The 60,948-nt window shown below is 33.4% G+C and overlaps 3 protein-coding genes across 3 annotated transcripts; 2 read left to right on the forward strand and 1 right to left on the reverse strand.

Moving 5' to 3' along the window:
* Window positions 1-15,753: 15,753 nt before the first annotated feature.
* On the forward strand, window positions 15,754-16,176 carry LOC105779085 (uncharacterized). Its single transcript, XM_012602836.1, has one exon. The coding sequence runs from the start codon at window positions 15,754-15,756 to the stop codon at window positions 16,174-16,176; it is 423 nt and encodes a 140-aa protein (XP_012458290.1).
* A 7,443-nt stretch (window positions 16,177-23,619) lies between these two features.
* On the forward strand, window positions 23,620-25,823 carry LOC105780583 (nudix hydrolase 13, mitochondrial). The gene is made up of 7 exons (XM_012604986.2): window positions 23,620-23,858; window positions 24,095-24,187; window positions 24,274-24,357; window positions 24,875-24,971; window positions 25,055-25,138; window positions 25,248-25,397; window positions 25,487-25,823. The coding sequence occupies exons 3-7, from the start codon at window positions 24,287-24,289 to the stop codon at window positions 25,685-25,687; spliced, it is 603 nt and encodes a 200-aa protein (XP_012460440.1). The 5' UTR covers window positions 23,620-23,858; window positions 24,095-24,187; window positions 24,274-24,286; the 3' UTR covers window positions 25,688-25,823.
* Window positions 25,824-48,727: 22,904 nt separating this feature from the next.
* On the reverse strand, window positions 48,728-51,531 carry LOC105780674 (probable protein S-acyltransferase 6). The gene is made up of 6 exons (XM_012605146.2): window positions 51,276-51,531; window positions 51,001-51,198; window positions 50,733-50,915; window positions 50,329-50,637; window positions 49,612-49,845; window positions 48,728-49,529 (listed from the first exon to the last, which is right to left on the reverse strand). Exons 2-6 carry the CDS (start codon window positions 51,103-51,105, stop codon window positions 49,086-49,088), a joined length of 1,275 nt encoding a protein of 424 aa, XP_012460600.1. The 5' UTR covers window positions 51,106-51,198; window positions 51,276-51,531; the 3' UTR covers window positions 48,728-49,085.
* Window positions 51,532-60,948: the final 9,417 nt, after the last annotated feature.

Below are 60,948 nucleotides of genomic sequence, written 5' to 3' on the forward strand. Positions count from 1 at the left end.
CTTTAAGTTGTAGCTGGAGTTCTTTATATTTTCTTTGAGCCTCTGCTTCTCTTGATGCTGCCTCCGCTTTAAGTTGAGCAATTTGTTTAACTGTGCTCGCTTGCATCTGAGCCATCTGGTCTCTTAACCTCTAAACTTCAACTTGAGCCTGATTCCCTGAAGGCATGTATTGCTACGAGCTGGATCCAAAATATTGGGTTGGTTTAACAAAAGATCATTGAAATCAAACTCGACCATACCTTTCAAGACCCAAAACTTCAGTAATAATTCGGTTATCAATGTCGTCAAGATTAACAGAACTATCACTTGAAGCGATCGCTTCATACTCTGCCCTTTTATCGTTTAGTTTCTCCTAATAAATCAATCAAAGAGTTAGAAACGAAATATATAATCAAAACAAATGCAACATAACTTAACGTTATTTACATTACAAACGAAAAATTAAACCATTATAATTAAATATGATAAATATTTAAAATAATTCAAGTTTTATTAAGTAAATATACTATAATTTCTGCAGCTTCAGTAGTCATAGAAGATCTATCTTTTTTTCTATGTGTAATGTCAAAAGCTGAAGGTGTCCAACTTTTTGACCAGACGACAGTTCCTACAATATAGTAGGAAAAATATTATTTAGTATAAAGTAATTAATATTTGACACAATTAATAAATTCAAAATACCTCGTCATCAGCTACACAAGCAAAACTTTTCAACCCAGTTGTGTGCATGAATTTTTGTTTTTGCCTACTTGTAGTTCCAACTCGCTCACGATCCTACATTATGAAATTATTATTACGTATATAGTAAATGCTATAAACTGAAATAATTATAAAAGTTTGGAAGTACGTAATACATCTCCTTTCTTTGAATTCCAAAATCTAACTGCATCTTCCCAATGGTACTTTAGCATTCCCAACGAGACATTTCGCAATTTCTCTTTGAGGCTTATATTTTTCTTAAAATATTCCTTCTTTAAAGCATTTTTATGGTCTCTCCATTTTTTTCCTAATGCCTTCTTCACATAATTGTCCGCGACCTCTAAAGCAAATCTCTCCTGCAAATAACACAAGTTTAGAAAGTAAATATAAATGAAACTTTAACCAAAGTATTATAAATTACATTCACGTTATTAACTTAATATTATCGAGATCTTGATTTTTGTTACTATCAAGCATATGATTCCATGACTCGTATTTGATAGGCAACAGATTGACATTTCGTTCTATAATGCCCAAGTATCCTACTAAAAGTCGAACTTCTAATCCAATAGGCGTCACATGACTGTTTCTAGCTACTTTGACACGCTCGACAGAATTTAACTCGTATAAATCTTTAATAGCGCCTCCCACCACTTTCAGCTAAAAAAATGGTATATTATAATATAAGAATTTTAAACAAAAATCAATAATAATAGTTAACATGCATATGAATTAAAGTTAAAATTACTTTGAATTTCTACAGGTTCGTCGGCTGTATTCGGAACATTCGAAGATCCAATAGCAGTCTGTTGTTCATATTTGTTTATTCTGAATTTGGAGGATTTTGAATAATACTTAGATCTCGCAATCTTCTTTTAGGCATTTTAGCTGCAATACATATAAAATAGTTGAATTATTAGTAACTAATTACAACAATAATAGTACATATAAAATAGTTGAAATATTTAACAAGATCAAGATTTAAATTATAATATTACATATAATTAAAAAATCATAAAATCTTACTACATCATGATTCGTAAATATCTTCATCCACATCCTAGCGAACCCATTAAAATTGTGTACTAGTACTAGGGATAGTTTCATTTAAGTTTTGTTCTGGAAAAGGCAAAGTTTCTGATCTTTCGTCGATGTCATCTCTACTTTCATTGCCCATGTTAAACAAATCTTTAGGGGTGTTACGGAGTACAACGTACCAACCCTTATTAGTTGAATCTTTCGAGTAAAAAAATTATTTGACTCGAGAAGAAAATACATATGACTCGTCTATCAATTTTTGTCCAGTGTGAATTAATCGAGAGAAGTTCACCATTGTAGAACTAAATTGATCTTTTTTAATTTTGCGAGCAATATTAACATCAGCCAATCACATCGAAATAAGACAACCTTTTGTTTGCCATAATAATCCAACTCAATAATTTTAGTAAGAAGTCCGTACTACTCTATATTTCCCTCAACAGGATTACTATCCCTAGCACTAACATAACTTGTAATTGAAGAATTAACAACTATTCCACATTTTGAGTCCTCCTCAATCTTTCGCGAGATTTTGTATGAAACCTGAATCTATTAATGAGGCAGGCAATATATATTTTTACTACTCTATTCGGACCTTGGGAAGGCCATTTAACTTCGTCATTGACACATTTCCACTCCAAACCTATTGAATCGAAAGTAAATTGATTAATTATAAATGTTATACGAAAACATTATTATTTGTCAATGAAAGCTTCAGTTGCATATCGTTTGCCCTGACCATTCATGAAAAGATTCTGTGAATAACTTATGAATCTCTTGATGTTGTAATCTTCGAGAGCGTGAACAAGATCTCAAGACTTGTTTGTACTCGCTATGTTAAAAAGTGGATTACTTGGTTAGAAGATAAACAAATTAAAAAGATGAATATTTATCAAATTCTAGAACTTACTTGCGTAATGGTTCAATTGAATCGTGGTGAAAAAGAATATATCGATGTGCTTGTATCCAAGATCTATCATCTAAGTGTGCAATTTTAACTTTACCGATTGGTTCTCCATAACTTCGAAATAGATAAGTTTCGGCTAAGTTATGATTAGTGAGCCCAACATTTCTACTTGGTCTATTCAGTCTTGTTTCAACATTTTCTAAATATCTAGAGCAGAAAGTTATACACTCCTCTGCCCAGTAATCTTCAGCAATTGATCTTTCTGGATTACACTTATTACGACAATAAGACTTCAATTTGCATAGAAATCTAAACACGATATACAACATTATCAAAAGTTGTAACTAAAGGTATATTCATGAATGAATGAAAACTTTACAAATAAATTAACACCTCTCTATAGGATACATCCACCGATAGAAAACCAGTCCACCAAGTTTTGCTTCATGAGGGAGATGGATTAGCAAGTACACCATAATAATGAAGAAGGAAGGTGGAAAGATCTTCTCCAAATTGCATAGAGTCAAGGTGGCTCGATCTTGTACTTTCTCAAGTTCTTCAACAATCAAAACTTTTCCACAAATTGCTTTCATTATATTGGATAGTTCAATTATACAAGACGTCACCTTTTTTGACATACAACACCATAAAGCAATTGACAGTAAATCTTGCATCAAGATGTGATAATCATGTGATTTTAGGGAATATAGGCTTCGATCTTTAAGACTCACACATCGAGATATATTCGATGCATATGCATCTGGAACCTTTATATCCTTCAACACTGTGCATAACACTTCTTTTTCTTTATTTGACATTGCAAAAATAGAAGGCGGCAACCAAGATTTTCGATTCGAAAGTAATTAAGGATGAAGATCACGCTGAATTCCCATGTCAACTAGATCAAGTCGGCTCTGAAGATTGACTTTCAATTTTCTATCGACATTCAGAATTGTCCTAATGATGTTCTCGCAAACATTCTTTTCAATATGCATGACATGAAGATTGTGTAGCAAAATGTGATGCTCCCAATAAAGAAACTCAAAAAAAATACTTCTTTTTTTTCCATAAGTCCACCTCATTAGGATCATCCTCTTCATCAGATTCATCATCAATCTGCCGGCCAACATCGCCAACATACGCCTCCCTCGGTCTTCTCTTTGTTTGCGTGTTGGGTGGTTGATTCATCTTCCCATAACTGAAATTTATATATTTTAACATGAAGAAGATTTCAGATCCAATGGTCTGCTTAGGAGCTTCTCTAAACTCTTTAGTACCATCAAACCGAGTCCTTTGAAATCTAAATCTATGATTTTTATCTAACCACCGACAATGCCCCATATAAAAGAATTTTTTTCCCATTATATAATCACTTCGAATATGTTTGCACCGCACAACAAGGACAAGCATAACGTCCTTTGGTACTTCATCTAGATAAATTGACATAAGCCGAGAAATCATTAATAGTCCACAACAAAGCTGCACGTAAATAAAAGTTCACCTTTCTTAAGACATCATATGATTCAACACCCGCCCATAATTGTTTCAACTCTTCAATAAGTGGCTACATATAAATGTCAATATCATTTCCTGGACCTTTCTCTCTAGGGATAATCATAGATAAGATAAAAGAAGATTGCTTCATGCAAATCCATGGAGACAAATTGTAAGGAACAAGCACTACAGGCCAAGTACTGTACGAAGTACTCATGATTTTAAAAGGATTAAATCCATCAGATGCTAGCCTAAGCCTCACATTCCGAGGATCACTTACAAAGCTTGGAAATTTACTGTCAAATGATTTCCAAGCTAAAGAATCTGCAGGATGCCTTAATAATCTATCATCGGTTCGTTGACCATGATGCTACCTCATAGACTCGGTTGTCTTTGACAACATGAAAAGCTTTTGAAGCCTTTATTGGCTTCTTTCTTGACTGTGCCTCACCTTCATTCTCATTCACATCTTCTGTATTCCTATTCATCCAACGAGATTTACTGCAAACATGACAAGACTGTTGGTTTTTCTGATCACCCCAATACAACATGCAGTCATTTAGGCAACTATGAATTATGTCATACCTAAGGCCTAAATCTTTTATCGGTTTCTTTATATCTTTGCATGAATGAGGATTTTTACACACAGAAACATATCTCTCAAAAAATCTAACAGCAGTGTAAAAGAGTTTTCGGTCCACCCTCCCAAACATTTTAAGTAAAAAGAAGAATGTAGAAGGTCATTTTTAAAAATTTCGATCCCTCATAAAGTTCTTCATTCATTTCATTAAGTAACTTGTAGAACTTTACCACTTCTCTGTTTGGCTCTTCATCAAGTACACTTCTTCCCGTTTCAGTAAAAGCATTTCCACCAATATCACAATCATCGGATGCAATAATTTTAGGTGGAAACGATTGCAAACCATGACTGCGCATATTAAATGCATCCTGCAACATACCTTCCATGTCATCTTCTCTAACAGACTGATGGTAAGCATTATGAGGATAAGCCAAATTAATCATTGAAGAGGTTCTACGAGGTGTACACTCTCCATGGAAAATCCATTTTTTATACCCCAAATAAAGCCATCAACAATTAGATGTTCGTAGGCAACTCCATGAATATGCCAATTGATGTTGTCACACTTCTTACACGGGTAAAGAATCATATTCTCTTGGTTTGCATTTTGAAATGCAAAATTTAGAAAAGTTTGTACTCCATTTCGATAGTCGTTGCTTACCCTTGACAAATTCATCTAACTCTTATCCATTTCGTAGTTCTTGAAGTCTAAAGTTGACAATAAATTACAGTTACTTAAGTGTTCTAAATTGATTTAAATCATGTCATTGTACTAAAATAGATAATACATATCAAGTATCAAGTATCTAATGGGTGTAAACTAACTCGTAAATTGTTTATTTATAAGTTATGTAAGTTATGATCCAAAGTTTTTTTTATTCTTTAAATGTTTATGTAAGTTATGATTATCATCTTTAAATTTTAAATTTAAATTTTAACCCTTTAATTATACTATTTTAATTTTTAAATTTGTGTTTTTATCACCTTTATGTTTACTATACTTAAAACGACAAAAATTAACAAATTAAGTTAAATATTATGTTACTATACTCTTTTAAGTTATGTAAGTTATGTAACTTAATTTTAACATAAGTTAAAATTATTTTCCTTTAAAAGTTTATTTTAATTAAAAATATTTATTTCTATGATAAATATTATATTATGTTTTATTTTTGAAATTTGAACTTTAAACTATATACTTTTAAGAATAAATAAAAATATTATTTAAATTAAATTTTATATGAAAATTTTAACTTTAAAACTAAATATAAAATTAATGAATTTAAATTTAGAATTTAAAATAATAAATTAATAACACAATTAAAAATATTATGTTTATACTATGATTACTTAAGTGTTCTAAATAGATTTAAGTCAAATTTTAATTCTAATTTTTATATTATGCTCAAATTTATATCTCAATGTTTATAATATGATTAATTAATCTAAATTTTTATTTTGTAAATTTATGGCTGTAAATAAATAGTTTATGTGTTGGATCTTTGTTTATTTATATTTGTTTGTTAAGTTGAATAAATCAACATTAATTAAAATTTAAATTTTTATTAAATTTTTATTAAATTTAAATTAGTAATATCACATGGAAATATGTAAGATATTATGCCTTAATTCAAATCACTAACATGGATTTATCTCAAAAAATGTTGTATTAAATTAAAACATGTAAGAAATACAATGTACTTACAAATGCAATTAAGGAGAGCTTAAAACGGAGTTGTTTGATTAGGCAATTCAAATGAGCCTATCGAATACTTCTTTGTAGGGATCCAATTCAACATTTCAATAAAAATAAAATAAATAAATGATATGATAAATTGACATTATTAACGACACATATTTAGAGGAATACTTAACCAAAAGAAGTGTTAACATATTATGGATGACTAAATACATAAAAAAAACCATTAGCATGCTTTATGAGATTCTTGTACCCATATGATATATGGTATCATCCCTATTTATGCAATTTATGTATTTATTATGGTACAATGAATGATAGGATGCAGCATCCCTTTATGGCTAAAGTACATATTTTATGATGTATAATCAATAACATCATTTGTTTTAATCATTCATTTACAGCAATATAGATATTTTAGGATCTATCTATATTTTGATTTGGCGGGAATCCTATCTAGCCACTTCAATCGAGATCGTAATAAAAACTACCGACTATTCCATTTATTAATTAATCATTCTTTCAAATTAAGTGAAAATTCATCCATCTTAGTTAAACAATAAACTTGCTGAATGGTGAAAAATACAAGAATGTGATTAAATGCTGAAGTTACCTATTTTATGTAATTAAATTGGTCAATTTATGATAATGCACCACTGATTTTTCCATGTTTATATTGAATTTTATACAGTGGTGCAATTTGAGGCTAAATAGAAGAAAAAGAAAACAAATGGACTAGATTGAAGGAAGAAGCAAAAGAAGGGGGTCGAAATGGAATTTTGAAAAGATATAATTGGCTAAAATTTTCTGATTGACTTAGTAAGAGATTATTTAGGGATTTATTTTGATCATGGGGATATTTTTCCTTGATTTTATGTGTAGTAGGCCCAAATTAGCCCGGGCCCGTGTGAAATAAACAATGGGGCACAACTCAGTTTTTTACAAGCCCAACAAACAGCCCACAACATTTTCAGCAGAAACCCTAAACAATTCAACCCAAACCCTAGCCGCAAGAAGCCCCGCCTCCATCAGACTCCCAGCGCCGACGTCCTGGGCCAATCGCCTCCCCGTCGTGCTCTTCACGATTTCTGCAAAAGTGGACTAGAAATAGTCTAAAAAAGGAGAAAATACTGTAAATGGCTTATATTTTTAGGCTATATAAAGGGTATCTATTTTGTAAACAAGGGAGGGAATCAAGGATTAAAGGAAAAGGAAGGCAAACGTTGTATTGAAAAACATTATAAAACACGAAAGATCGGAACACGATTTTGAAGGTTTTTATTTCTTTTTTTTTCCTTCGAATGTCCTTTCTGTTTTTAGTCATCATTTCATGTGTTTTTTAGACAAAAAATAAGTGAAGAGTGAGGAGTTTTGTTTACCTTTCAATCGGCAACGTCGCACGGTGGGAAAAACAAGTGAACGGCGGCGTGGGGGTTGAATGTGAGAACCCTAGCAGAGGAGGCTAGGGTTCATAAACTTCCTTTTTTTAAACATGGTAGGAAGTGTTTTTCTAAAAAAAATGTTGCATTTAAAATAAAACTAAAACAGCGCCGTTTTACCCAGGGGATCTGCGCGTTGACCCGACCCGCAGGGGGGTCCGCGCGTTCTGACCCTGAGTGGTAAATTTTCACAATTAGTCCCTCTTAGTTGCGGCGCTCTTCAATAAGGCCCTTTTGTTATTTTTTTAAATTAAGCCGCATATTTCGTTTTTGTTTCAATCTGGCCCATATCTGCGCAGCGTTTTGGGAAGGCAGGGATAATTTCCCTTTCGGTCCTCCATTGTTTCCTGCGCATTCAAATTTGTATTTTTTTCATTTATTTCAAATTTGCCCCGTTTTTCGTCTTTTGTTCAATTTAATCCATTTTTTAAAAACTATTTCACTATTTAATTATTTTTTATTTGTTGTTATTATATTATATTATTACTTTTTATTATTATTTACTATTATTATTAATATTGTAATTATTATTTTCGTATACATACAAATATTTTTTATATTTTTTCCATCTTTTTTTTTACTTTTGTAAATATGTATATATTTGTATATTTCTATTTTATTTAGGCATACTTTTTTCCTTTATTTTATAAATATATATATATATATATATATATATATATATATATAAATATACATGCACATGCACATTTTAGTACACATATATTTCTCAAATTTTGTAATTCAAAACATACATTTATACATTTTCCATAATATACATACACTTTTTTTATTATTATAAATATTTTTCGTTATTTTATGTTTCCCATTATTTTTGTACATATATATATATATATGTATTTGAATGTATACTTATGCTAATTTTCATGATTTACCTATGTATATACTTATTCATTTTATTTTTCTATTTTGTAAATCTATATACATATACATACATTTTTAACTTTTATATACTTTATATTGTATATACATATACTTATACATTTTTATAAATATATACACATGTTCATATTTTTATATTTTTATGTTACTTTCACGATTTTCAAATACATACATGCATTTTTATTAAATTTTGATTGATATATTCCATTTCATCTTTTTATACATACACTTATATTTACATGTTGAATATATGCATACATGCTTGTAAATTTACTTGTATATTTTACTTGTATATATATTTGTAAATATTTATTCATATATGTTTTAAATTAAAGTTTTTGTTTCCTATTATACATTAACTTTTAACATACTTTTTGGGAAATATATTTTGGTTTTATCGAAGTATTTAAATCATTATATTTTATAAATTTTTAAAATATTTGACCTTCATGATTCTCGAGAAAGATCGTGTCCTAACTTACTGGATGACGATTATTTTTCGATGAATTTAGAAAGCCAAGTATTTGTTTTGCAATAAATTCACAAATTTTAAATAAAAGCTTATTCTCGGGAATTCAAAATGTTGGGTCCTAACTTACTGGTCATGACATTTTATTATCTCGAAATAAGAATTTCTAAAGTAAAAGGCAATATTCAGAAATTTGAAGATTTAAAAATATTGTGCCCTAACTCACTGGGTGTGGTGTTTTATTTCTTTGAAATAAGAATGTCTTATTATTTTGATTCATTCATGAGATAAAAAGTTTCCTTTTAAAATCTTTTCAAGTTTTCGACACCAATACATTAAATAATCAATTTGGTACCGATTTTGGGCGTTTCGAGGGTGCTAACCCTTCCTCGTGCGTAACTGACTCCCGAACCTGTTTTCTCAAATTTCGCAGACCAAAATTATTTTTAAGGTGAGCCGATCACACCCCAATCAAGGATCGGTGGCGACTCTAATTTTTATTTTTAAAGTCGACAACTAAATTCTTGTTTTCAAAAAACGGTTTCGACATTATGCACTTTCTATGTATAGTGGCTTTAAATTAGGAAAGTTGGCTCAAAGACACTAGTATAAATAGGTGGTATTGTGTTCATTCCATAATCAAGCTTTCATCTTTGGAATATAATAACTTTCCTTCTCACGAAATTATTTGTTGTCTTTGGTTCCTTTTACTTTCAATTTATTAATTTCCAACTTGTCACCAACCTACACCCCCACTTACATTTTCTTTTTCAAACCCTTTTCATTTTCAGTAGGCTAAACCACACCACCCATTCTTTTACCCATTTCAACCTTATTTCATTTATCCAACCCACTCCAGATATGTCAAACTCCAACATAGTCAATTAAACCCATTTCAGCTTAGGGTCGGTGTTAACTTCGTCAAGACTCGTGAGTTACTAACCCGAGTAATTTTACTCCTAAATTTCAGTATTTATTATTTCTCCGGATTAAGAGTATGATTTTGTCAACTCACAAAGTCAAATCAACACTAAGTCACAAAAGACGTCGTTTGAGTTAGTGTGGTTAGACGTACAGTTGGAATTCTGAAAGGATCGATTGTTTAATCGATTTTCCGTGAATACATTAGCGTGCCAAGTGGGGATTGTTGTTTGGTTCCGTCAAGGGAAGTAGTAACTGGATTTAAATGTCCCACATGGTTGAGGGCATTGGTTCGAGCTAGGCTCTTCTAAAACGTAAAGTTGCTGGAGTTCTAAATCACAAACGTTTCGTAGGTTGTTCGATCGGCAAGGGTTAGTTCTAGGACGTTCCATAACTAATTTACACAAGGAAGAGTTGGTGTCCGATGCGTCATTGGTAGCTACAATTAGCTTATTGGAAAAGAGGAGTTCATCTAATTTCAAAGATCGGTTCAAAGACGGAAAAACCCGTGCCTGAAGCTGAGCTAAATTTAATTGATTTTTCTTCAAATTTACTTAACTTTTTTTTCTTATTTAATTGTCTTCAGCTTTTAATTTTTACACATTTTTCCTCTGTTTATTTTAGGTTTCAAATTTTATCCCCGCAAACTTCTTGAGCACGACAACTACCCAGACATAAATCTGGTCGAGAGAGAAACAATTTTCAGTAAACCCATTATCTGAGGGATCGACCCTACTCCCTATATTGCTTAAATTTGCAAATTAGGTGTAGGATTATATTGGTGGAATCGACAACTATTAGTTTTAGCGTCGTTGCCGGGGACTGGCAACACTTACAATTGTTTAAATCTTCTTCATGATCAGATCTTCATTGGAGATCTCAAATACGACTCAGGGCACGAGCATGATGAAAAGAGACGGAAGCTCTTAAATGTGCAGGTAAAGTAGAAGCTGAGCTAGGACAAGGGATCCTAGAATCCTACGTCGAAAAGTTGAGCGAAGTAATTCGTGCAGAGGCAATTCAACGTGAGAAACAAGTCAAAGTGGTTAAACCTGAGACCAAACCACTTTTAGAAATGAAAGAAGCAAAAGACAACCTCAGTGAACCAGAAAGGATAGCAAACTGAACCATTCGTCAACTAGTCGCTGCTCCCAACGAGCAAACACCATTATGCATCAACTATCCAACTGGAGGAACCCCGTTCGAGTTGAAATCAGGTCTGATTCACCTTTTGCCCACTTTTCGAGGCTTGAAGAATGAAAATCCACACACTCACTCGAGAGAATTCCATATGGTTTGCTCAAGCATGAAACCTCAGAGAGTAACAGAAGATGAAATCAAACTTCGGGCCTTTCCTTTTTCTTTAGTTGATACAGCAAAAGAATGGTTATTTTACTTACCCCCTGATTCTATTACAATGTGGGATGACTTATCTCATGTATTTCTTAACAGATTCTTTCTAGCATCGCGAGCAGCTGAACTTAGGAGAGACATAGTGGAAATTTTCCAAATGGAGAGTGAATCGCTGTACGACTATTGGGAGCGGTACAAAAAACTATATGCAAGTTGTCCTCAACACGGTTTAACCGAGCAATCACTTCTTTAGTATTTCTACGAGGGTTTCTCCCTATGGAAATGAAGATGGTTAACGCTGCTAGTGGAGGGGCATTTGTAAATTTGACTCCTCAAAGGGCAAGAGAACTGATATCCACCATGGAGGAAAATTCTCAATAGTATCGGCCAAATTCGGAACCTAAAAGACAAGTTAATGGGGTAAACATTTCATCTTTAGAACATAAATTGGATAAGCTTACTAATATTGTTCAATCTTTACTTACAGAAAAGAAAATTTTGACCCAACTGTGTGGAATTTGTACTACGTCCGAACATCTGACGGATTTGTGCCCAATCTTTAACGATAATTCAACGGCACATGTAAATGCTATCGGAGGTTTTTTGGGACCTCCGCAAAAACGCTATGATCCTTTCTCCAACACCTACAATCCCGAGTGGAAGGATCATCCCAACTTGAATTACGAAGCTAATCCCCGATATAATCCATCATACCAACCGAGACCTTTGCAACTGTCACAACAACAACCCAAGTTGATCACATCTCTAGAAGCTGTTGTGGAAAGACTTGCCATCGATGCTGAAAAATACCAACAGAGGATAGACGCATCAATACAAGAGTTAACTAATCAAGTTAGTAAAATTTCGATGGCAATTAATCATTTGGAATCTCAAGGTAAATTACCTTCCCAGACAGAGCCGAATCCTCGGCAAAATGCAAGTGCAATAACTCTTCGTAGCGGAAAAGTTCTGGAAACAGTTCTAGAAAAAAGTTATGGGCAAGACAAGGAACGGGAAAAGTAGATCTCTAATCCAAAAGCTAGACCAGAAATAGAAATTTGAAAACCAGTTGTGATGCCACCTCCTTTTCTAGGGAGGCTCACAAAGGATAAGAAAAAGTAGGAGGAAAAAGAAATCCTCGAAACATTCAGGAAGGTGGAGGTAAATATCCCTTTGCTCGACGCTATCAAACAAATCCCTCGCTATGCAAAATACCTCAATGAATTGTGTACTAGCAAGAGAAAGTTAATAGGTAATGAAAGAGTAAATGTAGGAGAAAATGTCTCCATAGTATGCAAAAGAAAGTTCCGCCCAAATACAAGGACTAAGGTATGTTTGCTATTTCCTGTGAGATAGGTAATGTAGGCATTAGGAAAGCCATGTGTGATTTAGCTCCTTCCATTAATGTTATGCATTATTCTATTTATAAGTTGATTAACGCGGGTCCTTTAAAAGAGACAGGGGTAATAATTCAATTGGTGGACAGGTCAGTCGTCTATCCCAAATGGTTGCTTGAAGACGTCATCGGTAAATTTAACGAATTAGTTTTCCCTGTAGATTTCTACATTATTAATATGGAATACGATAACTCAACTAATTCATCCGACATTTTGCTTGGAAGGCCGTTCCTAAGTACCGCAAGCGCAAAAATTGATGTTCGAAACGGAACATTGACAATGGAGTTTGATGGCGAAATCGTGAAATTCAATGTGTACAAAGCTATGGGTCATCCTAACTCACTATTAAATATTTCTAGTATTGATAGTATAGATTGTTTAACTCAATTTTATTCCGAATATCATGACTTTGATGAGTTGGGAACTATCCTTTACAGAAGCATTGACATGGATGTTTTAAATCATCTCGAGGAATTAGCAATTATAAAAGATCCGTTGCGAGAAATTGTCAAACACTTGGAGACCCAACCATCATTGACGAACCGAGGTAACCAATTTGAACTATTACCTTCCCAAACTAAAATGTTGCCCTTGGTTTTGCAGCCACCAACCTTAGAGCTTAAAACATTACCGGACCACCTTAAGTAAGTCTTTTTGGGAGAGAAAGATACCTTACCAGTGATAGTGTCAAACAAATTGACCAAAGACGAGAAGGAAAGTCTAGTTCGAGTTCTAATAGATTATAAGGAAGCTATTAGTTGGACGATAGCCAACATAAAAGGGCTAAGTCCATCCACTTGCATGCACAAAATTTCCATCGAAGATAACACGAAACCAAAGAGAGATGCATTAAACACGCCTTAATCCACCTATGATGGAGGTAGTAAAGAAGGAGATCCAAAAACTGTTAGATGTTGGAATAATATACCCGATCTCCGACAGTGATTGGGTTAGCCCGGTTCATGTCATGCCCAAGAAAACTGGCGTGACAGTGGTGAAAAACTTGTTAGGAGAGCTGGTCCCTACCCTAGTCCAGAATGGATGGAGGGTTTGCATCGATTACAGGAAGTTGAATGCAGCTACCCGGAAAGACCATTTTCCACTTCCCTTGATCGATCAAATGCTCGAGCGATTAGTTGGTAAGACCCATTATTGTTGTCTCAATGGGTACTCAGGATTTTTCCAAATTTCGGTGGTGCCAGAAGATCAAGACAAAACAACTTTTGCGTGCCCCTTTGGAACGTTTGCATATAGACGAATGTCGTTTGGACTCTATAATGCTCCGGCCACTTTCCAGAGATGCATGGTGAGCATATTCTTCGATTATGTTGAGAAAATCATTGAAGTCTTTATGGATGACTTCACGGTATACGGTAACTCTTTTAACGAATATCTTGATAATCTTGCTAAAATATTACAAAGATGCCTAGAATTTAACCTTGTTTTAAATTATGAGAAATGCCACTTCATGGTTGACAAAGGATTAATTTTGGGTCATATAGTTTCCTCGGAAGGAATTAAGGTTGATAAGGCAAAAACAGATATTACTAACTCATTACCTTACCCCACATTCGTGAGGGAAGTTCGTTCCTTTCTTGGCCATGCAGGATTTTACAGATGATTCATGAAAGACTTCTCGAAAATCGCGCAACCTCTTTCCAGTCTATTACAAAAGGATAAAGAATTTGAATTTGACCAGACTTGTAAAGACGCATTTGACGTGCTGAAGCAGATATTGGTCTCCGTTCCCATAGTGCAACCACCAAATTGGAACTTCCCGTTCGAAATTATGTGTGACGCAAGTGACCGAAGTGTGGGAGCTGTTCTTGGCCAAATAATAGGGACAGAGCCTCATTTTATCTACTATGCTTCGAAAACTTTGGATGCTGCCCAAAACAATTACACAACCACTGAGAAAGAATTATTAGCTGTTGTGTTTGCTTTAGACAAATTTAGATCTTTCCTATTGGGAACTAAGGTGATTATCTTTTTTGATCATGCAGCTTTGAAATATTTAATAGGGAAGAAAGAGGCAAAACCTCGACTGATTAGGTGGATTTTACTCTTACAAGAGTTGGATTTTGAAATCTAAGATAAAAAGGGATGCGAAAACTTAGTAGCTGACCATCTGAGTCGATTACCGATTCCAGTAGGTGACACACCATTGAAAGACAACTTTCCAGATGAAAACCTGTTTTCAGCAAAAGCGGTCCATCATTGGTACGCAGACATAGTAAATTACCTCGTTACAGGTACTGTTCTTTCAGAATTACCAAGGTCTAAAAAAGATAAGATAAAAAAGGATGCTCGGTATTACATTTGGGACGATCCTTACCTTTGGAAGCATTGCTCTGATAAGGTAATTCGACGGTGTGTAGCAGAAACAGAGGTACAATCCATCTTAACTTTTTGTCATTCTTATACATGTGGAGGACGCTTTGGACCTAAACGCACCGCACATAAAATTCTCAAATGTGGACTATTTTGCACAAACATGTTTCGTGATGCCTTTTTATTCTACAAAACCTGTGACAAGTGCCAAAAAGTTGGCAACCTTAGTCGTCGAAATGAGATGCTCCTTACTCCTATTCATATTTGCAAAATTTTCAATGTGTGGGGCATCGATTTTATGGGTCATTTCATTTATTCCTTCGGTAATTTTTATATACTCTTAGCTGTTGATTACGTCTCTAAGTGGATAGAGGCGAAAGCCACTCGCAATGATAATGCTAAGACTGTAGTTGACTTTCTTAAAAGTTCTATCTTTTCCAGGTATGACACTCCACGAGCATTAATCAGTGACAGAAGAACTCATTTTTGCAATAAGCTCGTAAGTGCACTTATGGAGAAATAAGGAATGACTCAACGAGTTGCCACTGCTTACTATCCACAGACATACGGGCAAGCTGAAGTGTCGAATCGAGAAATAAAGTCCATTTTGGAAAAGACTGTTAAACCTAATAGAAAGGATTGGAGTTTGAGACTAAATGACGCACTTTGGGCTTATAGGACAGCTTACAAGGGACTAATAGGCATGTCACCTTACCAACTCGTTTTCGGTAAACCGTGCCATCCCTTGGTCAAATTAGAGCATAAGGCATTTTGGGCAGTTAAGCACTGTAATATGGAGATGGATTCTACAGGAAGGTCTCAGAAGTTGGACATCCAAGAACTCGAGGAAATTAGAAATGATGCATATGAAAATGCTCGAGTTTATAAAGAAAAGACGAAGGCATTTCATGATAAGTTAATCACTAGGAAGCAGTTTTCAATAGGATAAAAAGTTCTCCTATACGACTCTACCTTAAAAATTTTCGCTGGTAAGCTTCGATCCAAATGGATAGGGCTATTTACTATTACTAATTTATTCTCGAATGGTGCAGTGTAAATTTAAAGCGAAGAAACCCGGAAGTGCTTTAAGGTGAATGGTCAACGATTAAAACCCTTTTACGAGAATTTTCAAACGCACACATTTCAGGAGATTGTTCTCGAGGAGCCCAGAACTTAAATAACAGGTCGTCGAGCTAAAGATGTTAAATAAAACGCTGTTGGGAGGCAACCAAAATTTTTCCTTTATGCAAATAAATTTTTTGAAGGTAAAACAGAAAGTGAAAATACATGTCGAGGATCGGTTCTGTCTAAGGAAAGACTTGGTACTTAAGAATGTCCATTGTGACTCACCTCTCTTTTCTGGGAACTTACCTAATGCATTTATCATGACTATTTTACTAAATCCCATAATCTTGGTTTTTAATAATTTATTTCTTAAATATTTAAGCATAACATTAGCTAAGTTATAAATTCGAGAAATAAAAATTACACATTTTATTTTATTTTATTTTGTAGGTAGACCTTCCAAGACAAAATTGAGCCCCCCACGTCTGTCGAAACTCGATTAACCCGAATCGAGGAAGGCCTCGACTCTTTACGCACCTTAGTAACAGACGTTCTCACACACCTATGAGGTAACCCTCTACGACGTTGAAATACATGGAGAGTTTCTTTTTCCTTTACCTACTTCCCTTTACTTTTTATCCTTTAATTAATTCAAATTACATTGGGACAATGTAAAATAAGTAGGGGGAGGGGAACATATATTGGTTCTATTTTGCTTATCTGTTGTCGTTTTTGTATGTTTCTTGTGAAAGGTAAATAATTCCCTTGATAAATTGGGATGGTACACTTGTGGTTTGACCTATCTAACTATTTAGTTCTTTACATATAAACTTTTCAATAGCCTTGACTTAATGCAAAAAAAAAGAATAATAATAATACTCCTCTGATATGAATGTTAAGAGTGAAAAATAGGGTTGTACACTGGACCGAGTAACCGGAATGTGGTGCTTGGGTTGTCATCACATCTCGCGTAAAAAGGTTCGTGTGGCTGTCCAATTTTTTTACACTCACTCCGCTAACAAGCTATCACGAGTAGGGCAAAATAACCTACTTAGAGACATCCGAATCGAGTAACCAGAACATGGTGCTTGGGTTCACATCATGTCTCGCGTAAAAAAATTCAAAAATGTCTTAAGTACAAAAATAAATAAAAATAATAAAATGAGGGGTAGGTTCTTCTTATTTCTTAGGCTAGGTTATTTGAGATGGTAATATGTAAGGACTAAATTGTTGAATTGTGCAAACCATAGGGGTCAAGTCCTATTATGGAGGGAATTTTTCCTTTTACAGATACGTACAAAATGCTCGAGGACTAGCATCAGCTAAGTAAGGGGATTTGATTAAATACTGAAGTTACCTATTTTATATAATTAAATTGGTCAATTTATGATAATGCACCACTGATTTTTCCATGTTTATATTGAATTTTATACAAGGGTGCAATTTGGTTCTAAATAGAAGAAAAAGGAAACAATTGGACTAGATTGAAGGAAGAAGCAAAAGAAAGGGGGTCAAAATGGAATTTTGAAAAGATGTAATTGGCTGAAATTTTCTGATTGACTTAGTAAGAGATTATCTAGGGATTTATTTTGATCATGAGGATATTTTTCCTTAAGTTTATGCACTTTCTATGTATAGTGGCTTTAAATTAGGAAAGTCGGCTCAAAGACACTAGTATAAATAGGTGGTATTATGTTCATTCCATAATCAAGCTTTCATCTTTGGAATATAATCTCCTTCCTTCTCACGAAATTATTTGTTGTCTTTGGTTCCTTTTACTTTCAATTTATTAATTTCCAACTTGTCACCAATCTACACCCCCATTTACATTTTCTTTTTCAAACCCTTTTCATTTCCAGTAGGCTAAACCACGCCACCCATTCTTTTACCCATTTCAACCTTATTTCATTTATCCAACCCACTCCAGATATGTCAAACTCCAACATAGTCAACTAAACCCATTTCAGCTTAGGGTCGGTGTTAACTTCGTCAAGACCCGTGAGTTACGAACCCGAGCAATTTAACTCCTAAATTCCAGTATTTATTATTTCTCCGGATTAAGAGTATAATTTCGTCAACTCACAAAGTCAAATCAACACTAAGTCAAAAAAGACGTCGTTTGAGTTAGTGTGGTTTGACGTACAATTAGAATTCCGAAAGGATCAATTGTCTAATCGGTTTTCCGTGAACATATTGGCGTGCCAAGTGGGGATTGTTGTTTGGTTCCGTCAAGGGAAGTAGTAATTGGATTTAAATGTCCCACGCGGTTGAGGGCATTGGTTCGAGCTAGGCTCTTCTAGAACGTAAAGCTATCGGAGTTCTAAATCATGAACGTTTCGTAGGTTGTTCAATCGGCAAGGGTTAGTTATAGGACGTTCCATAACTAATTTACACAAGGAAGAGTTGGTGTTCGAGGCGTCCTTGGTAGCTACAACTAGTTTATTGGAAAAGAGGAGTTCATCTAATTTCGAAGATCAGTTCAAAGACGGAAAAACCCGTGCCTGAAGCTGAGCTAAATTTAATTGATTTTTCTTTAAATTTACTTAACTTTTTTTCTTATTTAATTGTCTTCAGCTTTTACTTTTTACACATTTTTTCCCTCTGTTTATTTCAGGTTTCAAATTTTATTCCCCCAAACTTCTTGGGCACGACAACTGCCCATGTATAAATCTAGTCGAAAGAGAAACAATTTTTAGTAAACCCAGTCTCTGAGGGATCGACCCTACTCCCTATACTACTCAAATTTGCAAATTAGGTATAGGATTATATTGGTGGAATCGACAACCATCAGAATGTAAGGTCTATTATAAGATAAAATCAACGTTGTCCAGCAATCACAGGGTTGGTTTTATTTTCTCATTCGATAGAGAAGATAACTAGAAAGTGTTCCTTCCTTCCCTACTCACTTTGCGTGGTTTTTGTTCCTTTGCTTTTGCTATTAGCTTTGCTTTGCTTTTTCAAGTTTCCAATTTTTACTCTGTAGCATGGAGCTTTGGTTGTTGGGCTTTGCCATTGTAGAGGATTTATATTTAGCCTTGGGAATGGCATCCCTATTATTTTTTGCTTGCTTTTATTTTTTTTCTCTAGTTTCTCTGGTTCTTTACTCGTATCTATCATCATATAACATGAAAATGCTTTTGCAATAGTAAAAGTCTGATGACAATAGATTCAATGCTCTTCAGAGTGAACTTTAGACACATTTTTTTAGGGCTCATTTCCTTCTTATTGCCAATGGTTTTTTGTTTTGTGCAACTGTATAGTTTTCCAGTGATTTACATTTATTGTGCTGGGGTCTTTTGTTGATCTTTGGTTGCCTTGGGGCCCTTGAAGATAACATACTTACCATATTAATCTCTCATTTATGAAAGGATAAGTAAATAACTTATTTTCTGAAAGGTGAACAGTTTTTCTTGGCATAATCAAATCTTATGGTTGTTCTTGGTTTAGAGGTTTTTTTTGGTGAAAATAAAATGAATACAAGCTCAACTAAATTAGGTCTAGGATCCTCAAATAATCTTAAACTTAATCTTCTATCATGAATCATCTTGACAAGACTATTTGTAATTGTATTGTCTTCTCGAGGAATATGATTCTTCTTATTTAGGGCTTTTAGTTAACTAATAAACCATCTACATCAACTACTAAAGTAAATTGATTGATTAAAATAAATTTTATGTGTTAGTAATCAAATCATTATTTTAAAAGAATCATAGAGATTTAAACTATTAGACATAAATGTAATTAATTGGAACCCGTGTATTGGCCTGATAGTCAAGGGTGTTCACCGCTCGAGGTGTGATCTGAATTCGAGTTGCGTTAGTCATTGTTTGTAATTCACAAAAAAAAATATAATTAATTAGATAAGAGTAAAATCAAATCAAAACGCTAAACTATAAATAAAATTAATATTATTTTTTTGAAAGAATTGCAAGAAAAGTATTTTAGATTAATTTCTTATGCAAAATATGGAAAGAAAATTTAAAATACAAATTTATCAAATTTTTTACTTATTTTCTTTTATATATACACTATGAAACATTAATAAACTTTCATCATTATTTTACTTATTTTCTTAAAAATTAAAATAGTTCCAATACAATAATTTGTTCTAAGCATTAAATTAATGTTAAATATTTATATAAGATGAGACTTAAACTTAATGTCTCAAAATTGTTAAGATCTCAATCTAAGCTAAGCCCGATAATGAATGCTTTTTTTTTATCATGTCTGTTCTTTTTTATACAATACTTAAAACTACTCGTAACCCCTCCCCAACCCTTAAATAGAAAGATAATGCGTTTCAGCGCATTCGAACCCACATCCTTCTGCACTGGCAACAGTACCAATGTCAATACTAATTGAGCTAAGACTCAATTGGTCCGATAATGAATACTTTGAAATATCTATATTACAATTTTCTCAAATTTTAAGGTAAGAGGGAAAAAATCAATGAATTTGATTTTATTTTTATTATTTAATTTCAATTATGGTAGTAACGTTAACTGAAGTGAATTTCTATGTAGCATTATTAATTAATATGTAGTTAAATTATTAGTATTTATTATATTATTTTTTAAAATATATATTTAATTAATTTTTTTAAAAATTATATTTTTATGTGCCAAAAAATAGTATTATTTTTGTTGAAAAAAATTTAAATAAATAAAGATGGTATGGTTTCTCTTTCTTTGTTAGGTCTGGTCTGAATTATTTGACTTCAAATCCATGTGTTGGGTATATTAATTTTGGTCCTCAGTCTCGGATATTAGCCTATGAGAACCCACGCTCAACACATTTGAAAGCTCATTACCAATTTTCTATGTTTATATGAGCAAGTTCTGAAATTCACACTTGCCGGCAGTTGACACTTGCAAAAGTTAATTAATGAGTAGTCTATTTTGCCAAAAATTGATTTCTTAAAATAATTTTGAAAAAATAAATATAAATTTTAATAAATAATGTTTTACTAAAAAAATTATTACATGTATGCGTGTAGAAATCACATATACTTGTGTAAAAGTAACATAGAATAAACAATAAAATGTATGGTCTGAAACTAATTATACAACTTATGTAAATAATGAATTGTGTATATTGAAACAAAATTGTATAAATATATTAAAATGAAGTTTTGGTTGAGTATAGACCTGACCATGGGTCAGGTCGAGTTCGGGATGATGCAAAAATTTAGGCCTATTTTTTAGGCCCAATCCGACCCGAAAAATGGACTTAAACTTTTGCCCAAGCCTGGCTCAAATAAAAAATGCTAAACTCGAGTCTAGCCCACCTGTATTAACATTTTTTATATTATTTTATATATAAAAAAGATTTAAAAAATATAATACATCAAATACACTAAAAATATTAAAATAAATATTTCCCAACAAATTAAAAATACATTAAAAAAAGTTTTTATACTTAAATAACACTAAGATAGTTGCAACTTGGTAAATAAATTCCTCTAAAATAATAACAAAATTAACAACAAATAAGAGTTATACAATATCCAAACAATAACAACAGAATAGTAGTGATATAATAGCAAAACAACAACAGGAAAAAAATTTAGCCAGACTTGGGTCGAGCCGAGCTTGAGCCAGAAAATCTTACTTGAGGCTCAGCCCATTGAGAAAACTTGTCAAAACTCATTTTTCAAGCCTATATTTTTGCTCAAACCCTCTTATTTTTCAAGTTGGCCTTCAAGCCTAAATGAGTGGCCCGACTCATGATCAGGTCTAGTTGAGTAGTAAATTTAAACTTTTTTTAGTTTAATTGGTGCATGTTCAAATCTCACCATATACATATTGTAATTAGTTTTTGTTAAAATAAAGAGACTAAAATATTCGGTTGAAGGTGGCACCAACTCAGTAAAAGGCTTCATAAATAGTATAGATTATTTGAATTTATTTTTTCAATTTTTAATCAATTTAAAATTTTACTTATAATTGTATTTGCATATTTCTTAGAAAAAAATTTAATTTAAAATTTTGGCGTAAATCTAAACTATAGCCCAATTTTTATATTGGTACTTGAAGGTTTTTTATTATTATCAAATATGGTATGTAAATTATTAATTTTACCTTACCTTACTTAAAAAATGTAAAACATCTAATAAGAACATTCCACAAGTCTTGATTTTGTTTTATTTTGGTACTTTTTAAAGAAAAAAGTTTTAAAGATAAATATGAGAATTAAGATATAGTTGAGGGGCTAATTTAGGAATAAAGCCTAAATGAATCTTTAAAATTTGATGTTGAATTGAATAATGAGATGTCGGTCATGAAAATCACCGACCGGAGTGGATAATAGGAATGGCCCCAAGCTTGCACCTACATCCACGTTTGGGCCTATTTCCTGCCCCCAACTTGTTATTTTATTTATTTACTCCAAAATTGACCTCAAAGTAAACGCCTTTGGCGTGTATTACAAGATTGATATCATTGCAACTAACTACTCTTGGCACAATCTACATACTTTTATTCAACAGCGAAATCAAGAGCTTGTTTTAAGGCTGAAATAAATAAAAATTTTGGGTATTAATTTATAATTTTTCACAAATTAAATTTTCATTTTGAGGTCTGATTTATTTTTAGTATAAAAGAAGTCAACAAGTGGAGCTCGGATGATGTCATGTATTTTTAAGGTGTAGACCATAAAAGAGAATGAGAAAAAAAGTTTTTGATTGGTACAAGTAGTAGGAATAAAGAAAGTCATAAAATATTAATTTTAACAGTTTAATGACTTAAATAAAAACTTTCGAATAGTTTAATGACTAAATTGAACTTTTTTAGTTAAGTGATCAAAATAAAAAATATACCCATAATTTAGCGACCAATGATGTAATTTACCCTAATTTTAAATAAGTTCTATTAACCGATATCATAATACCATAGGTAATCGACAATTTTTGAAGAGGGAAGGAACTTTGTATTCTTCCATTTGGCATTTCGTTTTGTGGTTGATATTCTCCTCAAAATTGACATACTAATGCACAATAGTTTCTTATTTGGGTGAAAAGCCAAAAACAAACTTCTTTTTTTCCTTTGATTTTCGAAGAGATGATCTCAAACTTCAATTCTACTTATAATTTGGGATCTAAATTTTTAAGGATTTCCGCAATTGCTAGGCTTGCATGTAAAATACACATTATCAAAAGCATAAAGAATCTCCAATGAATATCAAAACTAAACTTAAAGGGTGTTTGCCTAAGTCAACCCCAAGTCTCGAAGGAAAGCAAGTATGAGTGAGACGGGGCCTTCGATGACGATGACGTACTATAACTTAAAAATACATGGCCAAAATAAAAGCCCTTTCCCTAGCCTGCTTTGATGATGTTGATGATAATTCCATTATGGAACACGTTCCTCGCCTTATAAAAAAAAGAAGCTCTACGATATAATTTTTAGTATCTTTTTGTTTTTTTTTCCTTTTTCCTTTCGGCTTTTGAAGAAGATGAAGATCGTGGTTTATGGTTCAATAATGATGACAAGAAAAAGGTCGCAGTTTTAATTGAATAAACAGCAGTTCCTGGAAGTTTAATTTTACTACTAAACAAAAAGCCAGCAGGTAAGGGTAATCCTTTGATTTTTTGCTCTCTGGTAAAACATGACAGTTTCGTTGAAGGAGCAATCAAGCGTTTCTTTCTGTTTAAAAGTTTCTTCTGAAAAATTTAAAAAATAAAAGCTTTGTAAAGATTCAGTATTATGCGTTGCCGTTATTGACTTGCTAGTTTCCTGTTCTTTCTTATTAAAAACTGAGAGCATGGCAACGTTTTCACTCATTCTTTGTTGCTCATCAACCAGAAAGCTTTCAGGATTTGTTGCTTTCACCTAAAGGGTCATCGTATCCTTTTCTCTCACTGAATGCAGCTCTTGATCACACAAACAACAATCCAGGTTGGTACTCTTACTAATATTCTTTCTGTAATTTAACTTAATGATCTTCTTTTTTAACCTTTTTTTTCCTTTTTGGGATGATGCAGATAGTATACGATCATGTCTTATTTACCAGCAAGAAAAGGGAGACACAGACAACGGTACGAGGATAATCTGAGGCTTGTTGCCGGGTAATCCCCAAAATTTTCTCTACTGTTTTTTCCTGGTTTCTTCTTCATATGTCAGTTATGCCTAAAGCTAAATATGTGATTTTAGTAAGTTCTTGTCAGTATTGATAGTAACAACATTATTTCAGGTGAAAAGGTTTTTTTATTGTCTTCCTTAGAGGTGTTAGGAATTAGTGGCAAACATCATCCTTTTCCTTGGGCAAAATTACTGTAATTAACATGATAATGGTTTTGCTTTTGTGTCAAAATTTTGGTGATATACAATAAAACGGAGATGAAACTTTTTCCTCCTACTTCCTTTGTCCCTGTAGCTGTAGTTGTCTTTAATGTTTAATTTTTTGCATGTCAATGTCACTCTTGTTAATTATTAAGTGGTGTGTGAATGTGATGTAAACTAACGCAAAGTATCAGGAATAAGATTTGAGTGTTTGGAATCTTAAGAAGTGGTGTAATATCAGCTGTGACCTAACACACGCACTAGTGCAAATAATGCTTTATTCGTTGTGTGTCTTTTACTTAGGTGTATTCCATACAGAGTGGAGAAGGATGTTGAGGACAGCAGGATCAGTGTTCTTATGATATCCACACCGAATCGTGATGATCTTGTTTTCCCTAAAGTATATATACTTTCCCCTCTTCACCATTCCCGAATTAGATGCTATATATGGATTAAGTTTTTGATGTGAAGCTGTATTTTCAGGGTGGATGGGAAGATGATGAGACTGTTAATGAAGCAGCATGCCGAGAGGCCTTAGAGGAAGCCGGAGTCAAAGGAATACTTGATGTAGGTTTCATTTATTATGAATTTGTATAGAAACTTTATGATGACGGGACTGAATCTTTACATAAATGGATGTTTTTCAATATAATGGAAGCATTTTGGTTGTATTCAGGAGGAACCATTGGGAGTGTGGGAGTTTAGAAGCAAGAGTAAACAGAACAGTTGCAGCCTGGAAGGTGGCTGTAGAGGTTACATGTTTGCCTTGGAGGTGACCGAAGAACTCGATTCATGGGCCGAACAGAGTACTTACAAGAGGCAATGGGTCAGTAATAACTAAGAAAATTAACCTATTTACCATCTTTTATTTATGTAGCCATGTATTGAAGTATGCTTATTGAACCTTTTTTACAGGTTTCCCCAGAAGAAGCGTATAAACTGTGCCGGTACGATTGGATGAGCGAAGCTCTTGAGAAACATTTGAGAAGAATGGAGAGGAACAGCAATATTGAGAAGGCAGAAAAGTTGGTGGAACATCAAATGTTATCAGCTGGTTGCTCTACAAAACCATCCAACCTTGAAGAGTCATTTAGTAAGTGTATTGTGCAGGGTTAACCAGTCCTTGTCCTAGTCCTTTTGTGAAATTGTTATCAGTTAAGCTGTTTGCCATTATTAACTGTTGTATACTGGATATATCACATCAATCTTCTAATTTATTTGAATGGATAGAAAGGCACCAGCCAACCAAGTACTTTCCTTTGTTGAACCAACCAACCAAATAAATAAATAATACACACACGCGCACAGAGATTAGTTTAATGGCATTAATGAGTTGCAATATTGAAATTTCAACATAGCGTTGCTTCGTCCTTAGCTTCCTTCCTCCATGGCATATGAAATCCATAGCAATATCTCATTTGAAAATTGAGCAAGCGGCAATATAAAGGCCAAACTAAAGATATTGTGCGGTGATTCCAGGTGGACTTTCCACCGATGCCATCTCTGTCAAAGATGCCTTTTGCTTCCATGTACCATGGGGGGAAGGTTTCAGTGACGCCCCAAATCCCAAATCTAAGATTTGATAACCTTTGTATATTTGGAAGTACACAAGGTTTCTGATTAGAAATTTTAATTATATGTAACAATGCTCCAAAATATCATAAGTCCTAACATGGAATATCTTAACCCCAAGTTCGCACTAGATAAATAGCACCTTATGCTTAAATGGTGGATAAATTTGATTAAAATGTCAACTTTAAAAAATATTTATAGTTTTAGGCTATTTTTTTCTATATTTAGGGAAATAGGTCAATTTTAGAGAGAGAAATAGAACATGCATTCAGCAGGATGTTTTTTTTTGTTTCTCTCTCCAAATTTTTTTTTGTGTGAATTGAGTGTCAAAAATTTGGAGAGAAAGATTTATTTGTGTTTGTGTTTGAGGTAAACATTGTGATAGTTTTAAAGTATATTTGAGTTCAGGATGATGCGATAGTGCTCGAAGATCCACACATTTCATTTGTCATCTTGGGATGGAACCATCACCTTAGAAGCCCATTGCATTACAACTCAAACTCCCAGTTCACAATGGTTATACGGTCACGAGTTAAAGTATAATTAGGCCTCTTAGTTGACGGTGGTTATGAAATCACGGGTTGAAATATAACTCTGGAGCCCAGTTGACAGTAGTTATGCAGTCACTAGTTCAAGTTTCATGATACCGTAAGAGGATGCTTTATAAACCCCGTACATAAGTTTGAGACCATAATCATAGGAAAAATTAAGGGGGTTTTCAGTATAACCAACTTATTCATTTTCCCCATCTCCACCAAAGCAATATCCTTAACCTAATTGTCCGAAACTTGTGACAAAGTTGGAGGCAAGAGGAATTTCATGGGGGAGTGACTATGGCGGTGGAGAGAAAGTTAAAACTCGAGTCGGGGCGACAACGGTTGTAGTTATTAATAAATTCTTTAATCACAGCAACCACTGTCACCCCGAAAGGACTTTCAGCTTTTCTCCATCACCACAGTCACTCCTCTCCCTGAAAGTCCTCTTGCCTCCAACTCTGTCATAGGTTTCGAACAATAAGGTTAAAGATACTACTTTTGTGGAGATGGACAAAAAGAATAATTTGATTATACTAGAAAGCCACTTAGTTTTTTCCTTTGATTATGGTCTCAAACTTATGTATGATGTTTATAAAGCACATTTTTCCAGTGACATTAAACTTGAACCCGTGACTGTATAACCACCGTTAACCGAGAGCCCTATTTATATTTCAACTCGTAATCGTATAACCACTGTGAACTAGGAGCCCAAGTTGCAATGCGATGGGCTTCTAAGGTGATGGTTCGATCCCTACACGGTAGATGAAATGTGGGGGTTTCCAAGTGCCACTGCATCATCGTGAACTCAAACACACCTTAAAACTATCACACTATCTTCCTCAAACACAAACACAAACACAAATAAATCTTTCCATCCAAAAATTTCAACATTCAACAAAAAAAAATAATTTAGAAGAGAATTTTTTATTTTGTAAGGGAGGGTGACCAAGTGAGTTGATGGAGTAGGGGGAAGCAAAACCCCTTTTATATAAGCAACCAGAAAGGGATTGAAAAAACAAACAATGTGAGAGCCCATGACCGAAAATCCCGAGATAGTATGTTTGAAAATTATCTTGGGATTCGTAGGATGTCTGATAATTATCCTGAATTCCCGGGTTCTAAATTTTTTAATTTTTTTCTTAGATTGTAAATAAGTATATTATTGATGTAAAATACAATAGAACATACTTTTTTATATAATTGGAATAAGTACATTACGGATGGAAAAAAATGTAATACAATACAAATTAAAATTTAACAAAGTAAAAGATGATTTATATGACAATTTTTTTAAAAAAAATCATCGACGTCGTCAGGCCGAATGTGTGCCACAACCCGATGGGTGTCGGTTGCGAGGAGGATTTCTTCATAGTTGGGGTTCTGGCTCATTATCTTCTTCATCTTCATCTTTACCTCGAGCTCCATCTTTATCTCGTTACTCCATGCTTGAGTGTTATGTTGTCCTAGGTTTCCATAGTATATCATTGGTTCTAGTAATATGCAGTTGCGTAGATGAGCCACCTCGATAAAACAATGATGCTAGGGGTGTTTGTGACACTATCGACAAATAAGTGTATTGTGTTGCATAACCCAGTTGCAGATAAAATACTGGAATTTTCAGAGATGGTCGATATGTCGTCGTTGTTATCGACATTAGTACTCCATATGGTGTTGGGGATGGAGTCGGTGTAAAAAATACACTTAGAGAAGGTGTTGATACATGGTATGGTGGTTCATTATATGGTGCTTGTGTAAAAAAAATGAGGTTAGTGACAGCACCAGAATAATATGAATCATACTGACTGGGAGGTGGTGCACCCATCAGTGCCTCATGTGGGGTTAGAGCTGATGATGACTCCATCGAGGCATGTACTCCCAGCCTAGGATTCATGCAAGGTTGTATTGGTCTCTTACGATGAAGTTGCCTAGTCTTTTCCTCCTTCTGCAGTAGATATGGCTTACGGTGATGTCTAAACCATGTTAGGTAATCCAGAGAGGTCGCCAAATTCGGTGCGAGAATTGGTTCGCGTATAAGTGTGAAATTGTACTTATCCTCCCAAATATAGATATATTTGGCATGGAATTTCACCCATTCTTCTTTAATTCTCCCCCGCAAGTCAACCTCGTGCAGTTCTTCGATAACCTAGGGTGACGACAAAATACTTTTCCAAACCCAAGTTGGCGCATCACTCAATCAAATTTATGCATCTCGATCGTCGCGAAAACTATCAATGGCACTTTGACGTGCTAGATACATCGATTAGCCAAAAATTCAACTAAGATGCATTCTTGAATTGTCGGATCAGCCTATGACACCTATTCAAACTATAGTACAAAAATATAAATTTTATTAAGTACCTAATATTAAATTTAAAATCCTTACATAAATATTTTATAATTTAAAAATTAAAAACTAACATCAATTTTCGATTGTTGATCTAATAGTAGTCGGATATCTCCGAGCTCATCCGGTATACCCACATGACTCGCGCCATTGTTCCACCTATTAAAATAATATGTTATTTCAAAAACATAATAATGAAAAAAAATATTATGATAATTATATTATCAAATGAATTTTACTTTATTATGAGTGGGAAAGAATGAGAGGTGTTTACTCGAGGACGTAAAAATGGTAGTTGATTCCATGCCCATGATTGAAGGAGTATGCAACCACTAATTTTAATGTTTTGTGGTTACGTCACCTGACACATCTCTTAGTACAATGTCGCCAACACAGTTGATCCCCAACTGAGTCGCCCCGTTTCTTTCAAGTCGACAAGTTATAGTAGCCACCTTAAATGTACCAAATTTTGAGATTTATCGGGCATTAGAAGACCCCCAATTAACCTTAGGATAAATGCTCGGGCGTATTGTTCTCTTTCAACGACACCTGCAGAGTTGTCGATATAATTGAAATTTTCTTCCAGTCATTTCATCTATATTCGGCTACCAAAACACTTGTCTGACACCTTGCCTAATAGTTGCATGCAAATTGCACTCTAATCGTCAACGTCCACTGCCCCTGTAATGACTAACCCATCCACCAACAAACTGAGTTGTAAAGCTATGTCCTCGAGTGTAATTGTACATTCACCGCATGGAAGATGGAATGTGTGTGTCTCGGGTCTCCATCTTTCCACCAATGAGTTGATAAGTGTGGGATCCAATTTAGTCCCTCGAGCATGCAAGACACGTTCAAGAATCTCGCCTCTTGCAAGTATTATTCAATAACAAGTGATGCCCTCGCAGTTAAATTGTGTATGTACGTCTCTAAAATCTAATCTTCGGCCTGATTATATGACAATAAAAAATTATAAAATTAATAGTATTAACAACTTAATAATGAACTTAATTAAAATTAAAAAAATTAATAATATTTTCTTACCATTTGCAATTGGACACCGGGAATGTATTTGTCATCCAAATGAATAAGCGGAATTATCATTATAAAAATCAATTAAAAACAAAGCAATTATGAAATATAAAATTAAAACAACAAGATTTTGAGAGAGATTGAATGAAAAATTGAGAACTAAAAAGTGCCGTTGGACTTTTTTACCATTGGGGAAAAGTGTTTTTCTCTCCAAAATTGGTCTATTCCCCTAAATATAAAAAAATTTGGCCTAAATCCCTAATCGTTTTCTAAAAATGACATATATTGCTAATTTACCCTAAATGGTACCTATTTTTAATTGTGTTAAATATATGTGACGCGATATACTTTTTCAATCATAGTTTAACACATTATATGGTATCATTATGCCACATGTTTTAACAAATTATTAAATATTTTGTATTTTACGATAAAACTTGTATATGTTGTGGTGACACAAGTTAAATCAATAAATAATTATTTTAATTTCACAAAAAAAATTGACATGTGATACCAGAAAATGACACCATGTGTCAAAATAAAAAGGATAAATATCAAAATTATATATGAATTTTGATTCAATTTACAATTTGATACATGAACTTTAATTTGGTGCAATTATACACAAGAAATTTTTATTGTGGTTCAGATGTATACATGAAACTTTAATTTAAATTCAATCATACACATTTAAAAAACAAAATACATCAATATATTTTTATATTGGTTGACTGTAATTATTTTTGTATATAGTATATAAACATAAAATGATGATATATCGATAATTGTGTTAAATCTTTGAGCTATGATCTTTGTTGATGTCTTGGATGTGTGTTGATCCATTTTTAAAGATTGACTCATATAGGAATATATCTTGAAGATTGGATAAAACCAAATCAAACAATCGGATCCTCATTTGAAAGAGATCGGATCAAACTGCATTGAAGAATTATATAAGCTATTTTGACAATATCTTGGACTTTATTAGGATATTGCTTATGCTTCTTTAGTTGCTACTTTGACAGGGTGTGTCGAAACCATTTTTATTTTGGAAGGAAAAAAAACAAAAATTAGTTGTCGACTTAAAAAAAAAAACAAAAATTGGGAGTCGCCACCAATCTTTTATTAAGGTGTGATTGGATCACCTAAAAAATAGCTTTGGTCTACGAGTTTCAGAAAAACAGATTCGGGAGTCAGTTACGTACGAGGAAGGATTAGCACCCTCGTAACGCCCAAAAATTGGTACCAATTTGATTAATTAATGTCTTAAACTCAAGAGTTTAAAAAATACTATCCTTAGTTAAATGAAATTATTTATTAAGACTTTCTCTTTTTGAAAAGAAAAATATCACACCCAATGCGTTAGGGCACAACATTTTATTCTCTTCAAGATGAGTTGGTCCAAAAACTCGTATAATAAGATTTAAGAAAATATTTAATTGTTTAAAATTTATGAAGAAATCGTAGCCCAATACGTTAGGGCACGATTTCTTAAAATCTCAAACATTCAATATTTCCTTTATATTTTTTTTTAAAAAAAATCTTTATCTCGAGAAATCAACGTGTCACATCCAATACGTTAGGACACAACACATTGAATTCCCGATGACAAGTTTTATTTTGTTTGAATAAAGAACAATCCTCGATTGTTAGATTTTACGAAGAAAATCGGAACCCAATACGTTAGGGCTCAATTTTCTTAAAATCCTAAATACGAGTATTATCTTTATTTTGAAAATTTTCCATTTTTAAATTCGAGTAAAAGATAATGTAATGTTATAATGTATGTATAAATATCGTGATAACAAATACAATAGTAATAAAGACAACAATGGCATAGAAATAATATGAATAAATGAATAAATAAATAAATAATACAATAGTAATAAAGACAACAATGACATAGAAATAATATGAATAAATGAATAAATAAATAATGACAAGCAAAATATCAAATGAATAAAAAATAAAAAATAAATGTAAACACAATTAAATAGCGAATGAAGAAAGCAAGCAAAATAAATAAAGAATGAAGGTATATAATATACACATAGAAATTTAAAAAAATACATATGATTTACAAATAAAATTTTGGGTTATAAAACTTATATGCAAAATACATAATGCATTTATGAAAACAAAAAAATATATGCATATATACATAAATTATATTAAAATAATTAAATGATATCAATATTATCAAAATTAATTAAAAATATATGCGTATATCTATAAATATGAAAAATATTAGTTTTAAAATATAAATATACATAAAATATATATATATATTACATAAAAAACGATGCATGCATATGAATATAATAATAATAGTAATAATAATAATAATAATAATAATAACAATAAATAATAATAATGATAACAATTTATTTAAAAAAACGAATTGCAAAGAAGAAGAAGAAGAAAAAAATGCAATTAAAACAAAATGGAGGACTAATTTGCAACGCGTGCATTAAATGAGGGGGCCAAAATGGAAATAATTCGCCTCCCTAAAACGCTGCGCAGCAGTGAGGATTGATTTGAAACAAAAATAAAGCGTGTGGCTAAATTTAAAAGAAACTAAAAAAGTTGATTTAAATACGCTTCTAAAAATCGAGGGACCAAATGCGCAAATGGCCCATTAAAAGTAAAACACGCGGATCCTACGCTACTTGGGTCGGGTCGCCGGGTTATACATCTAAACGTCGCCGTTTTAAAGCTATTAACAGAGGCTTTAAATGGCATCGTTTCACGTGCTGTATAAATACCCTATGAAACCCTAAAACTATCAGCCCCCTCTCTTTAACTGATTTCAGAAAAACATCAAACCCTTCTCTACGCCGCCGTTCTCAGATGATTCGGCTGATCCGAATCCCGACACCAAATCCGGCCCGATTCAAGCGAGGTAGACATGGATCTCAACGGCGTAACCACGAAGGTAATATTTTCATTATTGTTCAATATAAAAACAGTAAATAAAACAACAAAAATGAATTTAAAAAAACAATCAGAGATGCGTTTCACCCCTTTGATTTCATTTTTCTCTTTTTGTTTTGTGTGTGTGTTTTTTTAATCCCCATTACAGTATTCGTATTGGCTTTTTATAGCCGGAATTACAGAAAAAATCAAAATAAAATGCCTCCCAAAATCCAATCTGTTATCCCCCTTTTCTCGTATTTTTGTTACCTTTTTCTGTTATTGCTGTTTGTTTGCAGATTTGGAGGCCAGCCTGGAGCAACGGACGGAGGTGCACACGCACGTGAAGGTGCAACTCACACGGAGGAAACTCTGGCGGCTGCGGCACTAGGGGCCGTGTGCTGCTACTAGGGTTTCTAAAGGCTCGTTTTGGGTCACATTGTATTTGGGCTAGGATCTAGTATTTGGGCTGATGTAATTTGGGCCTTTTGGACAAATGTAAATGGAATTTGGAATTGTTGGCCTTTATTTATTCTTTTATTTGGTTTATGCATACGGGACCGGGAAAATTGGGCCTATTACAGCTGCCCCTCTTTGCTCGTTGTCGCATAGCAGGAACAGAGCAAAGACTAAAAAGCCCAATTGTGCCCGGTTTTACTGAACCTTGGCTTCTTCAGTGCTTTTCTTCTTCAAGTAGCCTTTATTTCTTCATACTGCATCTTTAGAGGTATAGGAACTAGTGTTTCAATCTACTCCACTGTAATGCCAAGGAGATAGGATTTGTATGTTGTAGTTTCTTAAGAGAACAAAATTTGCCATCTGCTCCACTGCAACTTCAAGGAGATAAGACTTATAGCTTCAACTTGATCTGCTGCAACTTAAAGATGAATTTGGTGCGATCTGCTCTAGTGTAATTTCAGAGAGATAAGATTCATCATTCTAATCCACTCCACTACAACTTTAGGGAGACAGGATTTGTGTATTTAGTCTGCCCCACTGCAATTTCAGGGGGATAAAACTTGCTTTCTTGAGTCTGCTCTACTACAACTTCAGGGAGATAAGACTCGATGTGATCTACTCTACTGCAACTTCAGAAAGATAAGATCTGTGGTTTTAATCCGCTCTACTGCAACTTCAGAGAGATAGGATCATTGGCTTTAATCTTTTCCACTGCAACTTTAGGGAGATAAGATTCGCCATCTTCAGTCTGCCTCACTGCAACTTTAGGAGGATAAAAGTCGCTTATTTAGTCTGCTCCACTGCAACTTCAGAAAGATAAGACTGGATGCGATCTGCTTTCTGTAACTTCAGAGGGATAAGATCTGTGGTTTTAATCCGCTCCACTGCAACTTCAGGGAGATAGGATCATTGGCTTTAATCTTCTTTACTGCAACTTCAGAGAGGTAAGATTCTCAATCTTCAACCTATTCCACAGCTGACCAGGGAGATAGGATTCACAATCTTCAACCTATTCCACTGCTGACCAGGGAGATAAGGCTGGGGACTTCGATCTGCTCCACTACTGCTTGGGGAGATAATATCTGTAATTTTCAACCTACTCCACTGCTGCTCAGGGAGATAAGGCTGGGGACTTCGATCTGCTCCACTACTGCTTAGGGAGATAAGATCTGTAACCTACTCCACTGCTGCTCAGGGAGACAAGGTTGATGTCTTTCACCTGCTTCGCTGTCGGCGCAGGAAGGCAAGATCTGCTATTTTTAACCTGCTCCGTTGCAACCCCGGGAGGCAAGGCTGGTGTCTTCGATCTGCTTCACTGTTGGCGCAGGAAGGCAAGATCTGCTATTTTTAACCTGCTCTACGACAACCTAGGGAGGCAAGGCTGATGTCTTCGATCTGCTTCGCTATCGGCGCAAGAAGGCAAGATCTGCTATTTTTAACCTGCTCCGCTGTAACCCAATGAGGCAAGGCTGATGTCTTTGATCTGCTTAATTGTCGGCGCAGGAAGGCAAGATCTGCTATTTTTAACCTGCTCCGCTGCAACCTAGGGAGGCAAGGTTGGTGTCTTCAATCCGCTTCACTGTCGGCGTAGGAAGGCAAGATCTGCTATTTTTAACCTACTCCGCTACAACCTAGGAAGGCAAGGCTGATGTCTTCGATCTGCTTCGCTGTCGGCGTAGGAAGGCAAGATCTGCTATTTTTAACCTGCTCTGCTGCAACCCAGAGAGGCAAGATCTGCTATTTTAACTCGCCTCCCGCAACCTGTGGAGGCGAGGTGGTGTCTTCGATCTGCTTCATTGTCGGTAGCAGAAGGCAAGATCTGCTATTTTAACTCCGCCCGCCGCAACCTGTGGAGGCAAGGTGGTGTCTTCGATCCGCTTGCCGCTTGCCGTAGGGAAGACAAGATCTGTTATTTTTAACCTGCTACGCTGCAACCCAGGGAGGCAAGGCTAGTGTCTTCGATCTGCTTCGCGGTCGGTGCAGGAAGGCAAGATCTGCTATTTTTACTGATCTGCTCTCTGGAGAACATGACCTGTATAATGAACCTATTTATGCCTAATGATTAGGATGGCATAAAATGAATCAAATGCTCCTAACTAGACATATGTAAATGATGTTTGCATGAATGCATAGTTTTTTTTTTCGAGAATGATCCCACCTAGGTTGTCATTGTTCGAAGATTATTAAGGCTTTAACACTGATATGCTACAATGCCTTCTTGCTTGGCTGGCTTTTATGAAGAAACATTTAGTCAGGTTGCCCCCCACTGTAAACCTCAAAGTTCAATCCATTAGGGCGCAAAATTTGTACCATCATTCTCTCACTGTAACCCAAAGGTAGGAATATATGGCTTTTTCTCGATCCTCTCTTATCACAATTCAAGGATACAGGATCTAAATCTCTCTAGTCTCTTACACCATTCCCAGGGTATCGTACCAAAGGCTCATGCATAGATGAAGGCTTGCATAGATGAAGACTTTCTTCTCTGAGGAAACCTCTTCCTATTGTCTGGTGATCATTGCTTGCTTGTTTATTTAAGCTTTGTCATCATCATGTCATTTATTCAATCAATGTTTTTGACAACAAAATCTAAAGAAAAAGTTCTAATTTAGACTATTCCTTTTTCAGATTTCCAACCTTTAAACCTGGTGCGTTCTAAACAATAGTCTTATTTCAGGTTCTTATATTATTTAGAAACTTCTAGAGTAATATGCCAAACTTCTTTTGTGAAAGTTTTATTAGTCCATTAATCATTATTCCAATGCAACATGCTTGCAAAAAAGGTATAATAATGGATGAGAATACAATCGGTTCTGAGCATAGCTCGAAAGAAATAATAAATAAGGATAGCAAAGAAATTGATTGGGAATGTGTATCTTGGAAAAGAATGAAGTATTCCAATAATAACAAATTCAAAAAATTGGATGCCCCAGATATCGCAGCTTGAGCTTCTCTATACCAACTTTCTGGAGATCATTCTGAGTTTGACATGTGTTTAGGAGATCCACAGTACTCTGCCAATGCCCCAAGATGTTGCCTACCCTTTCCTGATAATTTAGGTATAACAAGATCACCACATGCCCCAATCTGGTTAGAATTCAAGTTGCTCTAATCACCTTGTGCCCCATTTTGATCAATATTTGAGCCACCCTTTTCGGGTTTTCAACTCAAATCCCCTTTGGTCTCAAGGTGCCCTTTGCGGGTTTTCACTTTGGCCTCTCCATTTTTCTTTTCTTTTTCTTTTTATCACTTTCATTTTTTATTTTGATTTTGACCTCTTTTTTTTAATCTGACTCATATGATTAGGCATGTCCTTGTTATCCCTTCTGATAAAAATTGACACTTTTCCAGATAAGGCCTTCAACATAAGGTCCTTCCCAACTTGGGATAAAGTTCTTTTTGTATGGGAAGGATATTCTTCAATACCAGGTCCCTCTAAATGTATTCTCTAGGGTGGACCCTTTTTTGTGAGCTCGCATCATTTGCTTTTGGCGCATTTGACTATGATGGATAACTTTCAACATTCCTCTTTAATCGAAATTGGATCCAAAAACTCAGAGAGAAAGAATCTTGTTTTCAATTGGCAAAACCGCGATGGGCCCAAGAGAAAGGCATTGCCCCGGCAGAGTTTTCTTTTTTTTTATGCCATCTTTTTTTTGGGCAATATGACATTAATCGTGAACAGACTGCAAACTTTTGATATTGTGCTGTTGTTCAAATTTAGTACATTGTCAAATATGATCCTTTTGGCGTTCCATACTGACATATGATTTTTCACGAATTTGCTAACTCCCGACTTTGTGACATTGGCATATGAAGCAGTTTCCACCCATTTAGTAAAGTAATTGACGACCACAATGATGAATCGATGACCGTCAGATTCTTTTGGAGAGATCGACCAAATGACCTTCATGCCCCACATAAGGAGAAGTCATGTATCCCAATGATTTTTTTAGGGTAAGATCCATTTCTCGACTTGTTCTACTATCCTTAACAAGTTTAGAAATAGGCTACAATCTATGTCATCTTCAAAGTTATGAGATCCCTCTAAACACATATCTCGCTCAAAAGGAGATTCTAAGTCTGTACCAGCGTCACTCATATCATTGATATCTGAGGACCCATAGTAAGTGCAAAAGAATATACAAATGAATATATGAATTTATGAATGATTATTTATACAATATGATCATGAATGAATAAAAGAATGATTGTGGAAGAAAATCCAAAAGAATGAAAGAATAATTATTAAAAAAGAATGAAAAATATTGGCTCAAAAATAAATGCAAAGATATGTTTTATTAGAATAATGACGTTCAGACATGAGCCTTTTTCACAAGGGAATTTCTATCATTTTTAAGCTAAAAACAACAAAAATGTTCTAAACATTACTCTAAATAAGCTCTAAAAACTACAGGAATTTCTTTCGCAGTCCAATTGCTTAGAACACTCCAGATTTATAATGGCGGAAATCTAACAAGGTCTCTTTTCATTTATGTCCTCATATATGTCATTGATGTGAACACTTCCCAACATTATGTGTATGTTTTTCTCCTCTTTAATTTCCTCACAAAGCTTCTTCTCCTTGTCGTCCATCATGCCCTGAATCAAGGCCTTGAATTTCATACTCTCTTGGGTCTCGTACCCCTTCTCGTGATGGAACTCACAATGGTTCCTTGTCTTTCCATGGTTTCCTCCTGAATCAGAAATAACTAATCCCATTCCTGCCCTCACGTCTACCCCATTATCAATATGATTGGGTAGTGGATTTTTTGCGCTAGACGAGTCATCAAATCTGACAACACCCATGTTAATGAGTCTTTCAACCAGTTTCTTGAAGGTGGTGCAATTCTCTCTTGAGTGCCCCGTAATTCCTGTGTGGTATTCACACTGAGCATTTGCATTATACCATTTAGGAAATGGAGGCAACATTGGTTTCTGGTAGAAAGGGGACACCACATGCGCATTAAATAAGCTTCGATATAGCTCGCTATATGACATCGGTATAAGCGTGAACTGAGGCTTTTCTGTATTTACCGTCGTGTAAGATTCTCGCTTTAAAGGACTCTGATGGCTGGTGGTTTCTGTCTTTGGTCGGCCCACAGCGATTGGTTTTGAGTGGCCCTTATTATATCGGCCTGCATTATCCCTCTTATTCCCCTTTCTCTTTGGGGCATTTATAGTATCTGAGTATTCTACCCTCGCCTGTTTTATTTCTGCTGGATTTTCAAGAGCAATAAGATTGACTAAATTGTTCCTCAGATTAGATCTTCAGCCTGTCGGGTGATTCATTGGTGTTAAGGTATTGGTCTAATATTGCTGGGATTTGATAGTAAGGGGTGCCCCTTGTGGGTGCATATTTGGCTGGACACTTATCGGGATAAAATTTGAGGGATAATTAGGGTCTTCATTATCCTCCCCAAAGTGGACCACTGGGCTTTCCTCTCTTTCTAACCCTCTAGCCAATAACTGGGTTAACTAGTTTATCACATTGCTTTGGAATTCTAGCATTTAATCCTTCATATTTTGTTGAAATTTGGTCAATTGCTCTAGCATCTGTACTTGCATCTACTCCATTCTCTCCAATCTTTGATCCATGCCTCCTGACTTTGCTTGGGTACTGTAACGGTGTTTCGTTGGTTAGTTAGTTTCCAGATTAACTTGAATGATTTTAATAGATTAGGCTCTTTTAGTGGACTTTAATGTTTATGATGTCATGCAATGTGAATGCATGCAATGAATGCATAAAGAGATGTTGATTCTGATTTAATTACATTTAGAAAAGTTTACTAGAAAACAAATCTCTTTACATAAAATGGATATTTATACGGCCTTGCCCTCATAGGCGGAGATATTCGATCCTCTTCTTCATTCGAGCGTTAAGATAAATCTCACGAACTCTTCAAAAAGCGTCTCTTCTATCTCATTTTTGCTCAATCCAGGCCGTAACTTGTTGCTCACTCATCCTCGTGATGCTTGTTGGCTTCTCTTTAAGAAGGTTCAACAGCTCTCGAATAATCTTTGCCATCTTGAATCCTTGGGCAACGGAGCCATAGTCGTGTAGTCCTCCATTAAATTATCATCCTTCTCTTATCATGTGTTCTTGGACCATATTCGGACAACCATATTGTCATCCACTTTATCAAGAAACCTATTTTCTTATGACAAGCTCTCTATTTAACAACTGAATGTGAATCACCTCTTTTTTAAGATGCAAATGCAATGCAACCATAATAAAAACAACATAAAAAACAAGTTAGTACAAAGTAAAAGCAAATGAATAAAGTACCTACTCGGGAAACCACTAGGGTTTGGTGTAATTATTCCTAAGGTGGGCAACTAGGGTTCACTATATGTAGTTTAGCTCTAAGATAAGGGTACCTGAACTAGTAGATTCCTCGATCCTCACCCATTATAGGCTCATACGGACCAAGTTCAGTTCAGGGGAATACATTTCCCTATGGCTGCACGGAGATGAAAATCTCACGAAAACATAGGTACGGATGTATCCCGAAAGTAATCCGCTATCCTGCACGGAGGTGAAGACCCCACGAAGGAAATAGCTTCTCACTCCCACTTAAAAGGATATAATCGAGTGGTTATGTAATGCAATATGCAAAAACATCAAAATTCAAACCAATAAAGTAATTACAAACTGAAGTAATTATAATCGTAACAAAAATGGACAAAATACAACAAAATGATCGTAGATTTAAACCAAGTTTTCGGGTGACCTCTAGGCATTCGGTGTGATTCTACCTAGGGTAGGCTCCTAAGGCTCATTATATGTGGTTCGGTTCTAAATTAAGGGTACCCGAACCAGAGATTCCTCGATCTTCACCTATTATAGGCTCATATAGATCAAGTTCGGTTCAGCGGAACACATTTTCCCTATGACTATACGGAGATGATAATCTCACGAAGGCATAGGTACCGATGTATTCCGAAAGCGATCCACTATCCTATACGGAGGTGAAAACCTCACGAAGGAATAGTTTCTCACTCCCACTTAGAAAGGTAAAATCATTCAACTCATGTAATGAATAATGCAAAGATCAATTAAGCAAGAAAATGAATCAATGCACAATGATCTCATGATTTTTTTTAAAAAATTTATTTTCTCGACAATAAGACAGAAATTAATCAACTTTGTGGCTCGACTCTCGTATGTGTCCCCAGTGGAGTCGCCAAGCTGTCGAAACCATTTTTATTTTGGAAGAAAAAAAAACAAAAATTCGTTGTCGACTTTAAAAAAAAATAAAAATTAGGAGTCGCCACCAATCTTTTATTAAGGTGTGATTGGATCACCTAAAAAATAGCTTTGGTCTACGAGTTTCAGAAAAATGGATTCGGGAGTCAGTTACGTACGACGAAGGATTAGCACATTCGTAACGCCCAAAATTGGTACCAAATTGATTAATTAATGACTTAAATTCGAGAGTTTAAAAAATACTATCCTTAGTTAAATGAAATTATTTATTAAGACTTTCTCTTTTCGAAAAGAAAAATATCACACCCAATGCGTTGGGGCACAACATTTTATTCTCTTCAAGATGAGTTGGTCCAAAAAACTCGTATAATAAGATTTAAGAAAATATTTAATTGTTTAAAATTTATGAAGAAATCGTAGCCCAATACGTTAGGGCACGATTTCTTAAAATCTCAAACATTCAATATTTCCTTTATATATTTTTTTTAAAAATCTTTATCTCGAGAAATCAACGTGTCACATCCAATACGTTAGGACACAACACATTGAACTCCCGATGACAAGTTTTATTTTGTTTGATTAAAGAACAATCCTCGATTGTTAGATTTTACGAAGAAAATCGGAACCCAATACGTTAGGGCTCAATTTTCTTGAAAATTCTAAATACGAGTATTATCTTTATTTTGAAAATTTTCCATTTTTAAATTCGAGTAAAAGATAATGTAATGTTATAATGTATGTATAAATATCGTGATAACAAATACAATAGTAATAAATACAACAATGGCATAGAAATAATATGAATAAATGAATAAATAAATAATGACATGCAAAATATCAAATGAATAAAAAATAAAAATAAATAAATGTAAACACAATTAAATAGCGAATGAAGAAAGCAAACAAAATAAATAAAGAATGAAGCTATATAATATACACATAGAAATTTAAAAAATACATATGATTTACAAATAAAATTTTGGGTTATAAAACTTATATGTAAAATATATAATGCATTTATGAAAACAAATATATATATATATATGCATATATACATAAAATATATTAAAATAATTAAATGATATCAATAATATCAAAATTAATTAAAAATATATGTGTATATCTATAAATATGAAAAAATATTAGTTTTAAAATATAAATATACATAAAATAAATATATATATATATATATATTACATAAAAAACGATGCATGCATATGAATATAATAATAATAATAATAGTAATAATAATCATAATAATAATAATAACAATAAATAATAATAATGATAACAATTTATTTTTAAAAAAACGAATTGCAAAGAAGAAGAAGAAGAAGAAGAAGAAGAAGAAGAAGAAATGCATTTAAAACAAAATGGAGGAAGAAGAAGAAGAAATGCAATTAAAACAAAATGGAGGACTAATTTGCAACATGTGCATTAAATGAGGGGGCCAAAATGGAAATAATCCGCCTCCCTAAAACGCTGCGCAGCAATGAGGGTTGATTTGAAACAAAAATAAAGCGTGTGGCTAAATTTAAAAGAAACTAAAAAATTGATTTAAATACGCTTCTAAAAATCAAAGGACTAAATGCGCAAATGGCCCATTAAAAGTAAAACACGCGGATCCTGCACTACTCGGGTCGGGTCGCCGGGTTATACATTTAAACGGCGCCGTTTTAAAGCTATTAACAGAGGGTTTAAACAGCACCGTTTCATGTGCTATATAAATACCCTATGAAACCCTAAAACTATCAGCCCCCCTCTCTTTAACTGATTTCAGAAAAACACCAAACCCTCCTCTACGCCGTCGTTCTCAGATGATTCGGCCGATCCGAATCCCGACACCAAATCCGGCCCGATTCAGGCGAGGTAGACATGGATCTCAACGGCGTAACCACGAAGGTAATATTTTCATTCTTGTTCAATATAAAAACAGTAAATAAAACAACAAAAATAAATTTAAAAAAACAATCAGAGATGCGTTTCACCTCTTTGGTTTCATTTTTCTCTTTTTGTTTTGTGTGTTTTTTTTTAATCCCCATTACAGTATTCGTATTGGCTTTTTATAGCCGGAATTACAGAAAAAATCAAAATAAAATGCCTCCCAAAATCCAATCTGTTATCCCCCTTTTCTCGTATTTTTGTTGCCTTTTTTCTGTTGTTGCTGTTTGTTTACAGATTTGGAGGCCAGCCTGGAGCAACGGATGGAGGTGCACATGCACATGAAGGCGCAACTCGCGCGGAGGAAACTCTGGCTGCTACGGCGCTAGGGGTCGTGTGCTGCTACTAGGGTTTCTAAAGGCTCGTTTTGGGTCACATTGTATTTGTGCTAGGGTCTAGTATTTGGGCCGATGTAATTTGGGCCTTTTGGACAAATGTAAATGGACTTTGGAATTGTTGGCCTTTATTTATTCTTTTATTTGGTTTATGCATGCGGGCCCGGGCAAATTGGGCCTATTACAGGATGATAGATTGCTTATGCAAATTTTAGCCATATGATGACCTAACGGGAAAATAGGGGCCTAGGGATGAACTAATGAGCCAATTAAGTGTGCAGGACACTATTTTCAAGTTGAGAATATGAAGGACGACGGCAGCGTCGCGACACCGGCATGTGGTGTCACAACACCAAAATTCGAAGCCAAAGAATTCACCCTCGAAAGGCAGTGTCATTACACCAATCCTATGGTGTCGCGACACTGGATGACGAACAGGAATTATAAAGTCAAGTTTTTTTTTATCCACATAATAAATATTAATTAGTTTTAGGGCTGTTAATTAACCTAGTTAGGTCAGACTATTTTGGGTATAAATAGATGTGTTTAGCCTTACTTTGGGAGGCTTGGCCGAATGAGCCACTTAGTTTAGTTTTGGGATTTTATTCTAGTTTTACTTTATTTCAATTTAATCCTTTTATGTCGTAAACCAGAATTTCTTCCTTTGTTTAACTTGGATTCGATGTTAATCCAAGCTTTTATTTATGTAGTCTATATTATTTTCTTCTTGATTTTCAATTGCAATCGGGATTGTCTTCGCAACTGTCAAAGGAATTTCGACTTTCGTACACAAATCGATATCGAAACAAATCAATTTCTCTATTCCCTTTTTTCGTTTAATTTGTTTTCTTTGCATGTTGAATATGAAATTAGGGCAAATTGTATCTAGATTCATGAGTGGCTAATTTCTTTAGGGAGATTAATAATCGGATGTGGGAATAATTAATGAAAGAATTAGGGTTTGAGTCTAAGTTAGTTGGGTTAAATTATGTCTGATTAAACCCTAGGATTGACAATCATATGAAGTAATTTAGGATAAACGAGATCGAAAGATAAGTTTACTGAGTAAATCATGATTTATCCCGATCAAGAAAGTGAGGTCGAAAGATAAGTGAGTATTGATTGATTAGTTAATTATTTAGAGGCCAAAAGGTAATAACTGATTAATTAATAGCTAACTTGATAAAACCCGAGTTCTGAAGTTAATTAGGAACATTGAAGTGAGTTAATCTTCTGCTTGATTAATTGGATTAATTCTGATTGTTAATTTTCTTTTTTTTTAACTTTTTAATTTATGTTATTTCAATTAATTGATCAATTTAGTTTTTCGTACTATAATTTTAGGTTATTACTGTTTACCCCTGTTAGTGTAGAAAACGAATTTTAGTTTAATTCAACCTCCCTTGGGTACAATCCTCGGAATACTTTCCGGAGTGTTTTTTTTTGTAACACTTTACTATATTACAATTTAACTCGTATACTTACAGACATCATTGTCTAATCATATATATTTGCTACAATATTTCTAATCCAGACGTTCGCACGTCTGGTGGCGGTCACTCTGACACTAATGATGATTCTGAAAAAGAGTCAAGTGATGAGTTTCTTCAAACTTACAAGACTATGTTGGAAAAATGGAAGCATGTATGTGATGTCAATGCTAAACTTGTGAAGGAAAACATGTTTAAAGGAAGAAAATTTGAAACTAACCAAGAAGATGAAAGCAAAAGATCCATTTTTTTTATGACAAAACTGCTCGATTGTGCCCTTTATACATGTAACATAGAAAAAAATTAAGTCTTTGGTATCATTATCCCTTTTCATAAATTAGATTGAGATATCAATATTATCAATATTTAACCATTAAAAATCTCATGAATGATTCAAAATTTTAAGTGAATGGATAAAGTGAATATTTTGAGTATACTTTTACATTTATATTTCGTTACAAAAACTTACCACATACTTATTTATAAAATTAAACAATAGTAGAAAATTAAACCTTAGTAGAAAAGTTTCAAATTTTAAGTGGATGTACATAAAGTCACTATATTTAAAGTTTTATTCACTTCCACCATATATTTTAGTATGCAAAAGATATACAAGTAAATAAACATCAAGTATATAATGAAGCAAAATGACTACTTTTGTTTTGTACTAACAAAATAGTCCATTAAGTACTTAATAATGTATAATAAGAATATCAATTTTTTAAAAATTTCTCTGATTTCTTTCTAAAAGAAATATATGAATATCGAATATGGAAAAATCAAAATGAGCTTTGTTTCAAAGTTTTTTCGTGATTTTTCAAGTGAAATTTAAGTCTTATTTATATATATAAAAATTCATGTATGTTCACATCTTACATAATTATCCTTTGGTTATATATCAAGTTGAATAGTCATAACTAATTATTAATAATCAAATACTAATAATTTTAATAAATAAGAGACATAATTCATCACTTATAACTTTTTGGTAATTATAACATATTATTAATAACCATTGAAACATTCTTAACATTTTAAAATGTTCCAATAAGAGGTTAAGTATAATGCTAGCATGTACTACTAATATGTTGTAATTTAATATTTTAAATTAGGCTCTTTAGAGTACTTAACAAACTTGTTCTCAAATAGTTTATGGGTCCTTTTAATGTTTTTTATCGATTCTTAGATTTACGTTTTAATGATAATTTTTCTTACATTTTACTTCTTTTGAGACCCAAATTGAAAAAACTGTCATTGGGAATCTAATGATTGATTTGAGCTTGTGTAAGGAGATGACTAAGGTCAAATATCAAGGAGGACCTCAACTATTATGCAATTCACAACATAGGTGCATGTGTGTCGCGACACTGACCCCCCATCACCTCAAGGAAGCAAACTTCAACGAAAACTCAACTTGGAGTAACATGTTGAAGTTGCGACACTAAATGTGTGGTGTCGCGACATTGAGCTATCGAGTCTCAACTACAAGCCCATGAGGTCGCGACTCCAAGCCAATTGTTAAAGTGAAGGGCCTAGTGTCACTGTCGTCGAGGTCGGGGCACCAACAAGGCCTTGTTGCAACACCAAGAACCCCCAAGCCAAGATAGACTACCACGAATGTCCCAACACCAAAGCTTGGGTGTCGCGACACTGAAGTCTAACGGGTGCAAAAAATTGTAAGGGTAATTTTGTGTCTAAACTCAGTTCGAGTCATATCTTCTTTAAGGGTGTTTTTGTCAATGTTAAGGTTCGAGAATCTAATGTATTTAAGGCATCTTTATGCCACAACTAAAAGGGGGATCTTTTATCATCTTTTTGTCAACATCTTTTATTCCCTCACCATTTTTAGCTTTTTAGATTTTTCCTTTCTTAGCTTAATAGTTATTTGCTTATGTTTTCTTCTTTATTTTTATTACTCTTTTAGTTTTCTTTCATAAAGATACAAAAAATCTTCATTGTTATTTTGGGTTTTCCTTTAAAGCATTCAATAGATTCACATATTTTTAGTTATCAAAAGTGCAAAAATATTAACTTGGACTATGGATTTGTCAACATTCTTGTTGTCATCATTTTCATCAAAGACTCCTTTAGGAGTCACTAAATATTTCTAAACCCTTATCTCTCTTGTGGTTAATTGATGAGTCATTTAAGCATGAAATTGGCTGAACTTTGTATTTTCATGATGAGTAGAAACTAAGTTTTAAAGTGGTTGGTTGATTGAAATGTTGCATGATTAATTTTAGGGTCAATGACCAAATTGCAAAAGTTAAACTAAGTCAAATAGACTTAAAAACCTAGGATTGACAATCCTAGGTGAACATTTAGATAGGTGAGACTGAGAGGAGATCCTATTGTGCACCAATTTGATTGTCCCGATTTAGTTTAGTGCGATCGAGAGATAAACCGGACTAAATCATCTAATTAGGTAAAATGATGGCTAAGAGGTAAAATTGGACCAATTAGGAGTTTGAACAATTTAGATCCCTAATCCAAGAATTAACTAGCAACATGGACATCAATCGAGCACTTTATTTCATTGAATTGATTTTTTTTGTACTTTTGAATATTATTTAATTTAGTCCTCTTAGGTATGGTTTAACTTAGTTAACCTTGGATAATGAATTGTTGTAATATAGCACTTAGCCATTAGTTAGTTAGACTTCTTAATTGCATGATTGATCGTTTCCATTCATCTTATCACCCGATCTCTCTTGGATTCGATCATTCGAATGCTCGGAGTGTCCCATTGTAACACTTGTAAATATTACAAATGACATGTCACACTTGCAGTAAAAAATGCTTTTAAATCATTATATTTTGTGCTAATTCTTTGCTTGGCATTCGTACGCCGTGACACGATCAACTACCATTGTACTAATTGTTTAATGGGGTATGAAACATGTTAGATAAATTACATACAACTATATTTATTCGAATGACCAAATCCAAAACATAGCAAAACTCATATTCACAAACAAAAACATATTCATGTAAGTAATTATTCATAAATATCATCTATAACTTATAGCACCATTCACATAATAAGACATCATTGCTTGAGCCCCACCAAAAGCACTATTTATATATATATATATATATATAGGGTAAATTACACCCATTGTCACTTTTGTTTACCTTAGGTTACATTTTAGTCACTTATGTTTGAAATGTTACGTTTTAGTCACTTATGTTATCGTGTTGTAACATTTTAGTCATTGAGCCGTTAATTGTCGTTAACGGTATAACGATAAGCTAATGTGGCGCTTTAAATCATCATTTCAAACAAAAAAATTAGGTTAAATTATACAATTGGTCCCCATATTTTTCATTTTGAGCAATTTAATTTTTTCTTTTATGTTCTTTTAACTTCTTTTTTTCATTATTTTCCATTCTCTTCTGCTTTTCCCTCTATTTTCCTACCTTCTCCATTTCTTTCAACATATCAGGAAGTCGAATTGACAGTGAAGAAAAAAGTATGGTATGGGTTTAATGGGTTTTGGTTATAGGCAATGATGGTTTTCGTCTTCCTACTTATTTCTTCACTGCCAATTCGACTTCTTGATATGTTAAAAGAAATGGAGAATGTAAGAAAATATAAGGAGAAACATAAAATAATGGGAAATAATTAAAAAAATTAAATATGAACATAAAAAAATTAAATTGCTCAAAATGAAAAAATATGAGGATCGATTGTATAATTTACCCTAAAATTTTTGTTTGAAATGATGATTTAACGTGCCACGTCAACTTACCGTTACACGGTTAGCGACAATTAATAGCTCAGTGACTAAAATGTTACAACATGATAACATAAGTGACAAAAACGTAACATTTCAATCATAAGTGACTAAAATATAACCTAAGGTAAACAAAAGTGACCATGGGTGTAGTTTATCTATATATATATTTAAGGGATAAGGACAAAGGACTCTATCCCACTTTTCACATCTTATTACTCACGGGAAAACTATCTTTGGGGATCTTATGGACATCATGGAGATCTCATCTCCTAAAGAAGCTACAAGCTTCTGCCTCCTTTTGACCATATTTTCAAGACCCCTCGATTATACGACTTTCTGCTCTCTAAAGATGAACCGTTCTTATGTATTCTAGTGACAAGTTAAAAAGCCTAACCAAATTCAAATTCCTACCACAAGCTCAAAGACATTAGAACCATCAACTCCATAGGAGACGATGTAAACTTGCCTTCGATAAAACTCGGTTTCAGGAAACTCAGGAACCAAATACTGGCATCAACACCATGAGAGTTTAAGCAAGTTTTGCCCTAAAATGTCGACGAAAAGTAGGAAAAGGACCCAAGGTGTTTCTACAGTATATGAAACCTTTGTACCATTGATGATTTAATTTATCCTTCACATACATATCAAATCAATTACAAACACCCACTCATTTCCTCACAAACCAACACATTATAGCACAAAACTTACCCCAAGCAACTATCAAAGCAATAAGATTTATCACAAGAACCCTGCATACCTTAACCAAGACCAGAACCTTCCTTCCTTGCAAAGACAAATAAAAGCCTAAAAAACAACATCCTGATGATTACTATCTTAGTGACATTGTTCAGTTGCCAATTTCAACCAATTGGATTGGCAAATTTCAAGTACTTCTAAGTTTGTTAATATTCTTTTCTGACTATAATTTAGGTGAAACCAACTTTAGTGGCCTTTTTTACAAACTTTCTCCCTATCCTTGAAACCTTGTTCCATTGCAAACTCAGCAGACATCACACTTATATCGGGTGAGATCTCCCAATTGGAATTTTCACACTGGATTATGTGCCTTGGTTGTGTTCCACATCTTTCCAATCCACCAACGCTATCAATCTGGCTGTGTATATCTTCAAAATCCTCAGCAACAACAGCTTGCCGCTTTCCTGTCTCAATGTCAAAGCTTTTTTTCCGTATATTTGGGCTCATGGGTCGTGCCAATGACATTGTGCTACCAAAGAGAGAAGATGAGTCCACCCTGACCATTGCCCTGAAGTTACTTTTAGACTTGGGAATTTTGGACAAGAATATCTCACAAACGTTGCGAACACAACCACGGTTATAAGGATTCCTTTTTGAATCATAACGATACCGAAAATTCTCATATGTTGTCTGCAAAAACATAAAATAAGCAAAGACAGAGAAAGAGGACAGACAATAATGGAAGAAATGAAGGAAAAGAAGGGATCACAACCTGGTTGGTACAAATCAAATAGAGGTGAAACACGGTGAGGCCTCCAACAAACCAGGCAGTCATAAATGTATATAGTATAAGAATCCCTGAAACAGGGGACTTCAAGAATGCACTCCAGAGATTACAATCGTATTCAGCCATTATTTTCTTAATGGTTACCCAGCTAAAGACAAAAACGTACAGGCATAGTATGGTTGTCGAAGACACGAACATGAAGAAGAATCTATAATTTCTCTGTCAAGAAACAATTTTACATGTCAACCCTTGAGGATTAAAAAGTTCCCACAATGAAATCCAACAAAGCACATGAGAAATCACCTAATAATCAGATCTATGTCATAGTTACAGGTAAAAAAGTAAGATGAATCAGAGAAGCAGGACACTTTTATAGTCTAGGCAAGCCATAGGGCAATGTTTTCAATTTAAAGGACCAAGATCTCACTTCACAATGACAATAGTATTGTAGACATTCAATAATTCAATCTGTAGACTCCATTTGAAGGACTCTACCCCTTCTCTTAAACAAAATAAATAAATAAATAAATAGAGAAACATATCTTAAATCCTTCCTCTTAGATTGATTCTTATAAAGTTGAACTGTAAAGTACTATAAGCATCATATTCAATCACAAAGCATCACTTCTATTTGGTTCAACAATGATTAAATTAACCCACATTTTTCATGAACTGAAAAATTAAAACAGAAGCATAACATACCTTCCCAATACACTGCCCTACCCAGGGGCAATGGTGATCGAAACGCTCAACACAATTATTGCATATAGAGCAATGAGAGCAACGCGGTGGACGGTATAGCATGCAAGTTTGGCAGTATTTAACCTTGACAATCACCCCATTAACCACAACATCTTTGGTAGGTGGTAAATTAGGAACACCAGCACTACTCTGACTCCCTAGCCAATCCGTAGACATAGTGGAACCATCTTCCTCCAGTTCTGGAGGATGGGAGTTTCGTGGAATAATGCCAGGATCTCTCCCGGAGGTGAGGAGCAGGAGAATAAGATCCTGAACTAGTTTCACACCCAAAACAATGTTAATTACAGAACAAACCCAGAAAGCGAATAGAGATTTGATTGGTTTTATGGAAGAGGAGAACTTACATATACGGTTAGGAGAATTAGAATAAATATAATGAGTTTGCCAAGATGGTTGTCAAATGCGTAAATGATTCTTCGAGAAACGAAAGCGCAAAATAATAAGACCGGGATCACAATCAGAGATATCGTAAGGAAGATTGACCTTACATCGGGACCGAATATCACTCTACCTCCAAGGAAAAATTTCTGGGGAGAAAGATTATTAAATTGTTTTAAGTGCAAGAACAAATATTAAAAGTACGAAAAAGAAATGGGGAAAGTAGTAAATTACATTGCTTCCTTTCCAAACTTGATAGACTCGGACGTCAGTGGCATTGTTGTCGATGACACGGCGGTCGGAAACAGAGAGCTGAGCCGGGAATGGAGCTCTGTACATTTCTTGAAACCAGAACCTGATCTCTATCTATAATAGTTTATCTATCTATCTACCTATGCCTTTTACTGCTATAACATTTGTCCCTCGGCAACTCTGCAAGCCAATAACAATTTTCCACATTATACATTCTTTTCAGAGAAAGATAAAAGAATTCTTTTAAAAAAAAATACCTGGAAAAAAAGGGAAAGGAAAGAGGAAGAGAGAAAGTGTCCAGAGTAGCAGGGGAAAGGGTAAAATGGCCAAAAGATCGGTGGCGGAGCAGAGCAGGGGAGATTAGAATCTCTCTCCAAAAAGCTCAAAGCCAAAAAAGTTGGGAAAAAAGGCCAGCAAAGATGGTTACACAGACAGATAGACAGGGAGAGAATGGGATTGCACATTTCGCTCGCATGGCGATTTTTCGCCAGACGAGTCGGATCGTCGATTTTGACGACTTTTTGTTGCACTCCTTTTTCTTTTCTCTTTTTTCCTTTTTTATTATTATTATTTATTTTAAATAATGGAAGACTCTATACCACCATGTGGTCTTCGACTCTTCAAACCAGTTTTTCATTTCTTTTGAAAAGTGCTGTAGAAAAGTAATTTTGAGAAGTATTTTTTAAAAATTTGGTTTAAAATTTGAGTGTTTAACATTGCTGTCAAAAAGTGCTTTTGAGAAATAAAATGTCCATTTTAAACATGTTATTATCAAGTAACAAATATACATTTAAATAATATTTAAATTAGTTAATATTATTATAGTTTAGTAAGAATATAAAAATTATTATAACTTGTTGTTAATATTTTAATATATGAAATATAAATTTTAAATATTTTTAAGCAATAAATATTAATTATTTATAAAATTTAATTAGAATATATAAACTATATTTTAAATATTTAAATATAATCATTAAATATTTGTAATTAGTATTTTTTAAAATATTTTATTTGTAATTAATGATTTTAACACATTTGTAATTAAGCACCAAGAAAAAAAAGAAAATACTATGTTATTGGAGGGGTGAAAAAATAATTAAGCACCTAAAGTACTTTTGGGAGAGGAAAAGTTAAAACTTTTAGCTTCTCCTTTTCAGCTCCTTTCAGAAATGCTTTTCAAAAGCACTTTTAAAAAGTTAAAAATTTCAACTTGTTCTTCACAGCTTTTCTTTCAAAAGTGCTTTTAGAGTCAGAAATGTTTTTTTTAAGCAATGAATAACTTGCCCTTCGTTGGAGTGCCAAATGAACCCAAATTCTAAAAAGGTGAATTTACCTGATAGGTCCCTCTATTATAGGGACCTGATCAAACTAGTCCCTATACTATTAAATGGATCAATTTAATCCTTATATTATTAAAAAGAATCAAATAAGACAAAATTGGAATAGAGTTAACATTACTTCCTAAAAAAACCATTTACCGTTTAACAAAATTAATATTTTTTTTAAAGTTTTTATGGTTCTATAAATAGAATCTTTTATTTGGAATTGAACTGCAATTGAAAACAATATTTTTCAAGATATTTTTTATATCGTAAATGTTAACTCTATTGCAATTTGAATTTATTTGATTCTTTTTAATAGCATAGGGACTAAATAAATCAATTTAATAATAGAGGGACTAATTTGATCCAGTCCCTATAATATAGAGACCTCCTAGGTACTTTAACCATTCTAAAAACTTTATACTTGAATTCCATAGTTGTTGAAACTGAACGGAAGCCGATCAAATCGATCAAATTAGGTATTAGTCAATACATTCGTTCGAAATAAGGGAGAGAACTTGTTAATTTGTGAACCAATATAAACAAATTGAATTAGGATAAAAAAATGATTAAACCGATGACTGGACGAGTTTTATAATTTTTCATATTTTTATTTATTATTTTTTAATAATTTATTTAATTGAAACTTGATCAATCAAACTAATCACATCAAGAATTGGTGGCATGACTGATCCAATTTCAAATGCCACGTTGAATTCATTTAAATATGACTTGGTAAAAAATTGAATTTGATAAAATCAAATTGAAAAAGAATTAAACTCAAAAAATTGAATATGAGATTCAATCAAATCTCGATTTTAATTTAATACTAAAAACAAAATAATTAAATTTTAATTAAATATTTTTATAAAACTTTCATTATTAATTTTATTTTTAATAAATTTATTAAAATATATATTATAAATAGTATTTTTTAAGGAATTGAGATTACCATTAACACAATAATCACAAATGCTTCATACTATTAGGGGCATTTGATTCAAGGAATCTTACATTCCTAGATAATGTAATATTTCTAAATAACATTATGTTGTTTGGATTTTAAGATTAACATTAGCCAATAATCTTACATTCTCAATAGTGTCAAGAAACTTTGGGTACTAAAATCTAAAGTTTAACTTTGTATTTATAGGAGGAAGAGTATTGCTTAAGGCAAGCAACTCAAAGAAAAATTCATGTACCTTGCTACTGGATTCTCAAGCACATGACCAATGATAAAAGCTAATTCATGGAGTTAATGCCAAAAAGTGGAGGAGAAGTTATATTTGGTGAAAACTTCAAGTGATTAATTGGAAGTATTGGTTCCATAGGTATAAATTCTTCCACCATCATTGAAAATGTGTTTTATGTCAATGGTCATAAGCATAACCTCCTTAGTATTAGTCAACTCTATGACAAAGGATTCAAAGTAATACTGGAATTCAATGGGTGTAATGTTGTAAATATTGTAAATAATAAAATTCTTTTTGTAGGATGTAATATAATTAATATTTTTATGGTGTATCTGCATTATTTAAATTCCTTAAATGCTTTTTCTTGGCTAATAGTGAGAATGCTTGTTGATTACTTTTGGAAAAAAATCCGATTCGAAAACGGTCTTTTTGCATAACGAAAAAATAAAAATTTAAAAGCTGAGTTGGTTTGTGATATTTATAGTAATAATTTTTTTCTGAAATATACATGTACTTTGAGCGAGACGAATCCCTGACGTTCCCGACTTTCAATCAAACAACCTTCTCCATTATTCTCGTACCACAAACTTCTTCAAGTGTAGGTTCGAACAATTTCGAACCAAACACAGAACCATAAATAATTTTCTTACTTTCAATAGGAATGTAAATCTCTCTCTCTTATAGAAATTGATAGAATTTTTATTCTCGAAAATAAAATTTATACTTAGAAATAAATTCTAACTATTTTTAGGCAAAATAACAGCATTGAAAAATTATGTAGAATTTTTCTTATTGTGGTGTATTTTTAGCCCTACCGGTGTCATCTATTTATAGGGGGAGAAAGTGAAACCCTACTTGAACTAGTAGAATAAAAATAATATTTATTTAATAGAAAAACAATCTCCTAGTTGAATTAGGAGAGAAAGGGGTGACTAACCCTAGTTATTTTACTAGGGTTGTCGCCCTTCATACTTGTCATAAGGGGTTTTGGGCCTCTCCTGTATTGGATTCAATTATATGTGCTTTATGAATTTTTAACTCAACACTTTATAATTTAATCTAACCCAATACATATTTTCTATTTCCCAAAATAAATATTATTTATTAAATTATTTAAATTAAATAATTTTTCAATTAAATAATTTTCTCAATCCAATTATAATTCCGTTCAAATCATCACAATTTTATCATAAAAGAATATATGATAAAATATATTTAATTTTTACATTCAACGGATTCATAATGACAAATTAATTTAATTTTATTTTCGAACTTCAATTAATTAAATAATAATTTGAAAAACTTAAATTAATTCTTAGGTCATTTCAATACTTAGTGAGAAACCATGTTCATTTCCGAATGTAACCCATTTCTTCACCTTTATCATTTTTATCAATTTTTGTTCATTTGATTCAACATGCAATTCATTTATGGTTTCAATGAGCTAGCAAAGGGACCAATTGCACATAAGTAATTAGGGCTTAAATGATTTATAATTAAGTTCTAGCCTTTCGCCTATTATTTATAAACTCATTTAGTTATGAAGTCATTCCACCACAGCATCATGACTAAACTCTCCCTAATTACATACCTGTAACACCCCATACCTGACCCGATCATCGGGTTTAAACTACAGGATGTCACATTTTTTGTGTAACACCTCTAGTCCTACCTGATTGCCAGGTCCAAGCTACTAGATGCTACAACTGTTGCCGAAGCAATTACAAATGTTTAATGGTCAAATCATAACATTCAATGAGTAAACACATGCTTTTCATACTTTAAATACGATTTATAACTTATATTGGGTCTTAAACAAATCTACATACGCTTTAAAGTTAACCCGAGATTGAACGAGGACCAAATTGTAAAAGTTACAAAATTTCAAAACGACATCGTGACATGACATACTGACTTGGCCTGTCACAACAACGAGATTCCTCGTTGCATTGTGGCTTGAAACCAATAGCTTGTCACGAGGACGTACATTCGACATCACATACTGTTTCTACAAATTCTTGCAATTTTTTACCTGAAACACCTAACGCTTCTTAAACCACAGACATACCATATGCAAATTCATACAATTGACATTCCTACCTATCCAATCTACTAAAAACAAGTTAAAACATTATATAAAACTAATCACATTCAACCAATTTCCAAATAACTTCAAAATCATCACCAAGTATACCATTCAATTCACTTAACTACATGATATCCATTAATGTAATCAATTAACCATCCACATATTAATTCTATTAACTATGCCATTCCACAATATCCATACCATCCCATTTGCAACTATCAATACTTTCATATCTAAGAATTCTCCAAAGCATACCAAACAAGCACTTGAGCATAAATGTAAAATATAACATTACAACTAAGTTCAACATCCAAAATAGCAAGTACAAGACACCTATGTACACATGCCAAAAGATTGGACTAAGGGCAATCGAAACACTACCAAATTGAAGATGAGATAGTGTGAGTTTCTTAGTGATCCGCAGATGCATTCCGTAAGCAACAATCTATATGAGAAAGGAAAAAAAATGAAAAGCATATCGAATGCTTAGTAGTTTCATAAGAAAATTTACTCAAGTTACCATGGAATTACAATAAGTTAAGCAATAAAAACATGATGGTACATAACATGGCATTTCCTTGGCTCCCTTATACATTCATATACAACTTAAACAACACAACCAATAGGTTAGTTCATTAACATATCAAAATTCATCATACACAATTCATATACTTATTCAACCATACCAACTTGTATCATATACCAATCAATTCATGATCCTCATTCAAACATAATCATTGAATTCAAGTGCAAACGTTTCACCCAATCATTTTTGTTCAAAATTTTCGTTTTCCTCCCGCAGAACTATAGTACAACAACTTTGGATATACAGGACCTATTGGCTCACACAAGCTGACATATCCAAGTTGCTCACACAAGCTTCAGATCAGGATTACGTATATAAGCTTTATTTGGTGTTGCTCATACAAGCTTTAGAGAATCCGCAACATGTGTTAAATCTCAAGCCACTGATAAAGAATGATTCAATGCTGCTCACACAAGCTTTAGAGAATCCGCAACAGATGTTGGATCTCAAGCCATCGATCATAAAATTCTCAATCAAACACTCGATTCCTTTTTAACCCTAATGGCACGTTATTCAAATCCTAATTGTTTACTAAGTTCTCACAAGAACTTTTACCGGTTCCAAGTAATTTTCAACTATGTAACCATATACACTTTTACACATTTCATATATACATTTCATTGTCCAATTCATCACTTTACATCAATCTATAATAACCACAATTTCCATGCTTTACAATTTAATCCAATTGATACCAACTTCATTCAAATCACAACAATTAAAGAATAAACATAATAAATATAATTCGATCATAACATAAATAATTTAGTAATTTTCATATGAACTTTCCCGACAAAAATCGACAATGCACGAGAGGTTAAAGACTAATTTGTAATTTTTCTTTTCCTCAATTATCCTCTAGTTGGTTCAATTCTTAACCTATACGATAATTCATTTCAAGTTATTAATACCAACTATTTTATAGCATTCTATGATATGCATGAACATATTTATTTTTTTTCAAGACAACCCTAAAGTTTTGCATTTTATTCAATTTAGCCCCTAAAATTGAAATTATCATAACTTTCAAATTTGAGCTTCGATTTCAAAATTGATCTCAAATACATTCTTCTATGACTCTCTAATAGCTACCATCACAAAAATTTCACACCCCTGTTTACAAATTTTACACTTTAGTCCTTTTTGACAAATTTAACAATTTTACTTTACAAAATAATGTTTTTTCGCTTCTAAGCTTAAAATCTAGCAATTTGGTACCAAAAGATTCAAGAATTCATCAATTGCAACTTTTGAAAACTTTAATAGTTTTACAAATTGGTACCTGAACTAGCTAAATCAAGCTCTCGGGATCTCAAAAACATAAATTACAAGAAACGAGCTTGAAATCACTTGTCAATTGAAGGAAATAAAATTTGGAAACTTGGAACCTTGTTTTTCTTTCGTTCGTGAATGGGAGAAGTTGAGCACAAAAAATGTTTTCGTTTTCATTTTCTTTTATCTTTTATACTTTATTTAACTATTAATTAAACACGATTTAACTAATTAAGCTTAATTAGCTTAAACTAACCCAATGTTAAGCTAAATTAATGGAAACTGTTGCCATCATCCATCGACCTATATTATAAAAAGGACTAATTACCTAATTAGGCCTTTAACAAATTAAAAATCTATAGCAATTAAACTTTTACCATTTTTATGATTTAATCCTTATACCATAATTAACTATCAATTTAATGAAATTGCTAAACCAAAATTCAATATACTAATAAATTAGACTCGTAAATATTAAATAATAATATTTATAGACTCACAAATTAGAAATAAGATTTCGAAACCTCTGATTCTGGTACCTCTGAAAAATAGGCTATTACACGTTTCCAGAACAACTACGATAAATTATAATCAAATTCCATCATAAAAAATTTAGATACAAGTATGCATTCGTATGATACAATATATAAGCATTTTCAGGTCATATATGAGCTTGCAAAAGCTCAATATTATCCCATGGTCAAACAAGGACTAAATTGTAAAATTTTTAAAACTTCTCAGGCTGGTGTCCTGACTTCTATGGTTTCATGTTGCGACCTTAAAGATAGTGAGCAAGCTTCCCAACCTTAGGACCAAATAGTAAAGTTTTTAAAGCATTACCAAGTCGACGTCGCAACATTAAACAGGGGGCGTCACGACTCCACGACATCCAAGGGTTGGAGTCGCGTCCTCCTCAATAATATACTACACTTCCATTTTCATACATTTCTAAACTAGCATATGGCAACAATGGTTGGCCTTAAGGCTCCAAATGACCATCCAACATATTTAACAAGTTCTTTATACAACACTTAAGACAACAAAACCAATTTCATGCATGAACCATTACCTCTTCCATTTATTCATTACAACATTACTCAAGTTTGACCATTTACAATTTGAAACTAGAAAATCTTAGGTACATGCCTATTAAAAAAATGTAAAGAGCTATACAGTCTTCTTTGAGCCGAAAGCTGAGATATGGGTGTTAAATTCTCCTATTGAGGCTTTGAGAATTACTTATAATCGAACACAGAATAAGCAAATCGTACGTTGAGCGATAAAGCTCAGTGGTACTTTCATGATTCAAGATAACATAACCTAAACATTAGTAATAGATCATAGTAAGAACAATATATATTACCTATTCAAGTTATATCCTAACAAGCCAAACAATTTCATATCAAAGATAAAAGCGAGTACCCATATGGAAAATGACAATCCAATTCTTTCAATATTTGTAAGAGAAGTGACTAATACATACTAATTGTCAAGTACCATCCCTTATACCTTAATAGCATTCAATATCGATCATGAATCAAACATATACTTGTATGCCATTCAAATTCCATGTTCAGACCATATCATTTAATCATATAATTTATCATTCAAATCTCTTTCTAGAGTCTATCGACTCATTCACATTCTTTTCAACCCTTAGGGCTCATTTTCAATTTATTTGCATGGTAGGTTACATGTTTTCTCAATCATAATCCATATATATATATTCTTGATTCCATAGCATTACACAATTTCATTTTGGTATCATATATCAAGTTTACAATTTATAACCCATATTAACCTAACTCGGACTCGGACTGATACATGGATCGTCTAACCAACACACAAACTGGCATCAAAGTGTATCATCGGATAAATCGAAGTAAGGGAAACTGGCACGTATAATGCATACTAGCAGACGAAATGCATCCCTAGCACACAAAGCACATACTGGTACACGAAGTGCATCCTAGCACAAAAAATGCATTCCTGGGGCACAAAGCACATATTGGCACACAAAGTGCATCCTAGCACAGGAGGTGCATTTTGGCCAAGAAATGCATTCCTAGTACACAAAGCTTATACTAGCATATGAGGTGCATCTTAGAGCATAATCACATAAAACCGTACACAATCCAATCCTATGGTATGCCAACTATATTAGACTCCGCCCGACTAGTTAATAGGGTATCAATGTTCAATTACATTATATCATCCATTTCATACATAATATAACATTAAATTTTCATAATCCCAGTTTAATTCAACATCAATACACATGTATCTTATATCATATAGCATATTCCAATCCACTTTCCATATCACATATCATACTCCAACTAATTCATGTTATTTTCTATTTTATTCAATTTAGTCCACTATTTCGATAATACATATTTATCACAACAAACAATTCATACTATCACTATATACTCACCTCAATATTCAATCATTCAATCAACATGTATATACAATCAAATAATTCAATCTCAAATTAAAAAAGTACAAACCGAGGTCTTGCGTCACTTGTTAATAAAATGTTTTGATATAATAAACTTAATTCTAAATTCCCTTAATCAAATTTGCATAAATTATTTCAATCACATTCAAATATATTTTCAAGTATTACAAACTCGAAAATAAAGTTTCTAAATGACTTAAATATTTCTACAAAAGTTTTTGAGTACCCCTAAGTCCTTTTTTCTAAGTCGTATTTTTCAAAATTCATCATTATCTCAAGACAATTTGAGTCTTGTCTTGAGACACAGGCCTTGTCTCGAGACACAGGCCTTGTCTCGAGACAAACCAATATCAAAGCTAAAATTACTTCAAAGGTGCCTTATCTTGAGACAAAAGCCCATTTGTCACGGGACCAACCAACATCGAAGCTAAATATTGCTTCAAGTGCCCCTGTCTCAAGATAAAAGTCCATTTGTCTCAAGACCAGCCAACATCGAAGCTAAGGTTTGTTTAGAGGAGCCTTGTCTCAAGACAATCAAGTATTTTTCTTGAGGCATGTAGCAATTTTTCTCGAGACCAACCTATTATGTCTCGAGACCACAGGCTCCAAGGATCATATTTTTGTTGTAATAGCCCATTTTTCAGTAGTGTTAGAAACAGTGATTTTGGAATCCCATTTTCAATATTCAAGTCTGTAAATATTACTATTTAATATTTACGAGGTTAGTATAAAATTTAATTAAAGTTTGGTCCCTTAATTTAGTCAATCAGATAGTTAATTAAGGTATAAGGATTAAATTGTAAAGAAATTAATAAGAACTTTTATATTGAAATTACCTTGATGAAACTTCATAAATGTCTAGTATACATGGATACAGATTGATTACCTGTGATTATCGAGATCCAATATTTTTTGTGGACTTGAAGATACATGTGACACAGGTTTAGTTTAGACGACTAACCTGATGTTGTTTTAAAGGTTTAGCCCAGACGGGTAAACTAACA

The sequence above is a fragment of the Gossypium raimondii genome, chromosome 4 (assembly GCF_025698545.1).
Source record: "Gossypium raimondii isolate GPD5lz chromosome 4, ASM2569854v1, whole genome shotgun sequence".
In the NCBI taxonomy this organism is placed as follows: Eukaryota; Viridiplantae; Streptophyta; class Magnoliopsida; order Malvales; family Malvaceae; genus Gossypium; species Gossypium raimondii.

Coding starts and splice junctions, on each gene's coding strand:
- LOC105779085 (XM_012602836.1), top strand. CDS start 15,754: ATGACTCAACGAGTTGCCACTGCTTACTATCCACAGACATACGGGCAA.
- LOC105780583 (XM_012604986.2), top strand. CDS start 24,287: ATGTCTTATTTACCAGCAAGAAAAGGGAGACACAGACAACGGTACGAG. Junction 24,358..24,874: donor AATCTGAGGCTTGTTGCCGG/GTAATCCCCAAA, acceptor TCTTTTACTTAG/GTGTATTCCATACAGAGTGG. Junction 25,139..25,247: donor GAGTCAAAGGAATACTTGAT/GTAGGTTTCATT, acceptor GGTTGTATTCAG/GAGGAACCATTGGGAGTGTG.
- LOC105780674 (XM_012605146.2), bottom strand. CDS start 51,105: ATGTACAGAGCTCCATTCCCGGCTCAGCTCTCTGTTTCCGACCGCCGT. Junction 50,638..50,732: donor TAATTCTCCTAACCGTATAT/GTAAGTTCTCCT, acceptor AAACTAGTTCAG/GATCTTATTCTCCTGCTCCT. Junction 49,530..49,611: donor ATTTGATTTGTACCAACCAG/GTTGTGATCCCT, acceptor ATGTTTTTGCAG/ACAACATATGAGAATTTTCG.